Source organism: Neoarius graeffei, chromosome 4 (assembly GCF_027579695.1).
Source record: "Neoarius graeffei isolate fNeoGra1 chromosome 4, fNeoGra1.pri, whole genome shotgun sequence".
In the NCBI taxonomy this organism is placed as follows: domain Eukaryota; kingdom Metazoa; phylum Chordata; class Actinopteri; order Siluriformes; family Ariidae; genus Neoarius; species Neoarius graeffei.
Genome location: NC_083572.1, coordinates 4,474,012 through 4,534,959, shown reverse-complemented (window position 1 = coordinate 4,534,959; position 60,948 = coordinate 4,474,012). Strand labels below are relative to the sequence as shown.

At 42.7% G+C, this 60,948-nt stretch overlaps 1 protein-coding gene across 1 annotated transcript; it reads right to left on the bottom strand.

Annotated features, from left to right (window-relative positions):
- Positions 1–20,550: 20,550 nt before the first annotated feature.
- Positions 20,551–55,353, bottom strand: bmpr2a (bone morphogenetic protein receptor, type II a (serine/threonine kinase)). The gene is made up of 13 exons (XM_060918657.1): positions 54,506–55,353; positions 46,092–46,271; positions 36,327–36,518; positions 36,031–36,138; positions 35,798–35,889; positions 33,337–33,564; positions 31,496–31,610; positions 28,738–28,898; positions 25,191–25,338; positions 24,961–25,097; positions 24,604–24,773; positions 21,973–23,129; positions 20,551–21,796 (listed from the first exon to the last, which is right to left on the bottom strand). The coding sequence occupies exons 1-13, from the start codon at positions 54,588–54,590 to the stop codon at positions 21,525–21,527; spliced, it is 3,045 nt and encodes a 1,014-aa protein (XP_060774640.1). The 5' UTR covers positions 54,591–55,353; the 3' UTR covers positions 20,551–21,524.
- Positions 55,354–60,948: the final 5,595 nt, after the last annotated feature.

Genomic DNA, 60,948 nt, shown 5'->3' with positions numbered 1-60,948 from the left:
TCGCACAGGTCTCAACGAATCTCGTTTACGGCCATTGCTTTCACATATGGACTGATATATTACAGAGCATATTTCACACACTCAGAACTTGCTATAGCAGCGACAAAATAGCGATCAAAAATGCATTCCGATATTTAATAACATAAGATAAATAGAATTTTGATAATAAAAAAAATTGCCTTCAGTTCTCCTTGAATAACTCCCAGGAATTCAGTGGGACAGTGAGCACGATGCACCACAATTACGCAACATCTAGACGAGCAAATCTGTGTGTTGATCTGTCAAATAGCAACTTTTTTAATCTGTAATCACTCAAAAGACCATTCAGTTTCAATGGAATGTAAAATATATGTATGGTGTTGTAAATAAGGAATTTTATAAACAATAACATTACTTTCTGAAGAAATCCACCACTGAAATAATTTATGAAATAATTAACTCGTCTTGGATGTCTCCATCTTTATTTTATTTTATTTTTTTCAAAACCTGTGCACATTTCCCCCAAGCTCTCAATGACTTACTTCTTTTATAACTGTCCTCTTTAAGGCTTAATTTAGCACCATCTGCCAAAGGCACTACAGCAAACGTCAGCGTGAACGTCCACATGGCATCATGATCATCATCATCAGCAGTGCTGCCCAATGTAACATCTAATTGAGAGCAGGACCAGGAACAGGACAGTGTGAGGAGAGCTAATGAAGACGGATGCAACGCATCATCTATTGGCGTCACTGTAATTAAGTTAGACATGAAGCAGAACCGTATACACAGTACGTGTTTGGTGTTTCCATTTCCTCTGACTAGAAGGAAAACACTGATGTATACAGAAGTCGCTTATGCTATCTGGACTGATCAGAATTACAGACCTTCTCCAGAAGAATTGCTGATCAGGTATGTCCAGAAAACCCAATCCCATCTGAATAGTACTTATGATTGGTTTGATTTGGAGAAGTCCATCAGATCACTGCGAGGAAAAGGGTAAAAAATCTACTATACATCCAAATACAGAGCTAGAGTCATCCTCTAAGGGTTTGCCGAGCACCTCCAATGCCCTTTATCCCTCCCACAGGATAAAGCAGGTTTAAAAATAGAACAGACACATGAACCACCCTCATCCATAATGAATGGGTACAGAGACCTAATCAGCAGGCGTCTCCTGATCTCCGAACCTGAAGCTACTGTATCCACACCGCTGAAGTGCGAAAGTCATACAGGACACCATCAACAACACAGGATAAAGATCTGACATGGACAAACATCCACAATGTGGAATTTATACTGTACAGGTCTATACAGAGAGGAGCGTGAATGTTTGTTTCCTGGATATTTCAGTTATTCCACGAAATCGAGTCGTACATGAGCTGAGAGCTGATGAGGTGCGTAGCACAGAGTCAGAGTCAATCTCATGTACGACGAGATTGCGTGGAATAACTGTTTTATTCTATCCACATCCACTAGATTTTGAGAAACAGCATTTTTATTTTTTGAAAATTCGATAAATAAAAACTTTATACCAAACCTCCGACAAAATCATTTCCGCTTAGAATGTAAACAAACCGGCAAAATGACAGGAGCAATTTGTGAAGAATACTACAATAATAATAATAATAATAATAATAATAATAATAATAATAATAATTCTTGAAAAAAAAGATGCTTTCTTACCATCAAATATTTTCATTCCATATTTTGTTGCTTTTTTTGTATTTTTTGGGGTTTTGTTTTCGAGTAGAGTTTTTATTTCGTCCTCGGTTGGTTCAATAGTACACGCTGCCATTTTGTTTTTCTTCTTTAGGGTTTTTTTGCCGGTTAGCAAACCAACTTAAAGGTGCATTACCGCCACCGACTGGGCTGGAGTGTGGAACAGGTGATATTGGGGTGGGGAAAAAAATAAAATAAAAAAATTTCTTTCAGCGCGACCGCAATGCTTGATGGTATATATTGCTAGGTTAATGACCATCGGTTGTATGCTACTTTTTGTGATGCATTGTGGGATACTTTGATTGCACTATATAGGGTGTAATAATTCTCACTATACATTCGGACAGCATGACAAAATGGCGAACTCACTATATAGTCCACTGTATAGTGAGTAGTGAGTGATTTCGAACACAGGGAAAGTGATATCTGACTTGATGCGTTCCGCCATTTTGTTTTTCTCTACTCATGATATATGAGCTGATATCCTAGTAGTAGAGTAGCCAATTAGAGCATGTGATTGCTCATATCCAGTGATTGTGGATAAAATAAAATAAAAAAAATATTTATTACAAATTAGCTATGAATAAAATGTGGGTAAATCTTACAACAAGAAAAACTAATTTTACCCACACTGTGTCCAAATCTAACAGAGTTATAACGTCAAAAAGAATGACAAGGATTGTAAAAGCTGCTCACAGGATAAAGAGGTCCGAGACAATTACTAAGAAAAATCTGAAATTGTGCAGTATGTTATTAGTATTCAAACACTCAAAAATGAGATGCCAATCTTTGAAATTATATTTTTTTTCTTTCTAATGTACATTAAATATTTCATTAGGATAAAATAAAATTCTACCTTCTTAATTCTGTCCTCAGGATTCAAAATTATTGCAATTTCTTTGTTAAAAATACAAACCGAAGGCAAAACTTTCCAGACTTTCTACGCTCACTTTTCTTGCCAAGTTTAAAGGTCATTAACTGTCTGACAAACCAGAAAAAAAAAAAAAAAAATATATATATATATATATATATATATATATATATATATATATATATATATATATATATATATAATGGTTTTAATACTGCAGCAAATAAGGAAATGCAGAAAATACATCAGAATGTACAGTACCAGTCAAAAGTTTGTACACCCCACTCTACTCATTCATGGATTTTTCTGTATTTTTTTACATTGAAGACATTAAAACTATGAAATAACATCTGGAACATATACAGAATTATGAGGGGGTCAAAAAGTTCTACGACAGATGTTATAATTTCAAAAGGTGTGAAAGGCATCCCCCAGAATTCTACAAAGAAGGAATTCTCCGATGGAAACTTGCAGAAGTGTTGAGTCTTAAATGGAGGATATGTAGAGAAATGGCTTTGTTATTTTCATAAATAAAGATTTTTTTTCAATTTGTCTTAGAACTTTTTGACTTACCCTCAAATATGGTTAAAAAAAGTCTTTAAAAAACCCAAAATGTTTGATATTTTAAATTCTTAAAGTATCCAGAGTTTCCCTTGATGACGCTTTACACACTATTGGCATTATCTTAACCAGCTTCATGAAGGAGTCACCTGGAACGCTTTTCAATTATCAGCTGTGCCTCGTCAAAAGGTAATTAGTGGACGAGTTTCTTGCCTTCTTAATGCATTTGAGATTAAACAGGAAATAGTACATAATAAAAATACTGTAAGCAAATAATCCATACAGTGTTCTGTCAAGAGCCGCTCGACTAGGTAAAAAGAAACAACATCCATCATTAATTTAAAAAGACATGATGTGGCTTTTAATGAATAAAAATAAAGCAAAAATAACTGAATTTGAAGGCGTGTCCAAACTTTTGACTGGTACTGTATATTTTCCTTGATAGTCCCAAACTTTTCCAGACCAGCACAAGAACCCTGGGGTGCACAAATATTTGCACAACAGCATGTAGTGGTTTTAAAAAAATTATGATTTGCAATATAGGACTTTAATACACATGAAGTCAGCACATCTTATTAAAAAATCCATAAATATATAAAACAGCTCATGCTGATTTGTTTGACTGGGACTTTTTCATTGATCAAATAGTGGTGTTATAGAAAATGTGAAATAATTCAGATTTGCAGTTATGCGTCTGATCTTTTTTTTTCTTTTACTTTCCTTTTTAAGGTCTAGAGGTTTAACTGCTTCGAAGTGTTCTTAAATTTCTGGACCATGTGGAAGAGGTTGCAGAGGGATCATGTGTCGAACAGCGTGTGTGTGTGTGTGTATGTGTGTGTGTAAGATATTAGTTAAAGTGCAGGATGGTTAACATATCAGCCTTGGACTAAACTCTCCATCTGGGAACGTAACTTAAACTCAGGCAAGGACTTTTTACTACGTGTTACAGTGAAAAACCTGAGACAGATGAACACACACACACACACACACACACACAAATGTACTGTATGTGTGTATAAACTCACTGACCTGTAGACATCAATGCTGACTCCATACAATCAAATCCATGCCATCAAAACACAGACCGGTCTCTCTAATCACTCTTAATATAATTACATACAAAAAAAAAATAATATATATATATATATATATATATATATGGGCGTCACGGTAGTGTAGTGGTTAGCGCTGTCGCCTCACAGCAAGAAGGTCCTGGGTTCGAGCCCCGTGGCCGGCGAGGGCCTTTCTGTGCGGAGTTTGCATGTTCTCCCCGTGTCCGCGTGGGTTTCCTCCGGGTGCTCCGGTTTCCCCCACAGTCCAAAGACATGCAGGTTAGGTTAACTGGTGACTCTAAATTGAGCGTAGGTGTGAATGTGAGTGTGAATGGTTGTCTGTGTCTATGTGTCAGCCCTGTGATGACCTGGCGACTTGTCCAGGGTGTACCCCGCCTTTCGCCCGTAGTCAGCTGGGATAGGCTCCAGCTTGCCTGCGACCCTGTAGAACAGGATAAAGCGGCTAGAGATAATGAGATGAGATTTTATATATATATATATATATATTATAAGCAGCAACCACAGAGGTCCAAGCAGAATAACGATCATTACAGTTTTGCTGATTATTCCTATCACTTAAAGGTGCTGAATGAAAATTTAAATTCTGGGCAAAATGTTCCATTTCTATTGCTGTTGGAGTTTCGATATGTTTTACTGCTGCACACACACACACACACACACACACACACACACACCGCGTGTCCTGTGTGTGAATGTTTTGCTGAGATTAAAAAGAAAAAAAAAGTGTCCCGCATTTTACGATTCCGGAGATTGCTGAAGCAAGTGAGCAACGATATCACATCACGTGATCACCGTGAGACATGTTTGACCTACTTTTAACCAAAACAAGTCAGTGTCGGCGAACATGGCAGACTCGGCTCTCCTGCCAGCAGAAAAGAAAAGGAAAACCTGCCTAGTGAGTGCAACTGCAAGGTAGCACAAGGTTAGAGAGATGACGTGTCATTTTTCTGGATGGATAACAAAATCATTCTAGCTAACACTTAGCTATCTTATGCCGCTTTTCCACTACCAATGCGGCTGAGTCGGGCTGAGCCGTGCCGTGCTGAGTTGGGCTGAGTCGAGCTGAGTGGGGCTGTTGGAGTTGCATTTCGACTACAACCGCGCTGAACCGTGCTGGCTGGAAGTGGGTGGACACATTGGGTGGAGTTAGCGAAAGTGGGTGGATGTCAGGTGATGTCGTTAGGCGGCACAAACAGTGACATCAGTGATCTTTTAAGCGGTAGTCTCACGACCCGGAGAGTAAACAATAAACATGGAGGACATGGAGTCGTTAGTGTTGCTGGTCTTGGTGCTGTGGCTTGTTGTCACCGACAACGCCAACAGATACTGGCAAGAGCGTATAGATGAGGCGAGGCGCATAAGGCTTCATAATTCTCGTAATTCATAATTATTATTCTTCCGGGTTTACGGTGTTTACAGATCCCAGCGTGCTCGCGGGGCGTGTGTGGACACTCCTCCTCACCAATCAGTGCACAGGGGAGTGTCTCCTCACGCCCCTAGCCTCACTCGGCTCGGTTTGGCTCGCTTCAGCCCTACTCCAAAACCGTGCGAGTTTTGGGGGCTGAGCAGGGCTGAAGCGAGCTGAGTCGTGCTGCTCTTAGATAGTCGAAACGCGAGCCGTGTCGGGCTGAAGTGAGCTGAAGCGAGCTGAAAAAGGGTAGTGGAAAAGGGCCATTAGCCTTAGAACCCATGCGCTTGACTCCACGGTAGTGAGTCAATGATGGAGTTCTACACCTAATGTTTTGATCTTACGCAGAAAGAAACGAGAACACAAAAGCAGGAACAGAGAAAAGATATAAATATTCGTCTTTCTTTTGTTTTTATTCGCAAACGTCAACCACAAATTATATTTTGACCTGCGACTCAAAACTCTCCGAGTCAACGTTGATGCAGAGTCACGATGTTCTCTTTGTGGCGTCGCCATCTTGGTGTGACGCAGGTCCATAGTTATGCAAATTAATTAAAGCTCCTCCCTTGTGTTCGGCTGTTTCCTGTTTCCGTAGGGCCGTACTGTTTACCTCAAGAGGGACAAAAACGGTCCCAAAACAGAGAAAACCAACCCTCAGGACATCAAAACGATCACATCTCGTTCGTCCGCATGATATTGGAATATCATCGGAAAATGGCATGGACAATAAAAAGAAAAGTAATTTTCAGATGACTTTGCAATCAGCACCTTTAAAATGTCTGATTAATTGGAAAAAATAAATAAATTCTGGGGGCGGCACGGTGGTGTAGTGGTTAGCGCTGTCGCCTCACAGCAAGAAGGTCCGGGTTCGAGCCCTGTGGCTGGCGAAGGCCTTTCTGTGTGGAGTTTGCATGTTCTCCCCGTGTCCGCGTGGGTTTCCTCCGGGTGCTCCGGTTTCCCCCACAGTCCAAAGACATGCAGGTTAGGTTAACTGGTGACTCTAAATTGAGCGTAGGTGTGAATGTGAGTGTGAATGGTTGTCTGTGTCTATGTGTCAGCCCTGTGATGACCTGGCGACTTGTCCAGGGTGTACCCTGCCTTTCGCCCGTAGTCGGCTGGGATAGGCTCCAGCTTGCCCGCGACCCTGTAGAACAGGATAAAGCGGCTACAGATAATGAGAGGAGATGAAATAAATTCTTTTCCAGCCATTTATCTATTCATCAGCTTTGTAAAATCTCAGAAATCTCCAAAATTAAGGAAAATTAGACTTTTCCTTGACTCTGGAGTGGTACCTTGAAAGATACCTTTACCGATATTTATCTTTATACCTTTAAGAATAATTCAGTGTACATAACTGCACCCTAAGGGCCACTGAAAGATCTTTAAAGCTTCATATTCACATTAACCTGCACATTCCCAGGGTAAAGGTACATCCTTACAGTACCACCCCAGCGATAAGGAAATGTATATTTCGGTACCTTTATCCTGGAGAGTGCATGATGCATGAGCTTTTGGCTGATGAGGTCAAAAAAAGAATGAAGAAGTCACTGAATATATTAAAAGGTCTGGATAGTGTGGGGAATTAAAAAAAAAACCTGAGAATGTGGGTAACTAACGAGTTATTTAAGCTATTTAAAAAGTGAGAGGAATGTGAGATGAAGGTGTTTCCATTCATTGGGGAACCCAAATCTGGGCCACACCAAATTTATGTCCATCAGGCAATCACAACGTTGTTAATCAGACAGCTAGAGCTTTCTTAACGAACATCGGACTGATTAACACACATGGGGCTGGAACGCGGCTCACATCTGGTGGAATCTCATGGAAATTTCCGAATAAAAAGCAAATAAGGCTGTTTCTTGAGACAAGCTCAAACCTGCTGACCAGAAAAAGTTTTTCAAGCAGACAGAGGAGTGAAGCAAAAAAAAAAAACTGCAAACCTGATTTCAGTCCTCTTTCGAGTGTTTAGCTATGAGCAATCTCCATTCAGAATGAACTTTCCCACCATTTCTCCAGCTACCTGGCAGGGAAAATAACAGCAGTGACGAATCGACATCAAAGATTCCACATCTCCATTTCCTGATCTCAGAGATGAAGTACAGGGATTCGTACAATTACTTCACCAGAGGGTGGCTAAATGCTCCAGTTTCCATTTTTATCCAATTCCAGAAACACACACACACACACGGCTTGGTCTCAGTTACAAATTTTTGATCTGTACTCAAAATCATTCTAAAGAAACTCTCTGGATTGTGACAGGGTCAAAAGTCACGTTCATGGAGACCAGGTGCCAAAACTTCTGCTTAAGCAAAGATAATCAGTATTCAGACACCACTCTTGCAAAAAGTCATTGATCATTAGCATTGTGCAAATTATTTCCTGGTGTTTGTTTGCATCCGCTGATTTCTAAATCCTATAGATTCCAGTTAGCTCGAACATTAAAACTTTTCTATTTAAAAACACTTTAAAAAAAAAAACTTTCTACCGTTTACCTGTGAAATATCTCAGCTTCATGGCTTCACAGGTCCGAGATCCCAATAAAATCTCGGCTCGGTTCTATAACAGACCGTGTGTTAATGTGCGTCTCTGCTGCATGTCCCATTATCCGATAAAGACCCTCTTAAGGTAGACCTGTGATTAGAGGAAATGACTACGTTCTGCTTACGGCATCAATTGTAAATTGCTCACACCGTCGGAACTTTGTCGCCAGCTGTCTTTCTTCACAGCGGCATTAAATTGCAAGCTCGAAAACTTCACGTGTCTCAGTTCAGTCATCTTAGGTGGGGTTTACATTAGACCGTATCAGCGGATCATCAGGTTAACGTTTTTAAAACGATTCGCGTGCACACAGCAACGCCAATACACGGATACGCTAATCACATGACTAATTAGACGGCACGTCACATGATCTCAGTGCATATCGGGCATGCACAAGTCACTCACCACTTGCAAGTGGAAGGATGGCAGGCGAACACCTTCTCCAGCAGATAAACACACCTGGCTGTGATGTTCATGTTCTCACTGAGTTTAAGCGCCTGAAGGAGGTAAATAAGTTGAAATGTGTAAATAAACCTCAGTGCGGCTCAGCGCTTCCTCCTGCGCTCCAAATCACTCCGCCCTGAACAGCGAGTGCCCTCTGGAGGGTGCGCACTCCGGCCCTGCGCAGCTCACAGAGCGCGCGAGTGAAGCGCACGAGCAGTGATTCGGGACTGAGCTGCTGTGTGTGTGATCCCAACGCCAGCGAATCAGGAAGGTGGATGTTACAGTGACGTTGTCCAATGACGACGTCAGCTAGAGCTCAGCACAGCATTTCCTCGTTCCTCAATGTTTACACAGCACCGGATCAGATACGAACTGGGTTGAATACGTGGGCCCTGGCGGATTCAAGTTGTTCCGCATGTGGAGTCGTTTCCCGGCGTTTTAATGTGCACGGACAGTGCATCCGCGACGAAAACGATATGGATACGGTCTAATGTAAACACCACCTTAGACGTAAAGGTGCATTAGGTAAAACTAATATGGGGGGAGGGGGGTTCTTTAATGGTTAAATGGGTGGAGTTTAATAAAATCTGAGCGTCCACCTAGGTATGATTTCACAAATTTAAAAATAAATAAATAAATTTAAAGTGTAGACTTGGAGCCAAAATCCACTGAAGACTATAGAAATTGAAAAACTAGGCTTGTGGGTTACTAGTTACTCCAAACTGTGTCTTGTTTGGTTTTTAACATGACTATATTTTAGACCTGAGTATTAAAAGTGTTGAACATTGGAGCATTATTATTATTAGAATCATATATACACTCACTGGACACTTTATTTTGAACACCCCTACTGTACATCCACCTGCTGTTTTGTCTGATGGCGTTCTCTAATCAGCCGATCCCTTGACAGCAGCAGCGCAATGCATCAAAACACGCAGATCCAAATCAAGAGCTTCAAGTCAAGTCAAGTCTATTTTCATAGCGCTTTTAAACATAAACATTGTCGCAAAGCAGCTTTACAGAATTTGAATGACTTTAAACATGAGCTTATCCGTAATCTATCCCCAATGAGCACGCCTGTGGCGACGGTGGCGAGGAAAAACTCCCTCAGATGACATGAGGAAGAAACCTCGAGAGGAACCAGACTCAAAAGGGAACCCATCCTCATTTGGGTGATAACAGATAGCGTGATTATAACATTTGAACAGTTTTAACATGAAGTCAGTTTCGTTGAAGTTATATATAAACTGTTCATTGATGTAAACGTGAGTGCAAAACTGTTCATGACACCTGCAGTCCTAAAGTTAGCAAGTCAACTGTAGTCCTCAGCCATAAAAGCATGACTGTAAGTGTCCAGAGCATAGGCGTAGAATTGGGTATGGACGGTATGGACATGTCCCTACCAATATCAACCAACGGCTGATATGTCCCTACCAATATTTCTGATTGAAGAAAAAAAAATCACTCTCCGTGTGCGGTACACAAATGGTTACTGTCGGTTTCCATTGGGCGAAACACCACGCAAAATTCACTCATGAATATTCGTTCTGGGGACATGGTCACGAAAACAGCAAGCAAGTTTGGCTACCATGTCAATTAGCAAGTGCGGTTGCAGTGCAGTGACCGGCTGCTAGCTAGCAAGCTCGCAAACTGTCCTTGAGGAATGTAACGTTAGATTAGCTTGTAAAACAAATCAGTTAACAACAGTTCATATTCACTGTGTAAAAACGACAACGTATGAGTATGACTGTTTTCTAAGTTTGGTGGCATGTAAATAACAATCCGACTTGATACTTATTCACTTATAAAACACATTTGCAAATTGTTAGAATGAGTTAATCATCACATGCAAGATTTAATTAATCAAATGAATTGCATATTATGGGCGGCACGGTGGTGTAGTGGTTAGCGCTGTCGCCTCACAGCAAGAAGGTCTGGGTTCGAGCCCCGTGGCCGGCGAGGGCCTTTCTGTGCAGAGTTTGCATGTTCTCCCCGTGTCCGCGTGGGTTTCCTCCGGGTGCTCCGGTTTCCCCCACAGTCCAAAGACATGCAGGTTAGGTTAACTGGTGACTCTAAATTGAGCGTAGGTGTGAATGTGAGTGTGAATGGTTGTCTGTGTCTATGTGTCAGCCCTGTGATGACCTGGCGACTTGTCCAGGGTGAACCCCGCCTTTCACCCATAGTCAGCTGGGATAGGATCCAGCTCGCCTGCGACCCTGTAGAACAGGATAAAGCGTCTAGAGATAATGAGATGAGATGAATTGCATATTATTATTCTTATTATTCATGAATTACTACAGTTCTGAACTTCACATTTTAAAAGTCTGGACTTTGGAGAGATGATGGATACTCTTTTGGTGGAACACAACGGGGCAAAATATTGTGACCCTCTAATGTTGACGCCACTGGGGGTTGGAATTGGGTTTACGTCCCCACCAATGATCATACCAAACCTACGCCCTTGGACTCCAGAGCATCTTCCAAGTATGACTTTCAACTGTCCATTCAGTTAATGTTCAGCTTCAATTGATGTTCAAACATCAGAACGGGAAAAATTATGATCTTACAGGTGAAGTGTGACTTTCTTTCTTTCACTGTCGCATGAGTGTTGGTTTGAGCCAGATGAGTATTTTTGGTTTGAGTATTTCAGAAACTGCTGATCTCCTTCCTTGGGGTTTTTACACATGACAGTCTGTAGAGTTTACACAGAAGGGTGCAGAAAACAAAAAACAAACACTGAGTGAGTGAGTGAGTGAGTGAGTGAGTGAGTGAGTGACAGTTCTGTGGGTGGAAACAGGAAACGCCTTGTTGATAAGACAGGGGCAGAGATCAGAAAATGGACACATTGGTTCGAGGTTTTTTCTTTGTTTGTGCCAGGAAGGATATAGTAATTCATATAATCACTCTTTGCAACCGTGGTGAGCAGAAAAGCATCTCAGCATGCAACAACAGACAGAAGAACACACTGGGTTCCACTCCTGCAGCCAAGAACAGGGATCTTAGAACCAACAACAAGAAGTTCCTATGAAAGTGGCCAGGGAGGGTGTAATTATTTATGCATGATGAAACTATATATTTGTTTCACATAAAAATATCCAGCGTGTTTCAAACAAACAAACAAACAAGTCCTTACCAGCAGCACGGAGGTCCTCAGCACCTGGGAGCCGCTCTGGCGGGGCCCGGCGGGGGGGCCCGGTTTACTCAGCACACACGTGAAATTCCGTGTCTCAGGCTGCTGGAGCGGCGACGCCATGCGCGCGCACAACCTCACTGTCACACCTCCACCCTGATACTCAACTCTGTCCTTCACAACAACAGCAACATCACTGCGAGGCGATTTCACTGCTCCTCCTTTCCACCAGGATGCCTCAGTGTGTGTGTGTGTGTGTGTGTGTGTGTGTGTGTGTGTGTTTTGGCTGCAGATCTGTGTTCCCTGGTGAGTGTATTGTGCCTCAGTCTGTGTGATGCATCTTCACTTCACATCACACTCATCTCTGTGCACTCAAACCATGCACTAGTTTGTTTGACACACTTTTTTACTGTAACTGCAGTTTTTTTCCATCTCTCTCCTGCATTAAAGGTGCAGTATGCAATTTTTAAAAGTGTCCCTTAACCTGTATTAATCACATCACTTCATTTAGACATGCTGGAAAAACAGTACAGAATAACACAGCAAGATCAAAACATCAGATTTTGGTCGTACTTACCATCATTTACTTCAGTAATCTGATAACAGTCCAATCAATGACCCTGATTTATTAAAAGCATGTGTATAAAATCTCCAAACTGAGGGCTGTATTCAGAGTTGATCTAAAGGTGTACTCACACTAGGAATGGTTGCGTTAAGGTACCACGCCCAAGTACGATTGTCCCGCCTCCCTGCTGACCTGCGCTCATATTATGCTTACCGTTCCAGACCTGAGGAGACCTTTTGAAGAAAAGCGCTCTCGTAGAGCACAGTGGAGGCTGTTTTGGCTGTGGTAATGATGCATCACCACGATGAGATTCTCATATGCTGAACGCAGAAAAGGGTGAATAATTGGGAGAGGAATTGTGAACGCTGAACTGTGCCCGAGTACAGTCTACAGCGATCACGCTCATCAAACAAACTGGACTTTGGCGGTCAGATGTGTTTAAGAATAGTACAGTACGCATCGAAGTATAGACACAAATGTAACTATAGACTTAAACACGATCACACAAATATATAGCAGTATGTATATACTGTATATATATCACACGAGTTGCAGTGGAGTTTGAGTAAAAAAGAGGCGTGTCTCAGAGCTGAAAGTCAGAATCATGAGTCATATTCCCCTATGGAAAAGAAATAGAAGAAACTTAAAAAAAATAATAACTTTCCATCACCTTCAGTTTATGTTTCATGTATTGTGCATCATATAAGGAATATGATTTACTCCTGAAAGTGGCCACTTTTGCAGTGTCACTTCACGGAATCCAGGGACGCATGTCGGCCGAAACGAATCCGAGAAAATCGCAAAAGAAGCATTTTTTCAAAATTTGTGATTTTCGTTTTTTTCTATAATGTGCAAGTTGAGATCTTGAAGAATGCAATCAGTATTTCAGATAATAGATTGTTTTGTTGGAAAAGCATACATTTTTGTTGCAAATTGTCTCGTTTTTGTCAGGACTGTAGCCTGCTGGGGGGTGTGGGTAAATTACCATATGGGCCATTCACATGATGATTTAAGTCTTTTGGGTTTTTTTTGCCAATCAGCTGTATGATACGAGCTGAGCTTGTGGCTACTTAAGCTGCATACAGGCATGTAATTTCACTATACAGAGTGTGCACGTGACGTCACGAGGTCACGTGATATTTGTTTATCCGCCATTTTGGACGGCAAGGTCGCGCATAGAACTTAGACAAACCCGTTCTAATTATCAAGTGTGTGGGAGTAGATCTTTCGAGAATGGTTATATCTTGTTCAGCATTTGGCTGTACCAATCACCCACGTGCAATGAACCGGTGCTACAGGTGCTCTAGCCCCTGCCCCTTTTCTGTTTGCTGTCCAAAGTGCCCTTTTCATAGGGACTGTTTTTTTTTTTATATTTGTAAAAGATAAGTTAGCTCCAACATCAATATTTTCTACAATTTGACAATAATATATGAAATTATAGATTTATAAAATAAAGTTTTTCTATGTAAATGCGGGCATCAATCCGTGACGTCATGCATTCAGTGAGCCTCCGTGCAGAAAGCGCATGCAGGCGGTTGACAGTGGGAGACAGTGCGAGGAACGGCATGGTGAGGTCACACTGAAAGTCTCCTTTCATTTCTTATCTGAACATGCTGCAATATTGTGCAGCTTAGAACACAACAGTAAATGCGTAGGGTTGTTTATCATTTAATGAAGCCGCCTAAGCTATATTTAAACCGTTTGCTCCATCCATTTCATTAACGTGGCAGATTCTGAAACTTTAGTTTGAACGACGGCGTTAATAACATATTCTAGCAGCTTCGAAAACTTAAGGCTGAATGATGACGTCCACAACATATTCTATCAAGACACACAGGATGTTCAGTTGCAATTGAAATTTAGTTTTGAATAAAGTTAACTTGTGTGAAAAATTTGTTCCAAGTGCCCTTTTTTGAATGTTGAGCCCCTGCCCCTCCAAAGGTCTTTGCACGGCCCTGGTACCAATAGACAGGGCCAAAAGGAGGGCCTGTCATTTTATAGATTCCCCGCAGACGAGGAGAGACGCGCAAAATGGGTGTCCACTGTGCGAAGAGAAAACTGGTACCCCAGTTCTACCAGCCGAATTTGTAGTGAACACTTCATATCAGGTAGGTGTAATCTTCTAATTCAATACTCCTAGTACATCTGTTAAGTTGATTTTCGGATTGAATGATAACTGCACACTTAGAAACTAGACAGAACAGTGTTTGTGGCCGTCAGTCCGCTTGATCTCTAATGTTTAAAATGGCTATGCCTAGCCCTACTACCCTGGCCTCGTCTATGACAATGTTTTATCTTTTTGGCTCATATATGCCTTTGAAAGGCCAATCCATAGTAGGGATGGCGAAAACTAAAAAAAATCTTGACCGACCACCGAGCCTCATTAAAAAATTCCGGTTAAAGTCAGTTAACCTATGAGTTTAAACAGGGATGCAAACGGCGGATGCGCCTTTTTCACGGCTGAATTGCGCAGATCCGATTTTTTTCTTTGGGGGGGGGGGGGGGGGGGGGCATTGGAGTGTCTGAATAATTTCATCAGAGTAAATTCTGTATTAAAATTACTAAATAAGCGATAAAACGTCCTGCATAGTCTCTTTATGATAAACGTCTTAATGCCACTTACCCGTGAGGTTATCAAGTAGACATTCTTCTTCGGAACCTTCCAGAGGTATAGTTGAGATATCCATCTCGCAACAAAATATTTATAAGCTTCCAGGCTCTTGTAAGCTTTGAGGGCTTTGCCAGTGTAACACAATTCACGAGAAAACTGTAAATGTCGTGGTAGGCCAGATCGGGCAAATCGCCGGCACCGCAGCTCCGAATTTCCCTGAACAAGGATTGCGGCAAGTTGTACGGATCTGCAATCCCCAACCTGGAACACTTTTCCACGTAACGCTGCCTCACGTCACTTTCAAGATTCTGAACAAACTTAGACAAGTAATCGCGCGATGTAGATGAGGTATTTTCCGAATTTTCTTGGGGATTACTCCCTGGATCCATTACGCTCATGCAAGGTAAACAATCCTGAAGCCGTCCAATATGGCGGAGTAAACACAGACAGGTCACGTGACTGCACATCCTCTATTGAATGAATATGGAGCAAGCTAAACAGATCGCAGAGGAGCTGAAACACCACAAAGCAAACAGACGCACAGTAGTTACATCGGAGATGACCATTTCTAGCAAAAAAACCGCAACCAAAAGGAAGTGTTCTAGGACTGCATATTCCATCGGAGGCATTGGTGTGTGCAAGGCGCCGTTTCTCTTTCTGATGGGGTAAGTTTATTAATCTAAGGCTGTGTGGTTATTTTTGCATGTAACGGAGTGTGTTGTGGTTTGGTTACATGAAACTAGCATTGTGTTAGTTGTGTTATCATCGTGCTATCTTTCTTTCTTACGGTGAGTAATTTTTCAACCACAAAACGTTAAAGTATACTTTAGGACTTATTTTTGTACTTCATAATTGTGTTGGGCATACTTTGCATGGAAGGAAAATTGACGTGGTGATCTTTGTTTACATGAAAGTAGTATCGTGCTAGCTAGTAGGGGGTAGGGCTTTCCTTAATGTCATGTAAATGAGCACCGTTATGTGCCCGCCCTACACCCAGAGTAGCTGAGATGGAAAACTTTGAGGGCGATTTTCTCCCTTTTCTGTTTTAAGAGGTATGCACTTTCAAAAGGCCACACATTCTTCAAATATTGTCAGATCTCCACATGGAAGGCATCATTGGAAAGCTTAGAAACTGTACTTTCTGAATCTGTCAATAACTCAAAATGCCCCCGGGCCGACATGTGTCCCTGGATTTCGTGATCTGACACGGATAAATACGCAAATCATACAAGTTTCATTTTGTTCAAATTTACTAAGGATCTTATATCTGGTTTCACTGTTGTATGCTTCACATACAAGTTTCAGACAAAGGACATACACATTTTATAAGATTTATCTACATCTTTTCCATATGGGTTGGCTCGAGTGAGGAGCAGTATAAAATCCAGTGCCACTTTGTTACATTGAAATTTAAATTTTGGCTGTAAGCAACCATGGAGTGCCATCTGAAGCCGATATCAAATACACAACATGATTTTAAAATATTTATTCGTATCATCCCTTTAAAGTTCGCTCTCTGGAAGACATCACAGGAGATGCATTTTAATCAGAGATGTTGCTCATCTCAAGGATACATTTATCAGCTAATGTAAAGTCTGGTAAAAGTAAGCAGGCGAGTGCGAGTGCTTGGACAGACTGTCCTTCAAACCACCGGCGTGTTTTTTTTTTTTACAGGCAATCCTAGCTACGTTAATCAGGAAAAGAACAAATAAAAATTTGACACATTATGATTTCTTGACCTCAGTTTGGTATCTCGTGGCTTAATTAGAGTCTGAGCATGAGCAACTCTCGGTACGTGATATATTAAAATAAAATAAAAAAGCAAAACAATCAGATGTGTGCTGGATCAAGTGCTATTTTATACCCTGTCGAAAAATGTGCTGGAAGTTAGATCGTGAACTGAACTGGACGGAGACTGTGACTAAAGTCACAGTAATTTGTGCTGGCTGTTACAAAGCGGGACGTCTGGTCACTGTACCTGTCAGAGATGGCTGGAGATGAATGTATGTGCAGAAGATATTTATTCAGAAAAGTACAATCGGGCAAACAGTCCAAATCGGCAGGTATACCGTAAATCAGAAACGGTAAACAAGCAGTAGGTCGGGCGAGGCACAAACAGAATATCATAGGCACAGACAAAAGCGGAATCAAAGGACGAGGAACAGGAAGTAGGAATTCGGAAACCAGGAAATCAAAATAATGCACGGCTCGGTAATGTGTCTAAACAGCTCAATACTTCGCATCTGAGTTAGTCTTTGGTGTCCTTATATATGCGCGCTGATTGCACCTTAATCCAATGCCAGGGTGAGTCATTAGCAGCACGTGCCATCCAAAGTGCACGCGAGAGTCAGCCAATGGGCGCGGGTGTGACAACAACCGTACCCTATAGATCCAGAATGGTAGGAGATAGAGAGTGACGCTTAGCAAGGAAAAGTTGCGCCAAGCCACCCTGAACAAAATAAAAAAAAGATTGAAAAAAAAAATGATGAACATTGACAAAGTTATAAGTGATTTTAAAAAAAAAAAACCATTTTCATGGATCATTCCAGTTCGGTGATCCAGATCAGCACCAAAAGTCAGAGCAATGTCATTCAGCCCAGTGGTATTCTTCATGTGAAATTTGGTGACGGTTGGTTGAAAACTGCAGGAGAAATAGTGTTCTAAATATATTAGATTTAATTTGCACCAGTGCTGTTAGCGCAAATTAATCATTAGAGCAAGGACTATTCAGGCAGGAAAATGTGTCAGTATACGAGACTCTGAATGAGATCGATTTCAGTGCTCGCCATCGTTTCAGACATCTGATCAGTGGATCAAATGCTACAGATGTTACAGATGTGTAAACCGACATCTCACCGTAGATGTGGATTGGCTCACCCCTGAACCTCTCCAATATGGCAGACACATTGACGCTAGCAGGATCAGAAGCGAATTTCCTCTTCCTGTGTTTCACAAGAGGAACAATGCGACTGCAAAGCATTCTTTCTTTATTTATTTATTCAAATGCAGCAACGATACAGTTTTGCAATCCGATAGAAATCAATCACAAACTGCAACTTGTACACCAAGGTGGCATTCTCATCACAGGCGTAAGGAGCTGAGCAATCAAACGACGGACAGAAACAACACTGAACACACGTGACAGCCGGACATACAACAAAACCCGACACACACACACACGGAAACAGAGGGCTTTTACAGATCAAAGGTAATATTGTGCTCCTGACAAGAAAACGCATTTAATCCATGCAGCAGTCAGAAGAAGGAGAAAACCTCAGCAGTGTTGGGAGTGGCTTAATGACTGATGCGAGCTCAGGGCTGCATTAGGGCGTGGCTTTGTGCATAGAGATAGATCTGACCTGTGACCTCTGACCTGTCCTGCTTTATGTCCTTTAATGTGAACATCCACATGTACACAGAAACACACACACACACACACACACACACACACACACACATATATATATATGAAAAGACAGATGAACATATAATCTGACTCTCTCTCTCACACACACACGTCTCAACAGGTCCATTACTATGTTATCCATTTGCAAATCTTCATCCATACGAAGCAAACAAATGCAGTACATGTGTAAATATCGCAAAAACATCTCCCCTTTTTTCCTTGCTTACTGTAAGTGTTTATTTTACTAAAATTTCAAACACGTGCAAACTTGGGGGGGAAAAACAAACAAAACAAAACAAAAAAAAGTGCAAGCTGATCTTCTAACGAGCTTTATATGGAGATTTGCGTCTTTCAGAAAAGCGTGCGCTGTTCGTTTTTTCACGTCTACCCTAACGAAGATGCACTTTGGGACGTTTTTACCTAAAAGTGCGAAATACAGGGCGGGGTCAATGGTCAATGCAAAGATTTAATTCCTCACAAGTACATGTTGTGATTTACTAAACCTGAAAGTCACGTCCCAAAGTGATCTGATATGCAAATTAATACGACTAAAGGGTATTAAGTGTTAAATTAGCAGAAGTTCATTTCTGGCAAAAGTCGAGCATTCGCTGCGATTTAATAAAGTCAAGGTTTATCAAGATTGTGCTCTGGCGTCTCGAAATGATGAAAAAGTCAATATTTTAAATAGTTTTTCGACACATTCCAGTGACTTGACTTTACTGTATATTGCACACGCAATTACACACGTCCACGTGAGACCAGAATTAGTTTCAGTTACTCATTTATAAACGATCTGGACTCGTCACGGTTAACGAGAGCACAATGCAGACTCATAAACCTGATTTGATTATTGTTTTCAAGCTCAATTTCACACGTGATGTAATTCACGCAATTAATCTTCGTAAATCATCTAAAATACATCGCAATTTCGCGCTCGTTATTTGAGACCTGACAAAATCGGAGCCACAGTTAAACTCGATCAATTTCTAATTAATTTTGAATAACTTGGACCTATGAAAATACAAATTTTCCCCAAAATTCATTCAATTTTATTTTTAAACGATGTGGTATTTTATTAAAAGGCATCCTGTTGTTATGTAATGTTTCAACTTTTCAATAAAGTAGGCGAACTTAAATTATAGCTAGCTTGGTTAATGTTACGGAAACAAATGTCTTACAACATTACATTTTTTTACATTCAGTAAATTTCTAATCCTTTCCACTAAATATCACGCCACATCTTTTCCTTTCTTCTGAAAAATTTTGTTCATCACATCGTGAAAATTTTCAGCCCTAATAGTGAGGTAAAGCGCGAACACTTTTGAAGTTTCATAATAAAACGTTTTCTAATCCTCCTGATTTCTCGTGGTTTGTCAAAACGCACACAAGTGGAAAAAGTGGCTTTTTTACGTTGTGACGGCTGGTGGTGAAATAAGACAGGAGATCAAATCTAACGTGTCAATATTTCAACAATGAAACTATTCAAATTGAACAATATGGAGGCGTGTCAGTCAGCATGGCTGTCACTGATTGGCTGCGTGGATCTACAATCTGAGCTAGAAAGAAATCAGCCCCAGCCTCGCATTATTACGACCGATGGGGGCGCTGTTGCACAAAAATACAAAATCTGCAAAAAAAAAAAAAAGAAAGAGGGCGGGGCTTAGTACTGCTAGCACGTTTACACCAGCTGCTCCTGAATATACATATTGATCAAAAAATTCCATCTTACAGAAATCATGTGCACGTTATACTATATACTATCATGATGTGCTCTTTTATATACTGATTACAATATTTAGAAAACATTACAACAAACTCTATCACTTCTTTTCTTTAGCGACTGTAATTATAATATTATGGTCAAAAACGGAATCGAGATGTACGACTGTCAGGGCTGATTTATACTTCTGCAAAGATGCATGGATGTAAATATTTTTGCGTCAAGAAGACACAAAGGGCGGCACGGTGGTGTAGTGGTTAGCGCTGTCGCCTCACAGCAAGAAGGTCCTGGGTTCGAGCCCCGTGGCTGGCAAGGGCCTTTCTGTGCGGAGTTTGCATGTTCTCCCCGTGTCCGCGTGGGTTTCCTCCGGGTGCTCCGGTTTCCCCCACAGTCCAAAGACATGCAGGTTAGGTTAACTGGTGACTCTAAATTGAGCGTAGGTGTGAATGTGAGTGTGAATGGTTGTCTGTGTCTATGTGTCAGCCCTGTGATGACCTGGCGACTTGTCCAGGGTGTACCCCGCCTTTCGCCCGTAGTCAGCTGGGATAGGCTCCAGCTTGCCTGCGACCCTGTAGAAGGATAAAGCGGCTAGAGATAATGAGATGAGAATGAGATGAAGAATAAAAACTCCAAAACAAAAACAAATTGGAGGATCACTGGCAAGCGAGGTGTGACGTTAGAATCGAATCCATCGCATACCTTGTTCGCCAACATCGCTAACCAGATAATCGTAGACGCCAGAAGAAAAAAAAAACCCAAAGAAAACAAAACAGAAGTTGGCTGAATGGTGGATGACTTGGTTAATTTTTTTCCAGTAAGAAAATGGCGACGCAAAAATCCAGACTTCATTTTTTCAGACCAAAAAAAGCCCAAAGCCCCGCCCACTTGTTTCCTATTGGCTCGCAGACTCATAAAGCGTCGAAATAAAGTTGATGCAAAGCGATAACCACTGCCATCAGATGCAAATGCATGCGTTTTACGTCCTGTATCCTTTCCACTCCTTTTTTGCGTGCGTGAATTTTTAGTTCGGAAAAAAGCATAAACGTGACGCTTCTAGTTGTCTCCCGTATCGCCTTAAGGAGGACTCAGTATCAGCTGAATTATAAATGTTGGCACCTCTGAGGAGTGAAAATGTATATCACGTCTCTCAGCTCGATTCTCTCCACTCCAGGACAATCTGAGTTTGTACGTGCGACACTGCCCCCTAGTGTACATGTTTATATATTACATGTAAATATGACGTCCAATGCAGAAGCGTAAATCAGCCCTCACGTTCAAGTGCAACACGAAACCCCTCCCCCCGACATAAACACGCATCAGAGAGATGAGATAAATCAATGGCACTGAACTGTACTTATTCAGAGATTTCTTTCCACAGTCCAAGTGCATCGATGATCCTCCACTGGATTTCGTGAAGCTTGACATCCTGGAATGCCCCTGGATCGAGTATGGATCTGTCAAAAGATGTTAAAAGGGTTTCTGAGGAAATCTGAGCTTTAAAAGGTGCAGTCCTTTGGGTCGGAGGTGAAGCCGGAGGCCACGCCCCCTTGGCCCCTCAGGTAAACCGCAGAGGCTGATTTGGGTCTGCTGGTTCCAGCGCTGTGGTTCTGACCTCCGGGAAACTTGTTGTTGTTCACTTCGGCGTCCAGTGTGTCCGTCGTGATGACCCAAGTCGCCGGACGCCACTTCTTCAGAGCATAGGGGGTCTTCACTCGTTTTTTAATCTTGTCTCCTGATCCCTCTTTCCCATCACAGTCTGAATGGCCTCCTGTGAGAGACAGAGAGAGAGGAAACAAAGTGACATGGTTTTGCTTCTGGGAAAATAATTTGCTTCTGATTTACAAAGAAGAGCTGCATAAATTACATCATGTGAAAAGCAGGGGAAAATAATAAATGCTTAAAACGGATCTTGTGTGTTAATTGTCGTCTCTAAGGTTTGCTCACCCAGTAAGGGCAGCGTAGTAATGGACAGATCTAGTGAGTTCGGTCTCTCTGGTCTGCGTCCACGGTTCTGCCTGAGCAGTGCCTCCTCCTGTGTCTGTGCCACGGGCTTCGGTTCGGGCGTGGTCATGGGCAGGGCAGGTGGGTGTTGAGGAGGCAGTGCAGGAGGTTCTGTTACAGCTGAGGAGGAAGTCTCTCCGACAGGTGCGGTGTTCTCGCCGGTCTCTCCTCCTTCTCCGGCTCCGACCTCACTCTCTCCGTCGCCCTCACCGTCTCCGCCGTTGTTATTGCTGTTGTTGTTGTTGGTGTTGTTTTCCAGTTGCGTGTCTCTCCTCAGCAGGGGCTCCTGCTCGTCTGGACTGGCGGTCAGGATTCCGAAGCTCATCTCATCTGAGCTCGGACCGTCTTTACCCTGAGATTCAGCCGAGCTCACAGCACCCCCTGGTGGCACCTGCGTAGATAAATTCATTATTGAGGAGACTGCGTTGTTGGCAATAACTTTAACTGGGTGTGGCTCTTGAGCGGATTTAGTTCTGACCACGCCCACATCAGCTTTCTTCAGATTGCTTTTGCTCAGCTTGCTGAACTTCATCCTGAGAGACGAAGCCGCAGCAGATTTAGAATGCAAGCTCAGACTGCTGGGTCTCTTCGGGACATTTTGCTGCTTGGGCAGGATGGATGTGGGCGTGGCAACCTGTGACCCCGTGATATCAGCCTCCATATCTGCGAGCGGGTAGAAGGGACTGTGTGAGCTCGCCGTTTCACCAGAGCTGAACTGTTTTTGCGAGTGCTCCATCAGGCTCTCGTCGGAGCTCTCACGCAGGTTCCGCTGCACCTCGCTCAGGTCCAGTTTAGGGATCTCCAGGTCCTCCTGGGTGAGCTGGGTATGGGGGGGACAGCCGCCGCTCGCCACTGGGACGGGTTTAGAGAGAGGGACGGGCGTGGCACCATCAAGCCCTGACATCCCAGATTGGGCCTGTTGACGCTCGTAGTTGATGCAGTTCCTGTTCTTCTCTGCAGCTCCTCCCATCAGCACAGGTTCTGTAGATTCATCACTGAGAGGAGGTTTAGCTCCACCCTGTCTCTCCTCAGCAGTAGCTGAAGATGAGGTTTCTGGGTAGGCGCCGGTCTTTGGTGCTTGCTGTCCATGTGAAAAGTTCCTGAGTCCAAAAAATATTTATGATAAATAATGGAGTCACTTTTGTGCCAAAAGTATTCAATAAAATGACAAGCTCTGCAAAATATAACAAACGTTTCAGCTTGTAGAAGAGATCAAATAAAAATAGCAAGAATTAAATCCATTGAAATCCAACTTATAGAAAAGGTTTTTAAAAAGAGCTTGACTCGTTATCTGATTCTGTTTCGCAAAATATTTTATTGATTCCCAAATCTTTTTTTTTTTTTTTTGCTTTATGGAATATTTTATTGATTTCCATTTTTTTGTTTATTTATAGTAGCCTGGCAAGCCAGACTAAATGTGAATATTTAGTCTGGCCTCGCTCGTAGACATTTCCGAAGGGGGTGGGAGGAACAAACCGCTGTCTTTCAAACTGTCTCTGTGCGTATAGGCCAACGCTCTGACCAATCAGCGCAACAGTGACTGTGACGTAGTCAGAGCGACAGAAAGCAGTGGGGGAGGCCTTGAAATAAATAATTTTTCAAAATGCATATTAATTAATAAACAGGTTCTAGATATTAAGAAGTTTGGAGATAATGACCACAAGTTTGGAGTCTGTACCACATACTTAACATACACTTTTTTTTTTCAAGTGTTTTTCAAGGGTTTGCTTAAACTGCTTTTGAGAGTTTTTATTTAGTGGTGTTTGGTGAAATAATTTCCCTTAAATTTAAAATAACGGGAAAATAAGAAACAATCAAAAAGTAATGTTTCAAAGCTGTTTATTAATTCTTCATACTGCACAAACTAGCCCCATCCTTTTGGCTACGAGCGGAGCCAGCTGGTAGATCAGACTTTTGCCATAGCCGGTCGGCAAAACAGCGAAAACGTCCTTCTTGAAAAGGAATGAGCGGAGAGCCTCTTCCTGCTCATGTTTCAACGCAAACTCCAAGTCTAATTCTTCTAAAACTGATTCCAAAGCGGAGTCAAACGCGCGCTGTTCACTAGCCGTAGCCATCTTTCCTGCTGTGCTTTCTCCAGCCTCGCGCAGCTTTGTCGTCACTCCTGCAAAAGCCCACCCAAAGAATCCAAACAAAAACCTTGCGTTGTGATTGGCGGGCACGATTTGATGCCCGGGGTGTTTTGTTGATATGGTGCGAGGCTAGACCCACTCGTAGGCAAAAATATTTTTGGCCGCTAGGCGGGTGGGTCTAGTTTACTAGGCTATATTTATAGAACAATTTTAGAACATTTATGTATTTATTTATTTGCCTGCTTACTTGCTTCTGGAATATTTTATTGTTCCCAAATATTTTTCCTAAAATTAAAAATAAATACAATTTATAAAAAAAAATAAAATCATTCTCGAATAAGCGTCCGTCGCCCACTACACCCCTGATTGTTCTTTTTCTGAACACAATACCTGGCGCTGAGTGATTAAAGATATCAGAGTGCAGATTAGTCGTAACTGTAATGATGTGATTTGGAGATTCTGGTTATGATCGGTTATAGATTACCTGTGACTGTGCAGAGCTGTGCTGATGTTTACAGCTGGACTTGTGGATTTTTCTCGTTCCCAGAGGACGAGCAGTTCAGCCAGGCGCTCCTCCGCACACTGAGCCGTGAGCCGAGCTTCGGCGTCCTGATCCCAGCAGTCCTCCATCGTCTCCTTCAGAGAGCGCACAGCCTGTACACACACACACATTGGTGTTTACAAGCACTTGTGTAAGTCATGTATACTCTAAATATCCTCCAAAAGCATTATAGTACTCAGATACATCATGCAGAGAGCAACTAGCTGAAGCTCAGATTTTACGTTATGAGTGGACTTTTATTTGGAATACACTAAATTATGAAATGTGTGTGTGTTTTACCAGACTGTTCTCCTTCCAGGCTTCAGGAAATTTGGGTCTCTGTTTATGGCGGGACACCAGTGCCTGCATTTCCTCTATGGACGGATGATTCCCCGCCTCAGCCTGGAAGGCCAGCTGGAACGTGGGCACGGATTCGCCTGAAAGAGTTGGAGGGAGTCCGAGCAGATTTATGGATATGGAATGGTTATGACACAAAATCTTATCATTAGTCGCTTTTAACAGAGCAGTACCTGGGAAGAGATCGGCACAGCGCATGAAGCTTTCCCAGTACAGCAGACCAAGAGCATAAACATCCACTTGTTTTAGTGCAGCCTCGCAGTCTCGCAGATTCACAGCTCCCTCCAGCACCTCAGGAGCCATGTACCGCACTGTGCCCACCTACCAACACACACACACACACACACACACACACACAAAGAAATCTCGCTTTCATATCTCCTCCTATATCTTCTCAGTAGAGAACACTGAATAAAGCAGAATCACTGAATCAATTTGAATCAATGAAATAATGAATCAATCTGAATCATGCTGCATCACTGTAGTATTTCAGTCTGAATTACTAAATCAGACTGAATCAAGTTGCTCACCGAATCACGTTGTATCCATGAATCAAACAGAATCACTGAATCAAGTTGACTCACTGAATCATGTTGTGTCCATGAATCAAGCAGAATCACTGAATCAAGTTGACTCACTGAATCACGCTGTATCCATGAATCAAGCAGAATCACTGAATCAAGTTGACTCACTGCATCATGTTGTATCCATGAATCAAACAATCACTGAATCATCTTGTATCCATGAATCAAACAGAATCACTGAATCAAGTTGACTCACTGAATCATGTTATGTCCATGAATCAAGCAGAATCACTGAATCAAGTTGACTCACTGAATCATGTGTCCATGAATCAAGCAGAATCACTGAATCAAGTTGACTCACTGAATCATGTTGTATCCATGAATCAAACAGAATCACTGAATCAAATTGACTCACTGAATCATGTTATGTCCATGAATCAAGCAGAATCACTGAATCAAGCTGACTCACTGAATCATGTTGTATCCATGAATTAAACCAGGGGTTTTCAAAGTGTAGGAGAGTCAGCCCCCCCTCGGAGAGCAAATAAACAACAGCGCCCCCCCTACACTTTTTGTTGTTGCTATACTTAATGTTCCATTTGTATTTTTAAAAAATGGTTGTTGTACACATTTTTCTTTTTTTCTTTTTCACATTTTAAACATCTGTGCTTTTTAAAACATCTTGTTTTACACATTTTAAACATCTCATAGCATCATTAGCTAGCACCTCTTGGCAGACAACACACTGTGGCAGTGGAGCATCTTCAGATCCAGTCCATGAAAATCCAAACTTTAAATAATCGTGGTCATACTTCCTTCTTTTTTCAGTCCCCCCAGGATTCCGCGGGCCTTTTTTGTGATTGTTGCGGGCTAAAATGTCTGATGTTGGGGGGGGGTTTCCAAAAAAATTGCGATGAAAGTTGCTGTGTTTTTTAGGTTTTTGTTGCGATTACATTGCGGGAGGAAGTGAAAGTTGCGAGAAATTGTTGCGATTTTCTCTTTTTGTGATTAAAATTGAGTGATATGTTAAATATTAAGTTATTACTGAAAAACTATTGATTAAAAAAACAAAGACACTGAGAAATGGTCCTATAAACAACTTTACCAATATAAAAGATTACCAGGACTACAAAAATGCAGAAAAATAGGCTTTACTTATCCAAATGCTCCTCTTGGTTCAAAAGTTAAAGTGCAGAGAACCTCACAGCACAACATGAAGTTACCTTAAAATATAATATAAATGCCTCAGCTTTCATGTAAGAAAAAAAACTATTAATACTAGTACTGTGTGCAGGCAGTCTCTCCTGAAGACTAAATTAAACAATAATTATAAACTAATAAAATAAATGGCTCAGGCTTCATAGAAGAAAAAAAAAAACAATTTGAACAGAATCTCACAGTATGATGCTGAAGCTGCCGAAACAATGGAAAATAAAATACCATTTTGGCAAAAATGTTGGCATCCATTAATTTCTTGTATTAAGTAAAAAAAAAAATAAAGTGCACACAGTCCTTCACTGTAAACATAACACACTTTCAGTAACAGAATTTAAGCCTATATAAACACTGACTCGCACATCATGCAATGTTGCCAGATACTGCTGACGTTTTCCAGTCCAAAATATGTTCAAAACCCACCAAAATGCACTTAAAACCAATCTGGCAACACTGCGCGCATGCTGCTTCTCTTGAACGTAAACACGGAAGTAAGGCGGAAGGTAGTTTGTCGACGTCACCTCAAGACGACGCCAACGATTGGTCAAATTTGCGGGAAAGTTGCGGTGATTGGATATAATTGTAACACTGCCCTGAATTCGCGGGGATTGGTTGAATTTGCGCTGAAGTTGCAAATCGCAACATCCTGGAGGCTCTGGGGTTTTTTTTGCTTGGCCCAAACTCTGTCTCCTCACTCACTGTAGCTTTAGGTACTAAAAATCGATCCATTTTGTCTCTGGTAAAGGCTCCTCACGTTGCACCCCCCCTGAAGAACTCTGGCGGCCCCCAGGGGGGCGCGCCCCACACTTTGAAAAGCCCTGAATTAAACAATCACTGAATCATGTTGGGGTGGCACGGTGGTGTAGTGGTTAGCACTGTTGCCTCACAGCAAGAAGGTCCGGGTTCGAGCCCCGTGGCCGACGAGGGCCTTTCTGTGCGGAGTTTGCATGTTCTCCCCCTGTCTGCGTGGGTTTCCTCCGGGTGCTCCGGTTTCCCCCACAGTCCAAAGACATGCAGGTTAGGTTAACTGGTGACTCTAAATTGAGCGTAGGTGTGAATGTGAGTGTGAATGGTTGTCTGTGTCTATGTGTCAGCCCTGTGATGACCTGGCGACTTGTCCAGGGTGTACCCCGCCTTTCGCCCGTAGTCAGCTCGGATAGGATCCAGCTTGCCTGCGACCCTGTAGAACAGGATAAAGCGGCTAGAGATAATGAGATGAGATGAGATAATGAGATGAAATGAGATGAGATGAATCATGTTGTATCCATGAATCAAACAGAATCACTGAATCAAGTTGACTCACTGAATCATGTTATGTCCATGAATCAACCAGAATCACTGAATCAAGTTGACTCACTGAATCACGCTGTATCAATGAATCAAGCAGAATCACTGAATCAAGTTGACTCACTGAATCATGTTGTATCCATGAATCAAACAGAATCACTGAATCAAGTTGTCTCCATGAATCAAGCAGAATCACTGAATCAAGTTGACTCACTGAATCATGTTGTGTCCATGAATCAAACAGAATCACTGAATCAAGTTGACTCACTGAATCATGCTGTATCCATGAATCAAGCAGAATCACTGAATCAAGTTACGCCACTGAAACAATCTGATTGTACAGTATGAATCACACTGATCTACTGAATCATGTGATCAAACCAAATCACTGAATCAACCTCTATCACTGAATCAAGCTGAATGACCAAAACGATCCGAATTAATGAATCAAACGGAATTACTGAATCACTCAATCATACAGAATCACTGAATCAGGTTGAATCACTGAAACAATCTGAACAAGTAAATCAAAAGGAATCACTCATTCAGACTGAATCACTGAATCAAACTGGTAACCGCAGAACCTTCTCAGAAATGATTTTGAAACTCAGGAAACAGTTAAGTGATTCAGAATGTTTTCAGGAATCCAGGATAATTTTCATGAACTCATCCAGGAAATGAAGCTAGTGCTGACCTCGCTGATGGCCGTGCTGTCCTCCTCTGCATGACCCGATTGTCTCTTTCCTGTCAGAGCCATGGACAGGCCGAAATCACTGATCACACAGCAGCCGTCTGCTTTCACCAAGACGTTCCTGCTGTTCAAGTCCCTGTGGGAGACGGCAGGCTTGTACACATCTGAAAGAGAAAACACAGAAAGAATGAGAGAGAGAGAGAGAGAGAGAGAGAGAGAGATGAATCTCAATGTTCCAGTACACTGCAGGATCTGAGTCGCTGAGTGTGTGTGTGTGTGTGTGTGTGTGTGTGTGTGTGTGTGTGTGTGTGTGTGTGTGTGTGTGTGTGTGAGGGAGGGAGGCTATGCCAGCTCAGGGCCCATGGGACTCTGCTGCAAGAAGACCGCACTGACGGAAAGGAAAATCAACAAACACACTGTCGCTTTCGAACAGAGGAGAGAGAAAAGATATCACTGCATTCTCTCGCTTCCTTTGCACTGCAAAATGTCACACACTCTCCTCGAGCATCCCCCAGATTTATGTGCACCCACGAACAAACATTACATTAAATATTCAACGCATGTTAATGTGACTTCTGAGATCCCAAAGACCCCTAATGTGAGTAGAACTATACAGAACCCGGAAGTGTCAGAACCAATTTCACTGATCAAATAGTATTACTTTCATCATTCATATAGGGTTCTTCAGAGCTGGAGAAGACATATCCCTTATCAGGAAACAGGAAGCACCTTCAAGAACCACGAGACCTTTTCACAAATTAAGAATCACTTTCAGGAACCAAGAGACCTTTTCAGAGACTAAGAAACCTCTTCAGGAAGCAAAAAAACATTTTGAGGAACCAAAAACTCTTTTCAGGGACCATCAAATCTTTTCAGGAACCAAGAAATATTTTCAGAAACTAATAATCACCTTCAGGAACCAAGAGAACTTTTCAGAGACTAAGAAACATCTTCAGGAAGCAAAAAAACAATTTGAGGAACCAAGAAATCATTTCAGGGACCATCAAACCTTTTCAGAAACTAATAATCACCCTCAGGACCAAGAGACCTTTTCAGAATCTAAGACTCATCTTCAGGAACCATGAGACCTTTTCAGAAACTAATAATCACTTGCAGGAACCAAGAGACTTTTTCAGAAACTAATAATCACCTTCAGGAACCAAGAGACCTTTTCAGCAACTAAGAAACATCTTCAGGAAGCAAGAAACATTTTGAGGAATAAAGAAATCTTTTCAGGGACCATCAAACCTTTTCAGAAACTAAGAACGACCTTCAGGAACCAAGAAACCTTTTCAGAAATTAATAATCACCTTCAGGAACCAAGAGACCTTTTCAGGAATGGAGAAACATCTTCAGGAAGCAAGAAACATTTTGAAGAACCAAAAAATCATTTTGGGGACCATCAAACCTTTTCAAAAACTAACAGCCCCATTCAGAAACCAAGGAACCTTTTCAAAAACTAATAATCACTTTCAGGAACCATGACACCTTTTCAGAAACTACAAAACATCTGGAAGCAAACATTTTGAGGAAACAATAAATCTTTTCAGGGACCATCAAACCTTTTCAGAAAGTAGAAACCACCTTCAGGAACCATAAGACCTTTTCAGAAACTAAGAACCACCTTCAGGAACCATGAGACCTTTTCGGAAACTACAAAACATCTTCAGGAAGCAAGAATCATTTTGAGGAAACAAGAAATCTTTTCAGGAACCATGAAACCTTTTCAGAAACTAGAAACCACCTTCAGGAACCATAAGACCTTTTCAGAAACTACGAAACATCTTCAGGAAGCCAGAAACTTCTTTATGAAACAAGAACACTTTTCAAAAAAGAAAGAAAGCCAGTCACTTACGGGATTGTTTGGGAACAAGGAACCTTTTCAGAAACTTAGAAATCTTTTAAGTGACCAGGAGACCTTTGATGGAACTTTTTAGGACTCTAAGAACATTGTCAGGATCCCAGGAATCTTTTCATTATATATATTTTCAGATGTATATGAAGTTAGTTAAATAAGTTAAGTCATGTATTTGAGGATACAGAAACTAAAATAATGCATATTTCTTAAACTCTTTGGCTAAATACACGTTTGCTTTTTTTTTCGAATTAACTATAAAATATTTCAGTAACTATTTTATCATTAAATATGAAGAAACAAGGCACAGGAGGCCATTTGCGATTCATCCTTAATGTATGATACAGGAGCTTAAATATGGTTAGCTAGGAACTGTCTACTGCATGCATGTCCCTGAGAACCCCAGCCCCAGACGCGCAGCTTGTGAACAGGCAAGGCAGGCAACTGCTTGGGGCCCCCTGACCCAGGGGCCCCCTGAGAGTTGGGGCCCGAGGGCTTATTTATTTTGTTTTTATTGTTCTTTACCATTGTATTTTCACATTTGGAATTTAAAAAACTTTGGTTTCATACATTTTTCGTTGGTGTCAGATTATTTATAACATATTGGTGATGAACACTGGTCAGAAGGGCCCCCTGGAAATTTTTGCTTGGGGCCACAACAGACTCTAGAATTGCCTCTGCCCAGCCCATCCCTCCAGTGAAGCATGGTGGTGGCGGCATCCGGTTGAGCGTTACTTCTGGTCTTTTCTTAACAAAACAACACAATGTTCACCTTGTATGTTTTATGTGATACAAAAGCTGCAGCATTTACGCCTGGTGTTCAGTATAACATGACAGACGCATTAATATTCATGAGCCAAAAATCTTTCAAGTGATACAAATTGGAACTTGATTTTTACAGCTTACCTCCTTTCACCAGCTCCGTGTGAAGGTAAGCAAGTCCTCTGGTGATAGAGACGACCAGGCGGCAGCAGCTCAACCAGTCGAGTGTCCTCATGCTCAGATATGTGCAGAGAGAACCCTGAGGAGCACGGATACACAGAGACAACACTGACCTTAATACAACAGAGAGAGAGAGAGACAGACAGAGAGAAAGAGACAGAGACACAGAGAGAGAGAAAGAGAGAGAGACAGAGAGAAAGAGAAAGAGAGGGACACAGAGAGAGAGAGAGACAGAGACACAGAGAGAAAGACAGAGAGAGACCGAGAGAAAGAGACAGAGACACAGAGAGAAAGAGACAGAGAGAGACAGAGAGAAAGAGAAGGACACAGAGAGAGACAGAGACACAGAGAGAAAGACAGAGAGAGAGACCGAGAGAAAGAGACAGAGACAAAGAGAGAGAGAGACAGAGAGAAAGAGACAGAGAAAGAGAGACACAAAGAGAGACACACACACACACACACACAGAGAAAGGGACACTGAGAGAGAGAAAGAGACAGAGGGACACAGAGAGAGAGAGAGAGAAAGAGAGAGAGACAGAAACACAGAGAGAGAGAAAGACACACACACACACACACACACACAGAGAAAGAGACAGAGAGACAGATAGAGAGAAAGACAGAGACACACAGAGAGAGAGAAAGAAATAGACAGAGAGAAAGAGACAGAGAGACAGAGACAGAGAGTGGGACACAGAGAGAAAGACAGAGAGAGAGAAAGAGAGACAGAGACACAGAGAGAGGGACACAGAGAGAGAGAGAGAGCGAGAGATAGACAGAGAGAGAGAGACAGACACTCTCTCCTGTACACACTCTCTCCATGTGGCCTGAAAAGCCCTTTAGGATCCACCCTGATGATGGGATGTCATCACTATGGCAACACAGTTGGTGCTAAGCTGCAGTAAGTGCAGACTGATGGGGTGAGGAGCCCAAAGTAGTGAATAATTAAAAACTTTGCAGCTCATACAGTATTATACCACTTCCTCCATATGTGTGTGTGTGTGTGTGTTCATAAATAGGCCAGGCACAGAGGAGACTGAGATGGCACACAATTTTTTTTAGATCACACATTATCTCAACAGGAAGAGGAAGTTACGAAAGTGAGAACGAGAGAGAGATAGAAACAGACTAAGACAGCAGATAGACAGAGAGAGAGAACAATTGAGAGAGACAGATGGAGAAAGAGCCAGAGACAGCGACAGAGGAAAAGAGAGATCGAGAGAGAGAATGATCTGGACAAAGACAGACAGAAAGCAAGAGAGACAGATGTAGACGTAGAGAGAGAGGTGTGGAGAAAACAGAGAGCCTTTCACTTGTTCAATCACAGGGATAAATATATAAATATATGAGCAGAAATCTGAACTCTTCCTCCTCAGGAAGTGGCTCAGTGGAAAAATCCGACATGACACCAGATCTCTCACATAGATTCTTCCAAATATAACTCAGCACAGATTTAATCTCGTTTAGTGAGTCACTCCTCTAAAGGAAGCGAGCAGAGAGATGGAAAGCAGCATCACGAGCGTTCCTCACAAACGCTGCTGACGTTCAGCTGATGAGACGCGATCGAACCCGACAGCAGGGTTTAATGAGATGATAAAACACGGTGCTGAGAAATGCCAATCAGCCATGCGCATTCACCGTGCAGCTGATATACATTTAGCCACGCCCACAAATGGTGAAAGAGCGCCTCCTAAGAACGGCATGCGCCAAATCCACATCTGACTTTCACAAAGAACGATTTTACAAATAAATCTGTACGATAAACGATTTAAAACAGTATGAAGTCGGAGTGTGTCAGAGATGCTCACATGCGGGTAATAGTCCATGATCAGCAGGTACTCGGGCTGTCCGTCGCTTCCGACTCGTTCCTCCGTCTCCAGGAAGTGTGTGATGTTGTCGTGGTCCGGTAGGAGGCGGTAGATGGATCGCTCGTTAACAAACGTCTGCCGATTGCAGCTGGAGAACACTTTAACCGCCACAGAACGCTCATCCAGGGAGCCACGGTACACCGATCCGTACCGGCCACGCCCAATCAGCTGTAATGAACAACATGTGGTCATGTGAAAAATAGACATGTTACAATACAACATCTCGTATCATGTGATTAAATTCGGAAATATTTTCTTAATTAAGAGAAACGATACAAAAGTAGATAAAGAGAACTCAGTTAAACAAATGAGACAAAAATATTATACTTGGTCATTTATTTATTGAGGAAAATGATCCAATATTACATATCTGTGAGTGGCAAAAGTATGTGAAGCTTTGCTTTCAGTATCTGGTGTGACCCCCTTGTGCAGCAATAACTGAAACTAAATGTTTGCGGTAACTGTTGATCAGTCCTGCACACCGGCTTGGAGGAATTTTAGCCCGTTCCTCCGTACAGAACAGCTTCAACTCTGGGATGTTGGTGGGTTTCCTCACATGAACTGCTCGCTTCAGGTCCTTCCACAACATTTCCATTGGATTAAGGTCAGGACTTTGACTTGGCCATTCCAAAACATTAACTGTACTCTTCTTTAACCATTCTTTGGTAGAACGACTTGTGTGCTTAGGGTTGTTGTCTTGCTGCATGACCCACCTTCTCTTGAGATTCAGTTCATGGACAGATGTCCTGACATTTTCCTTTAGAATTCACTGGTATAATTCAGAATTCAATGTCCCATCAATGATGGCAAGCCGTCCTGGCCCAGATGCAGCAAAACAGGCCCAAACCATGATACTACCACCACCATGTTTCACAGATGGGATAAGGTTCTTATGCTGGAATGCAGGGTTTTCCTTTCTCCAAACATAACGCTTCTCATTTAAACCAAAATGTTCTATTTCGGTCTCATCCGTCCACAAAACATTTTTCCAATAGCCTTCTGGCTTGTCCACGTGATCTTTAGCAAACTACAGACGAGCAGCAATGTTCTTTGTGGACAGCAGTGACTTTCTTCTTGCAACCCTGCCATGCACACCATTGTTGTTCAGTGTTCTCCTGATGGTGGACTCATGAGCATTAACATTAGCCAATGTGAGAGAGGCCTTCAGTTGCTTAGAAGTTACCCTGGGGTCCTTTGTGACCTCGCTGACTAGTACACACCTTGCTCTTGGAGTGATCTTTGTTGGTCGACCACTCCTGGGGAGGGTAGCAATGGTCTTGAATTTCCTCCATTTGTACACAATCTGTCTGACTGTGGATTGGTGGAGTCCAAACTCTTTAGAGATGGTTTTGTAACCTTTTCCAGCCTGATGAGCATCAACAACGCTTTTTCTGAGGTCCTCAGAAATCTCCTTTGTTTGTGCCATGATACATTTCCACAGACATGTGTTGTGAAGCTCAGACTTTGATAGATCCCTGTTCTTTAAATAAAACAGGGTGCCCACTCACACCTGATTGTCATCCCATTGATTGAAAACACCTGACTCTAATTTCACCTTCAAATTAACTGCTCATCCTAGAGGTTCACATACTTTTGCCACTCACAGATATGTAATATTGGATCATTTTCCTCAATAAATAAATGGCCAAGTATAATATTTTTGTCTCATTTGTTTAACTGGGTTCTCTTTATCTACTTTTAGGACTTGTGTGAAAATCTGATGATGTTTTAGGCCATATTTATACAGAAATATAGAAAATTCTAAAGGGTTCACAAACTTGCAGACACCACTGTACATTTAATGTTCCGCAAAACAAGTTAGTTCCTCTTTTTTTTTCATTTTGTGATCGCTTATGTTACCGATAAACGGCAAAAAGTGCAAACTCCTCTGTCCTGAAGATGCCGAGAAAAAAACTTTTTCTATTCCAAAGTGCTGATACTGAAGACTCCTTCCATATTGTACCTTAAACAAAAATCTCTTTACAGGAAACCCTACCAGATCAATGATTACATGCTCGCTTTTTTTTAAAATTAATCTGTTTATTCTGAACATCTGTGGTGAATGAGCTGTTGCTATGGAAACGTTAACGTATGAGAATGAGCACATTAAAGTGCAGCTGCATGACGGGACGGTCAGAGCTGCTGTTCTAGAAAAGTATTTAACACCTTCTGACCAATCAGAATCCAGAATCCTCTTCTTCTTCTTGGCAAGTTGTAAAACGGCTGTAGATGCGTGACATCATGTATTTAGAAAGAAATTAGATTACCGACTGCCTCAGTGTAAACTGGGAGTTTTCCAAAGATCAGATTACTTAAGTGCACCAAAACGTGTCAATTAAATTATTCCCGAAATCCATCAAAGCAGATGGAAGGAAACGCCGCTAGCGTGAGACGAGCTCACCTCCAGGAGCTTGAGATTGTCCAGGTCCAGCGATGGAGGAGAAAAAGCAGCTTCCAACACATTCAGGTTATGGAGACTCTGTTTACCACGTCCTGCGTCATACACACACACACACACACACACACACACACACACACACACACACACGCATATATGGATAGACACAAAATTACAAAGTGTACACTCAGTGTTTTCGAGTGATGCTGAGTGCTTTTATCACGATGGCCTCTCACCTCTCAGTACACGGAGGCAAAAACAGACCAGCACAACCAGGACAGATACCATGGAGACAGTTGCCAAGGTAATCAAGATGGCCTCCTCTTGGTAGAGATGGTGAGTGGCTGGACAAAGAGAGATGGAGGAAGTAAGAGAACAAGAAAGATTGACCTTCATCTCTGGATTAGCGGGAATGATACTATAATGACGAGTGTGTGTGTGTGTGTGTGTGTGTGTGTGTGTGTGTGTGTGTGTGTGTGTGTGTGAGGTTGACTGAGCATGATATCTGACACACACACACACATACACTCACGGACTGGCGGTGCGGAGGTGGGTCTAGGTGGCGGAAAGTCCTCAGTGAAGTTCAGGTTGCACATGTCCTTGCTGCAACAGCAGAAACGGTAGGTGCCATTTTGGTTTTGGGACGGCTTTGATTTTGGAGAATATCGCTCCGTCACCTGGCAATGGTCGTCATGGCACATGTGCTGGTCAAACCCCCAGCAACCTGCATCAAAAAACAAACAAATCAAACAAACAAAAACAACAACACAACAACAACAGCGAGGTCTTAAAAATGAATTTTTCGATACGGAACTAAATATTAACTAAATATTTTAAAGGGGCTGTCTCAGCCTTCCCAGAATCCTCTGCACCAAGGAGTGAGTCACCATTTTCAATGCTAACAATATTGCACAAACAATCCACCACAATTCGGCGACATCCTGGGCCAGAAATCTTAAACTGTAAAATGAAATCGAAGATATTTTGTCAGTGTATCGATATTTTAAATTCTTTTGACCAATCCATTCAGTTCTCATCTGGTTATTCCGTTGTAATGGACCAGAACCGGCTTCGGCCATGAAGGAAAGGAAAGATAAAGTACATATATCACGTTCAAAGCTTCCACATATGACATGTATATGAAGAAAAAGTTTGAGATGGGTTTTAAAGGGATCACGAACAGTGAATTTGTGGAGGTTTTGCTGCACAGAGAGCTAACAGCTAACAGCTATCTAGCAGTCAATTGATTTCAAAACAAAAACAACGAATTGGATTCTGGGAAGGTAAGGTAAAGGCAAACTGTCACCTTTAACTAACGCATAATATTTGTTTTTATATTACGATTAAAAATATATCTTTATCATTTTTAAATATATTGGAATGTGTCTATGTGCATAAAAACATACGTAAAGTCGGTTACGACTTAATGTTTGTCATCATTTCAAAATAAATCTAAAAACTATGATTAAAGATAAAAGATTAGATTAAAAAATAATATAACAATAAAATACATTTTGTATATAGTCAACACATATACAACCCCGATTCCAAAAAAGTTGGGACAAAGTACAAATTGTAAATAAAAATGGAATGCAATAATTTACAAATCTCAAAAACTGATATTGTATTCACAATAGAACATAGACAACATATCAAATGTCGAAAGTGAGACATTTTGAAATTTCATGCCAAATATTGGCTCATTTGAAATTTCATGAGAGCAACACATCTCAAAAAAGTTGGGACAGGGGCAATAAGAGGCTGGAAAAGTTAAAGGTACAAAAAAGGAACAGCTGGAGGACCAAATTGCAACTCATTAGGTCAATTGGCAATAGGTCATTAACATGACTGGGTATAAAAAGAGCATCTTGGAGTGGCAGCGGCTCTCAGAAGTAAAGATGGGAAGAGGATCACCAATCCCCCTAATTCTGCGCCGACAAATAGTGGAGCAATATCAGAAAGGAGTTCGACAGTGTAAAATTGCAAAGAGTTTGAACATATCATCATCTACAGTGCATAATATCATCAAAAGATTCAGAGAATTTGGAAGAATCTCTGTGCGTAAGGGTCAAGGCTGGAAAACCATACTGGGTGCCCGTGATCTTCGGGCCCTTAGACGGCACTGCATCACATACAGGCATGCTTCTGTATTGGAAATCACAAAATGGGCTCAGGAATATTTCCAGAGAACATTATCTGTGAACACAATTCACCGTGCCATCCGCCGTTGCCAGCTAAAACTCTATAGTTCAAAGAAGAAGCCGTATCTAAACACGATCCAGAAGCGCAGACGTCTTCTCTGGGCCAAGGCTCATTTAAAATGGACTGTGGCAAAGTGGAAAACTGTTCTGTGGTCAGACGAATCAAAATGTGAAGTTCTTTATGGAAATCAGGGACGCCGTGTCATTCGGACTAAAGAGGAGAAGGACGACCCGAGTTGTTATCAGCGCTCAGTTCAGAAGCCTGCATCTCTGATGGTATGGGGTTGCATTAGTGCATGTGGCATGGGCAGCTTACACATCTGGAAAGACACCATCAATGCTGAAAGGTATATCCAGGTTCTAGAGTAACATATGCTCCCATCCAGACGACGTCTCTTTCAGGGAAGACCTTGCATTTTCCAACATGACAATGCCAAACCACACACTGCATCGATTACAGCATCATGGCTGCGTAGAAGAAGGGTCCGGGTACTGAACTGGCCAGCCTGCAGTCCAGATCTTTCACCCATAGAAAACATTTGGCGCATCATAAAACGGAAGATACGACAAAAAAGACCTAAGACAGTTGAGCAACTAGAATCCTCCATTAGACAAGAATGGGTTAACATTCCTATCCCTAAACTTGAGCAACTTGTCTCCTCAGTCCCCAGACGTTTACAGACTGTTGTAAAGAGAAAAGGGGATGTCTCACAGTGGGAAACATGGCCTTGTCCCAACTTTTTTGAGATGTGTTGTTGTCATGAAATTTAAAATCACCTAATTTTTCTCTTTAAATGATACATTTTCTCAGTTTAAACATTTGATATGTCATCTATGTTCTATTCTGAATAAAATATGGAATTTTGAAACTTCCACATCATTGCATTCCATTTTAATTTACAATTTGTACTTTGTCCCAACTTTTTTGGAATCGGGGTTGTAGTTTGATTTATGTTGATTTGATGTCACTTGCTGAACTCGGGAGAACTCCGAATCGAGGAGACTGTCCCGAGTTTCCGAGTAGGAATTCCGATTTGAGGTAGCGTTTTCTTTGTTTTTTCCTGACTGGAAGTCAGGAATTATGAGTTATGACCTTTAGTCGAATGCAGCATTCATCACAGAGATGGGCGTTGTTTTTTTTACATATGCTCGTCATGCAAAAACTCCACACACACCTCGTTGGAATACAGATTGTTTGTTTTGACCTGTAGGGGCACCGCATTGTTCATAATTCACAGCCAGCTATTAGGTGTTCAATTGAAATGATTGTTTCTGTCAAGTCCTGCATTACCTGTTGAGTCGTTGTTTTGCTCTTTACTGTGTCGCGTTATGATGACGTCGGTTGGCGCGTCTAGACTTTACATATAAAACTGACATGCAGTAAGTTTTGAGAGGATTAAAGTTTTCCTGAGTTTGGGCTTTTAAACCTATCTGCTGTGTCTGTGTCTCCCCACTGTGTCAATACCTTTACACTGGTGACCCCGACGACTCTTTGGACGGTAATCCTAAGAGGGTTTTTTTTTTGCTTGTTTTTGTTTTTTGTTTTTTTTTACTACGATGGAGGCTAACGCTGTTGCGCTCAAGCGACCGGAGTTTTGGAAAGGTCATGCAGCGGTGTGGTTTGCTCAAGCAGAGGCTCAATTCGCGATCAGATGGATAATGGACGATGCAACAAGATATTACTATGTGGTCGCAGCCCTGGGTAGCTCAACTGCTGTCAGAGTCATGAGTTTGCTGCAGAATCCTCCGGCTGAGGATAAATATGGCAGCCTTAAAGCGCTTTTGCTGGGGACTTTCGAACTGAACGATTCTGAACAAGCCCGCCGTTTGCTTTCATTGAGCAGTTTGGGTGACGCAAAGCCTTCAGAACTGATGGACCACATGCTGTCTCTCCTCGGCAAACATGAGCCTTGTTTTATCTTCAGGGAGCTCTTCCTTCAGCAGCTGCCAGGGGAGGTGAGATCGGTGCTTGCTGGTTCTTCCATCAGTGACCCGCGTGACCTGGCTAAGGAGGCAGATAAGTTTGTTTCTGTCATGCAGCACTGCAAGGCAGTTGTCCACCATTGTGCTGCAGAATCAGTGCCACCAGAGGGAGCTCTCGTCGCTGCAGCGCAACAAAGGAAGCAAGGCCTGTGTTTCTACCATGCTCGTTTTGGGCCCAAGGCTACGAAGTGCTGCCCACCCTGCCGCTTCAAGGTGTCGGGAAACGGGGGCCCGGCGCTCATTTACAGCAATGAGCGTCGACCATGCAGGCGGTTTGCTGTTTGTCACCGATGCTGTTTCCGGACGCCATTTCCTCTGTGACACAGGTGCGCAGGTAAGCGTCTTGCCTGCTACAGACTTGGACATTCAGCAGGGTAAATGGGATCCCGTATTGGAGGCCACGAACGGTAGCTCCATCGAGACTTTTGGTGAGCGCAGCGCCGTGGTGTCTTTCAGTGGACAACAGTTTACCTGGAACTTTGTGGTGGCAAGAGTGTCCATGCCCCTACTGGGCGTGGATTTCCTTTGCGCTCATGGCTTTCTGGTGGACGTTAGAAACCGATGACTGATCAACGCAGAGACTTTTACTTCACGCCCCTGCACACGTAGCTGTTCCAGTTCGTCCCGTCTGTCCAGCACCTTTGCGGCGAATGAGTTCTCATGCCTCCTGGGGGAGTTCCCTGCCCTCACCCAACCAACTTTCTCATCCAGCGTGGTCAGACATGGTATGGAGCACCACATCACAACCGTTGGTCCCCCGGTTCATGCGCGCGCTAGGCGCTTGGATCCTGGGAAGCTCGCCATTGCCAAGGCAGAGTTCGAGACGCTGGAGCGCCTTGGCATCATACAGTATTCTAACAGCCCTTGGGCTTCACCAAGGTGGAGGATGGCGGAGGATGGTGTCCGTGTGGTGACTACCGCCGTTTGAATGAGGCCACTACACCGACCGCTACCCTGTTCCTTATATTCAGGACTTTTCTGCCCAGTTGGCTGGTAAGGTCATTTTTTCAAAGGTGGACCTCATCCGTGGTTATCACCAGGTGCCACTGCATCCACAGGACATTTCCAAGACTGCTGTCATCACTCCTTTTAGTTTGTTTGAATTCCTCTGCATGCCATTTGGGTTAAAAACCGCTGCTCAGACTTTTCAGCGACTCATGGCAGGGCTCGAAATTCGCAGTGGTCCGGTCGCCCGAGGCGACTTAATTTGTCATTTGGCGGGTAATTCCTGTCACTAGGCAGCCCGGCTGGCTAGTTGAAAATAAAAAATATATATGAAGCGAAGATTCAGACTAGGGCTGTCTCTGAAAATTCTGTGTGAGATACATAAAATTATTATATCATAACTGTCGAGTATTTTATGGTCATCTGCTGACTTGCATTTGTTTCGTGTTTGTTGCGTTTGTTTAAAACATTTTCCGGTGATTTTCTCCTTGTCCCTCAGGCAGTAACGTGAGAGGCTGCCTAAGGGTAAAAAAAAACAATAACATCACGCACTCGCCAACCAATCCCGGGTGACATCTAGGTGCTGAAAGGAACTTGCGGGCAGTGTTGCCAGATTGGGCGGTTTTAAGTGCATTTTGGCGGGTTTTGAACATATTTTCGGCTGGAAAACGTCAGCTGTATCTGGCAACACTGCTTGCGGGAAGATTTTCTAGTTCTGGTTTACAGCGCTGACTCAGTTCGTGCAATCACTGGTGTTGCATAGGCTACCGTGTAAGCTCTGTCAATTTCAGCAACAAATTAAAAATGGAAGCGGACGAATTGGTTCCTAAAAGAACTAGTAAGGGGTCAGTCATCTGGCATTTTTTTGGATATCGCGAGGAGGACGTGGAACAGCAAATGCCAGTTTGTAAAATGTGCAAAAAAACCCCAGTATCAAAATACTCGGGTCTTGAAATAAATGCACATTAATCATGAAGAATGGTAACTACTCTCTTTTGTGTTATTTTTGACAGAAGTAAAATTCATACATGAACAAATTTTGGTGAGTTGATTTTCTGTTTGGCTAGTTACTTTGGAAGGTAACTAGTCTGACTGGCTGGTGAAAAAAAATATTAATTTCGAGCCCTGCATGGACAGTGTTCTGCACGACCTGCCGTTTGTTTTTGTGTACTTGGATGACATTCTCGTTGCTAGTACTTCCAAGGCTGAACACCTGGTGCACCTCAGGGATCTATTTCAGCGTTTGAGCGATCATGGACTGATCATCAACACAGCCAAGTGCCAGTTTGGTTTGTCTGCCATTGAGTTCCTTGGCCACCATGTCACGAGCAAGGGCGCAGCTCCACTGGCTGCGAAGGTGGAGGCCATATGCCAGTTCCCACGGCCGGTCACGGTCAGGGCCCTGCAGGAGTTTCTAGGCATGGTGACTTTCTACCATCGTTTCGTCCCACATGCAGCCCACCTCATGCGTCCCCTCTATGAAGCTCTTAAGGGTAAGGCTGCTAAGCACACAGTTGGCTGGACAGAGGAAAGGACTCAGGCATTCATGGACACCAAGACAGCCTTGGCCAATGCCACCATGCTAGCACACCCATCCCCGGATGCCCCTATTGCCATCATGACAGACGCCTCTGACTATGCCGTTGGGGCCGTCCACGAACAGCTACTTGATGGCGCTTGCCAGCCACTGGCCTTTTTCAGCCGACAGTTGTGCCCAGCTGAGAGGAAGTACAGCACGTTTGACCGAGAGCTGCTAGGCCTGTTCCTAGCCGTACGACACTTTCGTTTCCTGTTGGAAGGCTGAGCATTCACTGCTTTCGTGGACCACAAGCCCTTAAACCTTTGCTATGGCCAAGGTTTCAGAGCCGTGGTCTGCCCGGCAGCAGCGTCAGCTTTCCTTTATTTCAGAGTTCACAACGGATATCCGTCATGTGGCAGGGAAGGATAATCGTGTGGCGGACTGTCTTTCTCGTCAGTTTGCGGGGGCAGTGCATCTTGGGGTGGATTATATCCGCATGGCGGTGGACCAGGTCCACAACGCTGACGTTCAGGCGTACAGGACTGCCATCAGTGGACTGCATTTGGCGGATGTTCCTTTTGGCAATGCAGGTGTCATCCTGCTTTGTGATGTATCCACAGGTCAGGCCCAACCCATTGTTCCTGGCAGTTGGCACAGGCAGGCATTTGATGCAGTGCATGCCTTTCCCACCCTGGCAGGAGAGCATCACAGAAGCTGGTGGCAGCAAAGTTTGTTTGGCATGGCCTCAAAAAGGATGTTTGTGACTGGGCCGCCGCCTGCCTCGAATGTCAGGGGGCTAAGGTGCACCGTCACTCCAAAGCCCCTCTTGAAACCTTTCATGTCCCGGAGAGATGTTTCGACCACATACATGTGGACCTGGTGGGACCCTTGCCGACCTCCCAGGGCTTTACGCACCTGCTCATTGTGGTTGACCGCACCACTCGTTGGCCCGAGGCCATTCCACTCCAGTCTATCTCCACGGCTGATGTCGCGCGGGCATTCCTGAGCACATGGGTAGCCCGTTTTGGTGTCCCTTCTGACATAACATCAGACTGCGGCTCGCAGTTCACGTCGGAGTTATGGGTTGCAGTCACCAACAGCCTCGGAGCACAGATACACCGCACCATAGCCTACCACCCGCAAGCCAATGGACTATGTGAGTGGTTTCACCATTCATTGAAAGCCGCATTACGGGCAAGCCTCCGTGACGAAAGCTGGGTGGATCGTTTGCCTTAGGTAATGTTAGGGCTGCGGGCTGCTCCCAAAGAGGATCTACTTTCTTCTGCAGCTGAATTGGTCTATGGGCAGCCTCTGCGGGTTCCGGGTGATTTCTTGCCTGATGTTACCCGTCCATGGTCTGCTGGTCAGCAGTGGCAGGCGCACCTCCAGGGTGCCCAGGTTTTTGCGCCAGTGCCCACCTCTCAGCACGGCATGCCGCGTTCACAGCTCTTACCAGGACTGCAGGATGCGGCATATGTTTTCATCCATCATGATGCTCACCGCAGCACCTTGTGCCCGCTCTACGATGGTCTGTTCCGGGTGCTGGAAACAGGGGACAAATTTTTTGTCATTGACGTTGGGGGCAAGTGAGACTGGGTGTCAGTGGACCGCCTTAAACCCGCTCAGTTGGACTTGGATTCTCTGGTGGTGGTTGCCCAGCCCCCGCGGCGGGGCTGTCCGCCATCTACCACGCTTCCACAGTCCACAAACCCTGAACTTCCTGTTCCTGTGGCCCCAGCGCCTGAAGGCCAGAGTAGTTTTGGCCGAGCACTGCACCCACCTCACCGGATGAATTTGTCTGTCTTTGTGAATTCTAGGGGGGCATGTGTAGGGGCACCGCATTGTTCATAATTCACAGCCAGCTATTAGGTGTTCAACTGAAATGATTGTTTCTGTCACGTCCTGCATTACCTGTTGAGTCGTTGTTTTGCTCTTTACTGTGTCGCATAATGATGACGTCGGTTGGTGTGTCTAGACTTTACATATAAAACTGACATGCAGTAAGTTTTGAGAGGATTAAAGTTTTCCCGAGTTTGGGCTTTTAAACCTATCTGCTGTGTCTGTGTCTCCCCACTGTGTCAACACCTTTACAGACCTTTATTTTAAACGCTTGTTTGGTCATTAGTAGGTCACATGACGTTTGTTTTAGCCAGCGTTAACTTTTTCAGCAGTTTGTGCTACTTTTGTAGGATTGGACCATATAAGCTAGGCTTTGTTGGTTGGCCATGTGAACCAATGAGCCTTCGACATCCATGACCCTGTCGCCGGTTCACTGGTTGTCCTTCGGATCTTTGGACCGCTTTTGGTAGGTAGTAACCACTGTATACTGGGAACACCCCACAAGATGTGCCATTTTTTTAGAGATGCTCAGACCCATCCATCCATCCATCCATCCATCCATCCATCCATCCATCCATCCATCTTCTTCCGCTTATCTGAAGTCGGGTCGTGGTGGCAGCAGGCTAAGCAGGGCATTCCAGGCGTCCCGCTCCCCAGCAACGCTTTCCAGTTCCTCTTGGGGAATCCCAAGGCGCTCCCAGGCCAGATGAGATATATAATCTCTCCAGTCTGTTCTGGGTCTACCCCGAGGTCTCTTCCCAGTTGGATGTGCCCAGAAAACTTCCAAAAGAAGGCGCCCAGGAGGCATCCTAATCAGACGCCTGAACCACCTCAGCTGACTCCTTTCGACATGAAGGAGCAGCGGCTCAACTCTGAGATCCCTCTGGATGTCTGAGCTCCTCACCCTATCTCTAAGGATGAGCCCAGCCACCCTACGGAGAAAGCTCATTTCAGCCGCCCCCAGTCATGTCACCATCACAATTTGGCCCTTGATAAAGTCACTCACATCTTTACGCTTGCTCATTTTTCCTGCTTCCAACACATCAACTTCAAGAACTGACTGTTCTCTTTCTTGCTGCCTAATATATCCCACCGCTTGACAGGTGCCACTGTAATGAGATAATCAATCAAAACTTCTTCACCTGTCAGTAGTTTAAAGTTATGGCTGATCGGTGTGTACTCTGCTGTTTTTCCAACTAAGTGCGAAGACTTCTCGTACCCCTTTGTCCGTCATGTCCAAGTCTAGTTCTGTGTTCCCGGCCTGTGTTTTCTGATTATGGATTTTCCAGTTTGCCACCTGTGGGACACCTGTATTTGTGTTCTGACCCCTGTTAGAGATGCTCTTAACAATTATTGCATTATGCTTAATAATACGTACCTGTGTCTAGCCTCTAGGTGGACTTTCTTGGACTTAGAAGGGACATTTAGATTTTAAAACATTGCACCAACCGTGCATAAAAGGAACTTTTGCTAGGACCAAACAGTCTAGGATTTGTCAAGTAAAATCGAACGTTTGACTTGTTCTAGATATCGGTTTAAACAGGACAGTGACGTCAATGTTTATATTAATGAAAAAGGAAACATAACTAAAGAATCGAAGCTTAGGTTGACCTTTAGGTTGAGCTCGTCAGTGATGATTCATTTTGGTTGTTATGGTAACGTTATAGCTATTTAGATGTAATTGAGACTCGAGTACGGAAATTTCACTCGCAAGAAAAACGTGTACGAATATTCCCGTTCACAGAAAAAATAAAAACCTTTTATTATTGTAATGGTTTAAAACAGCATGTTTATACCGTGTAACTCGTACCTTGTTTCACCAGATGCACGCCGTTCTCTTTTTTCTCCCACAATCCGTAGCACCACCCACCCTGGCTGCAGCGAATGGTGTTGTTTTCCAGAAAGACACGCCCCTCTCCTCCTCCATCAATGCGCTTGGACGGATCGTGGTGTTCCGTGTACGCACACTCCCTCTCCTCACTCTGAGCGGCTACGAATGAAGACAGAGTCACGATTCTCATAAAAACGTTTCATTTTTGTCACTGAGGTCAAGAAATTCGAAAAGAGGGAAAATAATTAGCAACAGGGTTGGGTGGGGGAGGGGGAGAGGGAGGGTATGTTGCGGAGTCACTGTTACCATCCTGAAGTTGATTATTTTCCAATAAGACAATAAATAGCATACAGCAAAATGTTTTATTCCTCTCATACGAATGACAAATGATCATTTTTTATCCATTTATAGTTACATCTAATGCTGTGGAAGGATTCGTAGTTCTTTTGTACTATATATGAAGCGATAAGCACGTTTGTGCTTTTTTTTCTGTCAGTATGCAGCTGTTTGAGGCAGGATTATTATCATCATCAGGTGTGTTATTATTCTGTCTGTCTGTCTACCAAGGCCAAAGCTGAATGGCCACTGGGTTTCAGCGCAGGAGAATGTAAACACTAATAATGGCTCAACCCTGCCCTCTTATAAACACACACACACACACACACACCAAACCACCACATGACTCTCACACACAAATATTCAGCCCAGAATATATAAACAACACATTAAAGTAGCCTGAAAATGCAATTTTTAAGATAATAAATAAGTAAATAAGTAAATAAATAATAATATTATAATGCCTGAAAATGACCATAATGGCTTTTAATCCTTCACACAACCATGACATGAAGTCAGAAGAAAATGGATCAATCTTTTAACCAATCAGGTTTAAGAATAGATCGTTCACACTAAAAGGATCTCCTGAAATTAATTAGAACAGCCGACTTTACACACACTGTCATGTCTATCACTAGTTATGAGGACAACAAATTATGTATTTGTTATGTATAAGATCTCTACTCTTTTGTGAGTTTTTTTATATTAAATAAGTTCAATGGAGGGGCGGCACGGTGGTGTAGTGGTTAGCGCTGTCGCCTCACAGCAAGAAGGTCCTGGGTTCGAGTCCTGTGGCCGGCGAGGGCCTTTCTGTGTGGAGTTTGCATGTTCTCCCCGTGTCCGCGTGGGTTTCCTCCGGGTGCTCAGGTTTCCCCCACAGTCCAAAGACATGCAGGTTAGGTTAACTGGTGACTCTAAATTGAGCGTAGGTGTGAATGTGAGTGTGAATGGTTGTCTGTGTCTATGTGTCAGCCCTGTGATGACCTGGCGACTTGTCCAGGGTGTACCCCGCCTTTCGCCCGTAGTCAGCTGGGATAGACTCCAGCTTGCCTGCGACCCTGTAGAACAGGATAAAGCGGCTAGAGATAATGAGATGAGATGAGAAGTTCAATGGAACAATTAAAGAAAGAAAGAAAATGCTCTGTACGAAATAAACACGTGTCCTCAATGTTCAAGACACTAAATCTCAAAAGTCAAAAAAGATATAAGAGGTATGTACAGAGCTGTTTCTTGCTCTAATGCTGCGTTCATGTGCTATGGGAAGATGATATTTTCCAGTTGGGAAGTGGTATTTACCAGTGTGTTGTGTTCACATGCTTTTGTTGTTGTTGACAAATTAAAGATGGTGGACCAGATTCAGAATCAGGCCTGTTATTTGGCTAAAACAATTATAGATTGCCTTGTTCATCAGCTGCAGCAGGAATATGAGTTATCAAAAGTCAAAAGGTAAATAATGCTGAATATTTCCTGATCATGACAAGTAGAGATTTTCTTAACACATTGAATGCCACGCAGTTTTTGGAAATTTGGCTGTAGCCACAATGAGAATAGCCAGTATCTAGATCATTATTGGCGTTCTTTGGACAGCCACAGAATATTTTGTATTAGGCTATAATATACATATTATAATAATATAATATACATAACATGACTCGTTTAAAAGGTGAGAGTCAGCTTTCCGTAGGTGAAAACCACTTCTTTCTTGGTTCATAAGCTAGTCTTGTACCGCTCGCCGCCATGTTGAAAAGGTTAAAGTTCATCTCATCTCGGCAACTCGTGTATCAAAATTTTCTACGAGTTGCCCAGTGGAAAATACCACAAGAGGGGGCGCTCATGTGTGCTTTCCATGTCGGCGTTTGGTATTTACCATAATTCCCATAGCACATGAACGCACCATAAGTGGTATAAGTTGTCACTTTGGGACCCTGGACCACCAGGGGGCAGCATAATTTTTAAACTAGATCTCATCTCATCTCATTATCTGTAGCCACTTTATCCTGTTCTACAGGGTCGCAGGCAAGCTGGAGCCTATCCCAGCTGACTACGGGTGAAAGGCGGGGTACACCCTGGACAAGTCGCCAGGTCATCACAGGGCTGACACATAGACACAGACAACCATTCACACTCACATTCACACCTACGCTCAATTTAGAGTCACCAGTTAACCTAACCTGCATGTCTTTGGACTGTGGGGGAAACCGGAGCACCCGGAGGAAACCCACGCGGACACGGGGAGAACATGCAAACTCCGCACAGAAAGGCCCTCGCCGGCCACGGGGCTCGAACCCGGACCTTCTTGCTGTGAGGCGACAGCGCTAACCACTACACTACCGTGCTGCCCAGTGTGTAACTTATTTAACTAAATTAAATAACTGATAACGTCAGATCATGAATACGCGATGATCACGACGTGTTCGTGTCTATCCGGGGGAGAAAAACATCGAACGAAAAACGCAAAAGAGGAGAAACAGATCCAAAAACGCTCATAAGAAAGGAATGAATTCTGATTCTTTGGATTTAGTTAATTTACCTGCTTTCTTGCTTCCACTTTTTGAAGTAACATAAACGGAAAAAGTAGCTAGCTTAGCTAGTAAAAAGCGTTAGACTTGTTAACACATGTTCAGTTGCTAACTCATGACTCTTAAACCTGTGACAACCTGTTGACTTTAAAGCTAATCAGCACTCAGATTATTGAAACGTCAATCACCTACAGGTCTTTTTAGAAGTATAGCAACTCAGTCGCATGAAGAAGACGACCCAACCCATGAAGAAACAAGTTCCTGAGTTCTTTCATTTTGCAAAGCAGCCTAATGGGCTTACGGTCATTTTTCAGGTGCTAGAAGGAAATATTTCAGCTGTAGTCAACACTAGAGCAAACTGAATACGATGCACTATATGCATATGGTGGATTTTTTTATTATGGGAAGCTGAAATCATAAAGGAACTGACATTGTTTTATGCTACGTCCAATTTAGCTCGGAAAATCAAGCTAGGTAAGTGTGATGAGTGATGGACGGATATTTTCCTCCTCAAAATAGTGAACTATAGAGCCAGTGTAATAGATTTAATAAGCGAATATGTTTGTACGTCAACAATATAAAGGTAATACTTGTTTATACGTAATGAATGAAGGCTACTTTGTTTACTCGTCATGCTGTGAGCAGATATTTTGATTTGGCATCACGTGCTGAACTCATCTCATCACATTATCTCTAGCCGCTTTATCCTTCTACAGGGTCGCAGGCAAGCTGGAGCCTATCCCAGCTGACTACGGGTGAAAGGCGGGGTACACCCTGGACAAGTCGCCAGGTCATCACAGGGCTGACACATAGACACAGACAACCATTCACACTCACATTCACACCTACGGTCAATTTGGAGTCACCAGTTAACCTAACCTGCATGTCTTTGGACTGTGGGGGAAACCGGAGCACCCGGAGGAAACCCACGCGGACACGGGGAGAACATGCAAACTCCACACAGAAAGGCCCTTGCCGGCCCCGGGGCTCGAACCCAGGACCTTCTTGCTGTGAGGCGACAGCACTAACCACTACACCACCGTGCCGCCCCGCATGCTGAACTCAGGATTGACAAAGCCATCCTGCATTTCCGAGTTGAGAGGGAATTTTTTTTGATATTTTTAGATAACAAAATAAGCCCTTGGCACGTCTAAGATGCCAACTCGACTCTTACTTAGCCTTTTTTTAAAAAAAAAAAAACATTTTTATATCAGCCCTACATTGTGAGATAGTGTTTCCAGAGAACATTACAAACACCCTGTGGGTGCTTCTATTCTATAGCCTGAGTACAAAATATACTCATTCAGCTTTGTTATAGCCCATACATGTGTTTGCTATGTAATTTGTACATAGATTTCTATCAACCGTCACAGATTTGTCACAGTTTCATTTATGATTGTATAATAGTTCAATCTTTTAAAGATAAATCTAAATAAAGTTTTATTGTTGTTGTTATTATTATATGATGTATGAATAGTATTCCACTAAAGCTGAATTGAAATCATGGTGCTCCACGGCCGCAAATTTAATGAGGCATGCTGCTAATACGAGTGATTAATGATTAATTATTTATGCTCTTCCTGTTTTTCACACAGCAACAGAGCAAAGGAACTTCAAGCCAACTCCCTAATCTGTCCATCCATCCATACTTTCATCCATCTGCTGCAAACGGCTGAGCTACAGTACATCCAAACGCAGGGAAAACATTGCGTGTGTGTGTGTGTGTGTGTGTGTGTGTGTGTGTGTGTGCACATATGAGAAAGAGGGAGGTTTCATTTTCACTATGAAGCAGGAAAGATAAAAGCTTTGCGAATCATGAGTAAGGAATGATGTTTCTATGGTAACAAAACATTTGACAAGTGTGGAAAGATTTGTGCGATGAACAGAGTCTGTGTTCCTTCATGACAACACACACACACACACACACACACGGTTTAACTGTTGTTGAAGAAAATTGCATTGTAAATCACAGGCGAGCCAGCCAGGAGGCATGATTCAACATACAGAACAGGAGCTTTCTATCATCCACCACCACCCCTCCTTTTTTCCCCCTCAAAGCTACTCAAATAAAACAGGACAGCATGGTGTTTTTAAAGTCTTTTCTTCTCTGCAGTCCTGTTTGCAAAACTATTGGCACCCCCATTTTCCCAAGAACTATCAACAAGCAGATTTTAAGGTAAAGGAGCCATGAAGTATCTGTCTTACAAGAAGCCAGTTTCTCTAAACACGTGATCATAACGGACTTCCTATCAAGTATCAAGCTTGTTATATTTGCTGCTCGAAAGACAGCATGATTCAGTGGCGGCTGCTGGTTTTTAAAACAGGGGATGCCCATTTTACACATTCATCGTAAAACCTGTAGGCCGGATATCAAAGCAGAGAAAGGTGTGCCCCATTAGCATAGTGAACTAGACAACCCCACCTAGTGGCAGAAAGTATTTTTGCTTGTACATTTCATGTTATAGTCTGGCTTGCCAGGCTAGTGCCTCATATCCTTAATCAAAAATATCAAACATCCAAAAATCACTGGCTATTCAACGAAGAGCCTTGAACATCATACCCTAATATGCAACACAGAGTCTTTAACACAACACCCAGCTGTGCAACACATCCTTGAACATCTTCTGCAACACAGTCTGGAAATTCATAACCAGGTAGGCTATGCAACACACAGAACCTTGAATATTATACCCAGGTATAACCTATAACACAGAGCCCACCATTCTCTTAACATTACTGAACAATATACACACTTCACATTCATGAACATGAACACTATTTATACACAAATTCTGCCCTCCGCTCCTTTTCCAGAAAATGGTCTGTGACCCTGTCATACCAGTTGGTTGTGCTTTCCAGAGACTTTACCAATTTCTGTTAGCAGCTAGCACTGCAGATCCCAATAAAGCTCAAGCTAGCCTACAACCAGATTGAACTACAAATGAAATAAACAAGCGAATTCACGAACGATCAAACTGATAGAATGGATGAAAGTTAACGGAGCATAACGAGTAATATTTACATTTATTTACAGAGTAATGTACAGAGACATCAATGAGAAGAAACGTTTATATGAAAAGAAAGTCGGACAGCACTTTGGCACACGACTACACTTTCTCGACATCCGCTAGAGACTGACTGATCATACTTCCGTGTTCCTCGCCAACGCCGAAGTACAGAGCCCGCCCTCCTCATGTCTTTCAAACACTACCTCCAATAATCCTTCATCAGCCCGGCTTCTTGTCCCTCCCACTGTCTCGTTTAGTCCCAGAGAAGCCCGGCTTCCCTGGAAGTGACGATTTTGTCGATTTTAACCAATAACAACTAGCCGAAATTGGCTGTTCAGAGCCCTCTCATAGACTGCAACGGATACCCGGCTGCCAGCCATAGAGCCCATTGAAATAAGAGAGGTTACAGCCAGTGTTGCCAGATTGGGCGGTTTTAAGTGGATTTTGGCGGGTTTTGAACATATTTTGGCTGGAAAACGTCAGCAGTATCTGGCAGTGCTGGTTACAGCCTGGCAGCAAAGGTGATTCTCATAGCGAACTGCAAGTTCGTCAGACATCACTCAAATAAGTTACAGGATAGTTATGAATGTAAATACAATCTTGGGCATATATTATGTTATGCAAGTTATTGTTTTAATGAGAATTCAACGTCGTAGATGCCGCAGTTTGGGGAGAGAATTTTAGGGGAAGCTCGGCTTCCCTTGTTGTCTCTGAGAAATCGCCCCTGGCATGATTGATATGAGTGATAACTTTTCCATAAGGGTGTTATAAGGATTCAGCACCTGCTGAATTTTTCAACTACGGTGCCACAAATCTGTTCCAGCACTTACGTGTCATTAGATTAACACTAACAATTTTGATTAATGTCTTTTTACGCCACAAGCACGGCTTGCAAAAACATATGCTTTCGTTTCTGATCACTCCAAGGTTTTAGTGACGCAATAAAAGACATTTTGATTGCTGATGTATCTGTTGGGCAATAATTTCACTGGACAGGATATGAATCAGACACACACAGACAGAAACACAGCACAGGAAAAGTTGTGTTGTTGAAGACAAGTGATCATTTAAAACCTGAGGCAAGCCAAGCAGGTCACATTTTTTTAGGTTTCAAGACCTTTTTTCTTTCAGTAATCCCATTGCAACTGATATGAGCAATCAAACATTCGATCGGTTGTTAATCTACCCAATCATGGGTATGTGGAAGAGGGCAGATATCAAGTCAAGTCAAGTCAAGTTTGTTTGTATAGCGCTTTTAACAATAGAGATTGTCCCAAAGTATCTTTACAGAATCTGAATGACCCAAGACATGAGCTAATTTTATCCCTAATCTATCCCCAGTGATGAAGCCTGTGGCAATGGTGGCAAGGAAAAACTCCCTCAGGCGACATGAGGGAGAAACCTCGAGAGGAACCAGACTCAAAAGGGAACCCATCCTCATTTGGGCAACAAATAAAAGATATCACTTCCGAGTGTGCTGGGATGAGCAGCAGTTCAAAAAGATGCAATTGACTGGCTTCTCGTGTTTTGCATTTAGAGTAAAATTACCAGTTGTATGATTTTAACTCAACGTAAACGAACCTGTGAAAATCTACACGACTGAAAAAGTGGTGACTTCAAAGATAACGTGTGCGACAACGCAAACGCCTGTCTGCCTGGATTGTTCTTCGAAGTCATCCATTTTTAATCTCATGATAATATCAGAAACCTGGCTGATGTATTAGGTGAGTATGGAACGTGAACGTAAACACAATAAGCACCACCAAATAAAGACCTCTTGCTCTGTTTACTGTGCAGATCTCCAACTATTTCCGTCACGTCTCTCTCTCACATGCACACATTTCATTCCTTTCCTGTCCAGAAGGGAGGTCAGTTCTGAGAATATTTGCATGGGGAACAATGTCAGGCCTTCCTGCACCTCCTTCTGGAAATGCTGTGTGTGTGTGTGTGTGTGTGTGTGTGTGTGTGTGTGTGTGTGTGTGTAACATCCTTTTTACATCAGAAACCACGAATGCACAGTTAAAAAAGGGGACATGCTGTGAATTTGAGCTGAGAAATATGACAATGTGAGAAATTACATCACAATATGTTTTTTTTAAAAAGAATAGTATGCATATTGACGATACATTTATACCTTGAGCCAAGTTTTCGAACATTGTTACTCCTGAAGCAGAAGTGTTTTGTAGTTGTACCATCAATTATGGCCTTGGACAAAGTGTTGTTAAAGTCATGCTTCGTTTTTAAATAATATTTTTATACGTCTTTGTTAGAAAACCTGAAATAGCCTATATAGCATGACGTGTGTATTGTTTAAAAAAAAATACACATGAACACTGATATTTCCCCTTTTTTCAGTACTGAAACTCACCCCATTAGAGTCATTAAAGTGTTTAATATTATGATGATAATAATAATAATCATTATTGTTATCATTAGACAATGTCAGTTGGCTAATAAAATTAGATTATTATTAGCTTTGAATTAAGTAGTTATTATTACATACAGGCTCTATACAATAATTTGAACTTACCAGTAACCGGACTGAGCAGAACCAAAGCAAAAAGGCCCACATGGAAGACTGTCATGTCTCCTGACTGTCTGTTATCCATCTTCATAAGAATAGAATTTTAAGGGGGAAAAAATCAGGATGTTTTAATTCTTTCACAATGAACACTGAAGTGTCGGAAATGTACATGGATTTCTAAACAAACAAACAAACAAACAAACATATATACATATAGTCAATATGAGCTATAATTGATGTTGATGAATAAGATGAAGATAAAGTGGTGGTCAAGTTTAAATAGCAGTCCAAAAAATAAAATAAAATAAAATAAAGAAAGAAAGAATGATGCAAGCTGGTTTTGTGAGTCAAGAAGAAAAAAAAAAGGATGAAGGGGTTAAAGGTATAGTCTCTCTCTCTCTCTCTCTCTCTCTCTCTCTCTGTGATTCTTTCAATCAAATCGAGGCAAAAAACACAACTTTGTCCCTTGCTTTTGTTCCCGACAATTGATTCAGATCGAAAGTCAGAGACATTCCAGTCTCCCTGAAGTCGGAATCATCTGGAAATTATTTCCACAATCCAGGATCCTCCTTCTGCATCCCCGCTTTAAAGAGAAAAAGAGACTCCAGTTAAAAGGGAAAGAAAAAAGAACATCCTCTCGAGCCAGACTCGGGTGTGTTCTTCATCCCGGCTGCGCTCCACCCGTTTTCATCCTCATCTTGTTGAAGTCGCTCCATGTTCGGTGCCGCAGGGCCGAGCTCAGTGCTGCCGGAGATCCGGAGTCCAGACGGCGGCTGGAAACGCCTCGATCATCCTGGAGGGTCTCCAGAGAGCCGATTGTTCACGCTGTGCATGTTACAGTAGACGCAGACTGACAGACAGCCCTCTAGTGGCGCCGTCTAGCGGCAGAGTCCCGACATTACACACAAAAAACTGAGGTTCGACCCAAATAAATAAATAAATAAAAGCAGGACATGTCCAAGGGCGGTGTAGTGGTTAGCACTGTCGCCTCACAGCAAGAAGGTTCTGGGTTCGAGTCCAGTGACCGGCGAGGGCCTTTCTGTGTGGAGTTTGCATGTTCTCTCCATGTCTGTGTGGGTTTCCTCCGGTTTCTCCCACAGTCCAAAGACATGCAGGTTAGGTTAATTGGTGGCTGTAGGTGTGAATGTGAGTGTGAATGGTTGTCTGTGTCTATGTGTCAGCCCTGCGATGACCTGGCGACTTGTCCAGGGTGTACCCCGCCTTTCGCCCATAGTCAGCTGGGATAGGCTCCAGCTTAATTGCCCGTGACCCTGTACAGGATAAGCGGTTACGGATAATGGATGGATGGATACCTGCCTACTATATGGTCCTGACCTTACTGTCACACCCATGAGCGCTTTCTCATTCCAGATTTATCCCCACAGCCACACCCCAAAATCTAGTGGAAAGCCTTTCCAGAAGAGTGGAGCTTATAGTAAACAGGATTAGGAACCAAAAATGGTTTTTCAATAGTATTGGGTTTAAATACTACCTTTTAGGGCGGTGTAGTGGTTAGCACTGTCACCTCACAGCAAGAAGGTCCTGGGTTCGAGCCTAGCGGCCAGCGAGGGCCTTTCTGTGTGGAGTTTGCATGTTGTCCCCGTGTCCGCATGGGTTTCCTCCGGGTGCTCTGGTTTCCCCCACAGTCCAAAGACATGCAGGTTAGGTTAACTGGTGACTCTAAATTGACCATAGGTGTGAATGTGAGTGTGAATGGTTGTTTGTGTCAGCCCTGCGACTTGTCCAGGGTGAACCCCGCCTCTCACCCATAGTCAGCTGGGATAGGCTCCAGCTTGCCTGCGACCCTGTAGGACAGGATAAGCAGCTACAGATAATGGATGGATGGATGGATGGATGGATGGATGGATGGATGGACATGTCCAATGTTCTCCACAAAGAGCCAGAGCCTGGTGTCACTACAGGCTTTCATTCCACCCAAATTAGCTGTCAAGGCTCCTGATTTTAGTGTTGTAGGACTCGAAAATGATCTTGAGTTGCTTCTCAGTCATGACCCCTACACACACACTGGTTCTGGTCTTGACTCGGTCTCACCCTGCCTCATTCTTGTTCTTGACTTGATCTCAATCCCTCGAAAATGGTCTCGAGACCACTTCTTGAAGGTCTTGGGTTCAGTGGAATTGAGCACATTTTTACTCGGTCTCAGATATAGAGAACTCAGGATTTTATTTCAAGACCGGTCAAGACCACAACTGTAGGGATTTCACTAAATTACCTGTGTATTGTCTGATTTATCTGTTAACATCATTAGTAGGATTGGCTGTAAAATTTCCTACTTTAAAGCTCATAGGCAAAGGTTTTCAATTTATGCACATTTGAAACTTTATATGTTAAAAAACCCTCTGTAATTTTCTTCTGGTCCCAAGAAGTATTGTTAATAAGTAATAATTAAAATAAGTTAGCACGGATCGTGGCAAACTTCTGCTTGGCGAGTTTCGTCACCACTCGGTGCATGACGTTATTCAAGGCAAACAAATCACTTTAGTTGAGTCCACTTCTGTTTACTTGCATTGCTATTCGGTTTGAGTGCAGACGTGCGTTCGGGAATTTCCAAAGAAAAACCCCCATGCCTTATTGTAGTGCAGTGAACTGTAACAACGGGACCGGTTCAGGAAGAAGTTTTACACATCGTCTCACAACCAAAGTCTGTACACGTGTGCTCGGTTCGCAAGTAAACACAGAGCTGCTCCTGGTCTGTTTGCCTTGAATGACGTCATGATGACGGTCCCCTGGCGGTAAAAGTGCGCGTAAGTGAGATGTAAACAAACCTTCGGAAATTGTGCAAACCAGTATATTTTAACCGTTTTATTCAATTTTAGGGTGCAAATTAGACACCAGGAAGATTGAATTCGCGTTTCGGGTCGTTCTAGAAAATAAAGTTGATATTCTATGTTCCACCTCTGACCCTTGCTTGCCTATGACCTTTAAATGCGACCAATAACATTACAGGCATTTAGCAGATGCTCCTATCCAGAGCGATGGACAACGTGCCCAGAGCAGCCTGGAGAACAGTACCTTGCTCAAGGGCGCTCGAGGGTCCCAAAGCTGCTTCTCTAACCATTCAGTCATGACCCACACACACACACTGGTTCTGGCCTTGACTTGGTCTCACCCTGCCTCATTCTTGGTCTTGACTTGATCTCAATCCCTCAAAGTCTTGGTCATGACTTGGTCTCGGTTTAGAAGAAGAAGAAGAAGCCTTTATTTATTTGTCATATGCACACTCAAGCACAGTGAAATTCGTCCTCTGTATTTAACCCATCTGAAGCAGTGAACACACGCGCACACACCCAGAGCAGTGGGCAGCTATACTACAGCACCCACGGAGCAGTTGGGGGTTTGGTGCCTTGCTCAAGGGCACTTCAGCCCAAGACCGTCCCATATTAACCAAACCATGTCTCTGAACTGGGGGGGAACCAGAGCCTCCCCGGACGAAACTCACATAGACACGGGGAGAACATGCGAACATGCAAACTCCACACAGTGTTGGCTACTGGGTTCAAACCCAGAACCTTCTTGCTGTGAGGCGACAGTGCTAACTACTACACCACCGTGCCCGCCCAGGTTATAGTCTTGACTACAACATAACCTCTTTTATACCTTCATCAGACTATTTTTGTCTTTCACAATGGTCACTATGTCAGCTTAGACGATCATAGTGCCATCACTGTCGTGATCATGAGACCAGCAACACTACAAGTTTAACCCTGAGCAATCGAGGGTCAAGAAATTGTCAATCATCGCTATCAAGGAACACGTCGAACTAGGCAAGAAAATCCAAAACACTTCGATGTGCTAGACTTTTCGTCACAGTGTCGTAGGGCGCTCCAGACGCCACATCGCTCTCCTTTGATTATGTCACGCAACAAATCCTGTTTGTCGTTTCTGACGTTCATGTTTAGGCTCGGCGCTGGAAATTTGTCAGCCATGACAAAATCATGTCAAAACCAGGCCGAATCGTGTAATCTGATCTCACCATTAAGGAGTAAAAGGTTAAAGTGTTAATTTACACTCAGCAGTGGTGTCCAATCTTATCCGGGAAAGGCTGTGGGAAGGTGTTTGCGTTCCAATCAGTCAGGAGTCTCAGCTGATCCATCACTGGCTTAATGAGCTCATCTCGATCGCCAATCAACCATCAAGTGTGCTTCCTATTTGGCTGAAAAACTGCACCCAGACTGGCTTTTTGAGGAAAAGTTTGGACACCGCCCTGATTTATTATTATTATTATTATTATTATTATTACTACTTTTCCAGGTGTGTCAGCTAGATATACATAAGTGCAGAAGTTTGTACACCTTAATTATTGGAAATATAATTTTTTAAAAATGTTATACTTTTTTAAAAAACTCTATTACTCTTCTATTATATATGTGTAAAGTAACCTTGGGTGCTATAGGCTATAAATTGAACACATAAATAAAATCATCATCATCATCATCAATCATATCACAACCCTGCGAGCAAATTAACATGAGCTTCACATGTGAATCACATTATTAGTCTGATATTTTTAATGTTTTTATTTCCACACAATTTATATTCACATGGTTCCTTTTTGCCCCCCAAGTTGAATAACGTCAAAACACACCTTTCATGTTTTTCACCTGTGATCAGATATTACTCAAAGAATCACATGACCAAAAACTTGTGTTAATTATAGCCTGTGATTTTTATTCTACAAGAGAAACTTCAACTTCTAAACAATTTTTTTTAATTGTTATTCACCATCATTCACGATTTATTCAGTAAGTACAATCTTACAAAACTAACCAGGAAGTTCTTTAGTTTGTCTCTGAGTGAACATCAGGTCAAACTGAGGCTCTGTAATTATACCAAAGAACCTTTAAAGAACCATCGAAACCACATTTTTACAGTTAGGTCCATATATATTTGGACACTGACACAAATTTTGTTTTTTTTTTTACCTGTTTACTGAAACATATTCAAGTTATAGTTATATAATGGACATGGACATAAAGTCCAGACTTTCAGCTTTCATTTGAGGGTATCCACATTAAAATTGGATGAAGGGTTTAGGAGTTTCGGCTCCTTAACATGTGCCACCCTGTTTTTAAAGGGACCAAAAGTAATTGGACAATTGACTCAAAGGCTATTTCATGGGCAGGTGCGAGAAATTCCTTCGTTATGTCATTCTCAATTAAGCAGATAAAAGACCTGGAGTTGATTTGAGGTGTGGTGCTTGCATTTGGAAGATTTTGCTGTGAAGAAAACATGTGGTCAAAGGAGCTCTCCATGCAGGTGAAACAAGCCATCCTTAAGCTGCAAAAACAGAAAAAACCCATCCGAGAAATTGATACAATATTAGGCGTGGCAAAATCTACAGTTTGGTACATCCTGAGAAAGAAAGAAAGCACTGGTGAAATCATCAATGCAAAAAGACCTGGATGCCCACAGAAGACAACAGTGATGGATGATCGCAGAATAATTTCCATGGTGAAGAGAAACCCCTTCACAACAGCCAACCAAGTGAACGACACTTTCCAGGAGGTAGGCATATCAATATCCAAATCTACCATAAAGAGAAGACTGCATGAAAGTAAATACAGAGGGTTCACTGCACGGTGCAAGCCACTCATAAGCCTCAAGAATAAAAAGGCTAGATTGGACATTGCTAAAAAACATCTAAAAAAGCCAGCACAGTTCTGGAAGAACATTCTTTGGACAGATGAAACCAAGATCAACCTCTACCAGAATGATGGAAAGAAAAAAGTATGGCAAAGGCGTGGTACAGCACGTGATCCAAAGCATACCACATCATCTGTAAAACACGGCGGAGGCAGTGTGATGGCTTGGGCATGCATGGCTGCCAGTAGCACTGGGTCACTAGTGTTTATTGATGATGTGACACAGGACAGAAGCAGCCGGATGAATTCTGAGGTATTCAGAGACATACTGTGTGCTCAAATCCAGCCAAATGCAGCCAAACTGATTGCTCGGCGTTTCATAATACAGATGGACAACGACCCTAAACATAAAGCCAAAGCAACCCAGGAGTTTATTAAAGCAAAGAAGTGGAATGTTCTTGAATGGCCAAGTCAGTCACCTGATCTCAACCCAACTGAGCAGCATTTCACTTGTTAAAGATTAAACTTCAGACAGAAAGGCCCACAAACCAACAGCAACTGAAAACCGCTGCAGTAAAGGCCTGGCAGAGCATTAAAAAGGAGGAAACACAGTGTCTGGTGATGTCCATGAGTTCAAGACTTCAGGCAGTCATTGCCAACAAAGGGTTTTCAACCAAGTATTAGAAATGAACATCTTATTTACAATTATTTAATTTGTCCAATTACTTTTGAGCCCCTGAAATGAAGGGATTGTGTTTAAAAAATGCTTTAGTTCCTCACATTTTTATGCAAACATTTTGTTCAACCCACTGAATTAAAGCTGAAAGTCTGAACTTCAACTGCATC

Coding starts and splice junctions, on each gene's coding strand:
- bmpr2a (XM_060918657.1), bottom strand. CDS start 54,590: ATGAAGATGGATAACAGACAGTCAGGAGACATGACAGTCTTCCATGTG. Junction 36,519..46,091: donor CGTGCATCTGGTGAAACAAG/GTACGAGTTACA, acceptor TTTTTGATGCAG/GTTGCTGGGGGTTTGACCAG. Junction 36,139..36,326: donor CACCTCCGCACCGCCAGTCC/GTGAGTGTATGT, acceptor CTCTTTGTCCAG/CCACTCACCATCTCTACCAA.